Source organism: Kogia breviceps, chromosome 4, assembly GCF_026419965.1.
Source record: "Kogia breviceps isolate mKogBre1 chromosome 4, mKogBre1 haplotype 1, whole genome shotgun sequence".
Taxonomy (NCBI): domain Eukaryota; kingdom Metazoa; phylum Chordata; class Mammalia; order Artiodactyla; family Physeteridae; genus Kogia; species Kogia breviceps.
In genome coordinates this window covers 8,802,516-8,874,604 of record NC_081313.1, presented here as the reverse complement: position 1 = coordinate 8,874,604, position 72,089 = coordinate 8,802,516, and the positions used below count along the sequence as shown (strand labels likewise).

General features: G+C 43.3%; 1 long non-coding RNA gene across 1 annotated transcript; it reads right to left on the bottom strand.

Annotated features, from left to right (window-relative positions):
- Positions 1 to 34,999: 34,999 nt before the first annotated feature.
- Positions 35,000 to 53,282, bottom strand: LOC136794154 (uncharacterized). The gene is made up of 3 exons (XR_010840518.1): positions 52,611 to 53,282; positions 48,181 to 48,246; positions 35,000 to 36,281 (listed from the first exon to the last, which is right to left on the bottom strand). It is a non-coding gene; the product is annotated as an uncharacterized lncRNA (long non-coding RNA).
- Between the last annotated feature and the right edge of the window lie 18,807 nt (positions 53,283 to 72,089).

Sequence of the window (72,089 nt, the reverse complement as noted above, 5' to 3'; positions counted from 1 at the left end):
CCCAGCCTGGTCCTGCTCCTCAAACAAGTCTGACTCAGTCCTGGCCCCTGGCCCTTGCACCAGCCCATCCTCTTGCCTGGAGCTCCCTTTCCTCAGGCAACCTCCCCATTTTCTGCAAGTCATCTCTTGACTTCCTGTTATAAGACAGTACTTCCCTTTCCTCTATCCAGGGACCTTCTATACCCCTCATCAGGAACTCTTCTCCCCCTAGCACTTACCTGCTTGTTTGTTGATTTGCTCCCATCTGTCTTCCCCTCCAGAAAATGAACTCCAGGTAAGCCTTTCTTTCTTTTCCTTTAATTTTATTTTTATTTATTTAATTTCTTAACATCATTATTGGACTATAATTGCTTTACAATGTTGTGTTAGTTTCTACTGCATAACAGAGTGAATCAGCTATATGTATACATATATCCCATCCCTCTTACACCTCCCTCCCACCCTCCATATCCCACCCATCTAGGTGGTCACAAAGCACCGAGCTGATCTCCCTGTTCTATGCAGCTGCGACCCACTAGCTTTATACTTTATATTTGGTAGTGTATATATGTCAATGCTACTCTCTCAATTTTCCCTGGCTTACCATTCTCCTCCCCATGTCCTCAAGTCCATTCTCTATGTCTGCGTCTTTATTCCTGCCCTGCCACTAGGTTCATCAGAACCATAGTTTTTTAGATTCCATATATGTGTGTTAGCATACAGTATTTGTTTTACTCTTTCTGACTTACTTCACGCTGTATGACAAACTCTAGGTCCATCCATCTCACTACAAAAAACTCAATTTCATTTCTTTTTATGGCTAATATTCCATTGTATATATGTGCCACATTTTCTTTATCCATTCATCTGTTGATGGACACTTAGGTTGCTTCCATGTCCTAGCTCTTGTAAATAGAGCTGCGATGAATATTCTGCAATGAATAGAGCTGTATATGCCCAGTAGTGGGATTGCTGGATCATATGGTAATTCTATTGGTAGTTTTTTAAGGAACCTCCATACTGTTATCCACAGTGGCTGTATCAATTTACATTCCCTCCAGCTAGCTGTGGAACACAGCCCCCTTCAGGTTGTGTTCACACAGCCAACCCTAGTCCTCTCCCTGCGATCCAACCGAAGCCTGAGCCTCAGCTCGCAGCCCCCGCCCGCCCCAGCGGGTGAGCAGACAAGCCTCTCGGGCTGGTGAGTGCAGGTCGACACCGATCCTCTGTGCGGGAATCTCTCCGCTTTGCCCTCCACACCCCTGTTGCTGCGTTCTCCTCCGTGGCTCCGAAGCTTGCCCCCTGACCCACCCCCTCAACCATCCCCACGAGTGAAGGGGCTTCCTAGTGTGTGGAAACTTTTCTTCCTTCACAGCTCCCTCCCTCCTCCTGTCCCCATTCTCTTGTCTCTGTTTTTTCTTTTTCCCTACCCAAGTACGTGGGGATTTTCCTATCTTTTAGGAAGTCTGAGGTCTTCTGCCAGCGTTCAGTAGGTGTTCTGTAGGAGTTGTTCCACATGTAGATGTATTTTTGGTGTATTTGTGGGGAGGAAGGTGATCATGTCTTACTCCTCCACCATCTTGAAGGTCTCCTCAAGCCTCTCTTTTATTCACTGTTTGCTGTATCCTCTGTGCCTACAAAGTGCCTGCACATACTAAGTGCCTAATATTGATAGTTGTTGTCCACGTACACTTTGTAGGAAAAATCATGTCAACGCAGTTCAGAATCCATTATTTTTACTAGTTTTGTTTTGTTTTGTTTTTTTGCGGTACGCGGGCCTCTCACTGCTGTGGCCTCTCCCATTGCGGAGCACAGGCTCCGGACGCCCAGGCTCAGCGGCCATGGCTCACTGGCCCAGCCACTCCGCCGCATGTGGGATCTTCCCAGACCGGGGCACAAACCCGTGTCCCCTGCATCGGCAGGCAGATTCTCAACCACTGCGCCACCAGGGAAGCCCCCATTATTTTTTAAATTAGTACTTAGTTACCATTATATTTTAAATTTTGTTAAGAATAAAATATAAAATTTCTCAAAAGTTTTAGGTTCGATCTTTAAGATAAAGTCATAAAATACCTTTCTTTGTGCTCATTTTTTACTCCAAAATTTTTGTGCCCATTTAGGTAGATTCATATTAAATAGCTAATCTCCAGCATCCCTTACACTGATGCAGCAATATTTTGTATACTTTTTAAAAAGTATTTCATATTACAATTGTTGTTTATAATTTGCATTTTTACTTAATACTATATCTTAGACATCTTCCTATGTCAATAAACACTACTTTGCATCATCATTTCAAAGACTGAAGGGCTGCACAATATAGATAGATCTTAAGAGTAATGACAATGACCATAGTGAAAATTTATACAGCACTTATAATATGTCAGGTATTTTGTTAAGCGTTCAACATGCATTGCTTCATTTAATTCTCATAACAACTCTAGGGAGTGATAAATTATTATCTGTTGTACTCATGAAGAGGCCAAGGTTTAAAAGTCATCTTCCTGGGATTGAAACTCTGGTCTGTCTGACTCCTGGTGTGCATGCTCACATTCCATGCTCTGCTGCCCACACATTTGCTCCTGTCTCAATTTCCCTGGTGATGAGTTTCTAGAAATGGAATTTCCGTTTCAAAGAGTGTGCACAATTTGGCTTTTCAAACATATATGAATTTCCCTCCAAAAGTGTGTTGTGAGTTTAGAATTGTTATTTCTCACAACTTAGCCATCTTCTGGTATCTCATTATTGCTTTAATATGCATTTTTTATTACTGACATTGTTACAGTTCTTTTATAAATTACTTGTTTGTGAATTTGGATTGTTTTTCTATTGATATATATCTTTTTCTTATATTCATAGAAACTCTATGTGCTTTGATGATTAATCCCTTGTTAATATTTTTCCATTATTTTCTTTGTATACATAGGTTTTATCATTTAACTAAAGATTTTCACTTCAATACAATCAAACCTTCTTGGCGGTTTCTGAGCCCAGGATCACAGACATAATGGCCAAAGCGATCCAAATTGGTTTATTTCTAAATTGTTAGCTGTAAATGTCAAATGACCTTTATAAAATAAATCTCTTTTTCAAATAATTGAGATGCCATTTTTTTCATATACACTTGAGTTTTTTCTAGAATCACCATTTCAGTCACCTATCTTCTTTTCTTACATTAGCACTGTACTGTTTTAAATGTGCAATAATATAATTTTAAAACTGGTAGGACTAGTTTCACCCCCTTTCACATTTCTTTTCTTTAAAACATCATGGACACTTTCTTATATATATTCTTTTTAAATACCTGGGGGGAAACAACTTTAGGTTTTGAGTTCATAGAATAATTTAGATAAAAACTTCAGCTTTCCACTATAAGGTCTTTGCAGCTATAGAGAATGTATCTATCACTCTTTATTTACTCAAGTCTTTGTATTCTTTAAAAAGAGTGTTTTAGTGTTCTTCACATAATTCCTGCCCCATATGACATGTTAATTTTATTCCTAACAACTTTATCACTGCTATTGTAATGGGATATTTTATTTTCATTATATTTTCTGTATATTGGTGATATAGTTAAAAACTGGGTTAATGAAAACAAGTGCTTGAGAAAAGCAAATATCATATAATAATATATATATGTGGAATCTAGAAAAATGGTATAGATGATCTTATTTGCAAAGCAGAAATAGAGACATAGACATAGAGAACAAATGTATGGATACCAAGGAGAAAAGGGGTGAGGAGGGAGGAATTGGGAGACTGGGATTGACACATATACATTATTGATACTATGTATAAAGTAGACAATTGATGGGCACATACTGTATAGCACAGGGAACTCTACCTAACACACTGTGGTAACCTAAATGGGAGGGAAGTCCAAAAGGGAGGGGATATCTGTATGTGTATGGCTGATTCATTTTGCTGTGCACTGGAGGCTGACACAATATTGTAAAGCAACCACACTCTGATAAAAAAAAATTTTTAAATAAAAGCAAGTGCTTGGGAGAGGATATTAAACAATGAGAACTTGCATACGCTTCTGGTTCAAACAAGAATTGAGTGCAATTGGGTTCTGTCTAGAAAAGATGAAGATATGGATTCACCCCAGTTCCTGGTGCATGCTCTAGAGCCCTGGGGTCCAGAGGAACACTCACATTTGTGAAAAGGAACATGTACATGAAAGTTCATGACAGCAAATGATGGGATAAGTAGAGCTATATACATGCACTGGATTAATACACAGCAATGAGTTGCATGCACTAGAGTCCCATGCATCCACTCAGGGAAGCCCCGCAAACATGATGCTGACCCAAACAGGCAAGCTGATAAAGAACCCTTCCATTAGGATGCATTTTGATGGTCATCAAACCAACAGTAATGAAAGTTAAAAGTACATATATATTTAATAAAAGCACAGGCATACCTCAGAGATATTGTGGATTCACACAAATTTTATGGTTTCCCAGTACATATAAAAGGTATGTTTATACTAATCTGTAGTCTATTAAGTGTGCAACAGCATTATGTCTAAAAAGCAAAGTATACATTTTAACTTAAAAATACTTTATTGCTAGGGCTTCCCTGGTGGCGCAGTGGTTGAGAGTCCGCCTGCCGATGCAAGGGACGCAGGTTCGTGCTCTGGTCCGGGAAGATCCCACATGCCGCGGAGTTGCTGGGCCCGTGAGCCGTGGCCGCTGAGCCTGCGCGTCCGGAGCCTGTGCTCTGCGACGGGAGAGGCCACAGCAGTGAGAGGCCCGCGTACTGCAAAAAAAACCCCAAAAACTTCATTGCTAAAAAATGCTAACCATTGTATGACAACACAGGATTGCCACAAACCTCTTGTAAAAAATGCAGTATCTGCGAAGCCCTATAAAAAAGGTATGCTTGTATTAAAAACTGCACAAAAATGATACACATCAAATTCATGATGAAGATTACCTCTGAGTCAAGGATGTGATCAGGAGGGGAATACCAAGGACTTCAACTGTATCAGCTGCTTTTTATTTCTTAAGCCAGATAGTGGGTACACAGGTGCTTATGACATTTTCTTATATTGTTCTGTGTCTGCAATACTTTATACTAATTTATAAGTTAAAAATGCTATTGCTTTTTGTATGCTCATTTTGTAAACAAACAGTTTATTCAGTTATCTTGCTGTTTGTAAGAGTTTTTCCACTGGATTTTGTTGCGTTTTCCAGGTAGATAATCATATCATCTGAAAGTAATAACTGCTTTTGTCTTACCAGGGTATAGAACTCTGGTTTAAATTTCTCTCTGATTTCATTAAGTAGCACTTCCTGAACAATGTTAAATGGTGGTGATAAAGGTAGTCTATTCTAATGTTCCACCATCAAATATGATACAGGCTATTGTTCTGATGCAGCAATAGGGCTTATGTGGCTTACAGGTATGGAATAGGATGTATACGTACCCGTGAGTGAAGTGTGTGAAGAATGCAATGTACATATACATGTGATTGACATGTGTGTGTGGTGTGGACAAGCATATAATTGATGTGCCCATACACATGCATGACATGTGTATAATATGATATGCACATATGTGGAACTGATTGTGTGATATGTAAACATATGTGTGATTAGCGTGTGTGTATAAAATGTGTGGGTTGTGTTTTATATCTCATATCTTACAATAAAGTATCTTGTCATCTATTTTATTAACAATTTTGGGTCTGGTATAAAGGTTATTTTTTGACCTGTGAAGACAATCATACAATTTTTCTCATTTAATCTATCAAAAGGATACACTTTATTTTTTATTTATTTTTTTTGTGGTATTTGGGCCTCTCACTGTTGTGGCCTCTCCCATTGCGGAGCGCAGGCTCCGGACGCGCAGGCTCAGCGGCCATGGCTCACGGGCCCAGCCGCTGTGCGGCATGTGGGATCTTCCCAGATCGGGGCACGAACCCGTGTCCCCTGCATCGGCAGGCGGATTCTCAACTACTGCGCCACCAGGGAAGCCCCAAGGATACACTTTATTAATAGATCTTCTCACATTAAACCATACTTACAATCCTGGAGCCTGATCTTTGGCATTGCTTTGTTATTTTTATTATTTATTTATTTTTAAAGATGAGTTGTTTCTTTTCTAAAAATTAATTAATTAATTTTTAGCTGCATTGGGTCTTTGTTGCTTCTCATGGGCTTTCTCTGGTTGTGGCGAGCAGGGGCTCTTCTTTGAGGTGCACGGGCTTCTCACTGCGGTGGCCTCTCTGGTTGCGGAGCATAGGCTCTAGGTGCGGGGGCTTCAGTAGTTGTGGCATGTGGGCTCAGTAGTTGTGGCTCGAGGGCTCTAGAACGCAGGCTCAGTAGTTGTGGAGCACGGGCTTAGTTGCCCTGCGGCATGTGGGATCCTCCCGGACCAGGGATTGAACCTGTGTCCCCTGCATTGGCAGGTGGATTCTTAACCACTGCGCACCCCCAGGGAAGTCCTGATATTATTCTTTTAAATACATTTTGTCTGCTGACACTGCGTGAAGGATGTTTGCTTCCATATTTCAGTGAGTTGGGTTGTGCTCTCTCCTTTGGTAACAGGGTTGACCGAACATCAGGAAAGAAGAGAGAAGCTTTGTTCTAGAACAATTTATAGAACCTATAAATTATCAGTTCCTTGATGACATTAAAGAACTCTCCCAGAAAAGCATGGATTTTGAGGGTGGGGTTTGGGGTCCTTCTTCAACAGTTTTCTTAATTCTCCCCTTTCTATGATTTTCTTTTCATCTTGAGGAATAAAATCTAAAGGCAATATTGTCTTACAACCACTGCCGTGAAAATACCCCACGGTCAAACGTTTCTCCTGCTGCAGATAAAATCATTCTTGTGTAAACTGAAGACATATTCAGCCATCACCTATACAGTGTGTATTTTATTTGTGGAAACCGCGATTTTTTTTCAGGTAAAACAAAATAAAACCACCTCCTTCAGTGGTCCTGTTGTGATTATCCAAGTTAAAGATCGCAGAATGGGGAGAAATTGCCAGTCTTCTATCTGAGTTATGACCACCTCAGTAAGGGTAACAGTACATTTTCAGCTGGTCACAGAGCCTGAGAGTGACGAGCTAAGTTCTTGCTAAGAAAGGAAAACTAACAAAGAGATTTCAGGGGGAAAAAAAAAATAAAGTAAAAATAGTTTTCTGTACAGCAGGATTTTAAGAGGGCAACCATAACAAACCTCATATTTCTTTCTTAATGTTGATGAGCTCCTGCCTTGAGGTAGACAACAGAGGTCACTTGAGATGATTGGTTGGAAAAGTTTTAGGGAGAAGAGTAAAAAAGTCCAATATCTCAGTTATAGCAACAAGGTCAAAGTCCACCTGTGGAAAATTCTGAACCATGGCTTTCGATGCCATAGTAGCCTCAGATTGTCTTAAATGTGGCCTTATTAGCAGTAATATGGTGTCTGTTATTTCATAAATGTTCCCAGTCAATAGTCACAAAAAAATCGTTATCCTGTTCTTTTAGGAATTCCAAGAAGTGATACTAACACGCAAGCTTCAAGTAACTGAAGGCTCGTGATCACTTTTCAACATGTATTTCTGGAAAACTGACTGCGACCGTCCTTAGGCCTGAATTAATATCAGATGTGCTCTTAACGCAGTTAAGGGTGTCATCCTCTCCCTCTCCGTTTATTTTAATTCAAGTTTGGGAACTTGGTGGCGACAGATGGTAACTAGACTTATCACTTATCAAAATGATTATCAGTGATCATTTTGTAATATATAGAAATATCCCATCACCATGTCGTGTAACAGGAACTAACATAGTGTGGTAGGTCAACTATGCTTCAAAAAAACAGACAAACAAACTCGTAGAAAAAGAGGTCTGATTTGTGGGTACCAGCAGCGGGGGCTGGGAGGAGGAAGAATTGGATGAAAGTGTTTAAACAAATAACTGGGGAGTTTGCCATCCTGTGCTCAGCGCTGTGGGGTAACACAGTGACTCCCCTGCTGGCAGGCAAAGGCCAAGAAGGGCAGAGGCAACAGGTTTGCTTTGGTCTTTGAAACCAAGATCATCTCAATTTCCACGTAGGTGTTATTCTTCCATGCCCTTCCCAGGAGAGGCATTGAAATAATGGGTAAGAAGAGTGACTTCGCAGGCCAGTGACCTGGATAATCTCGGCTCATCCATTTACTTCAATGACGCTTGACAGATGAATCTCTCAGCCTCAGTTTCCCACCGTGAAGATGTCCCCGCGTCTCTGAGGATTTAAAAAATACCGCTTATAAAGGGCTCAGCTGGATCCTCAGCATTTTGGAGTTCTTAGACAATATTTCAAAGACCTTGACTATTTACTCCAAACAACACTATCTGCTTTTTTCCTGAATTCCTATAACAATGTATTTCAAACAGGGCCTAAGTTCTATAGAATTTTATGTTCTTGATATATTTTTAAATTCATTCATTCATTTATTTATTTTTGGCTGCGTTGGTTCTTCACTGCTGCACTCGGGCTTTCTCTAGTTGCGGCGAGCGGGGGCTACTCTGCGTTGCAGTGCACGGGCTTCTCATTGTGCTGGCATCTGTTGTTGCGGAGCACGGGCTCTAGGCACCTGGGCTTCAGTAGTTGTGGCATGCGGGCTCAGTAGTTGTGGCTCACGGGCTCTAGAGCACAGGCTCAGTAGTTGTGGCACATGGGCTTAGCTGCCCTGTGGCATGTGAGATCTTCCTGGACCAGGGATCGAACCTGTGTCCCCTGCATTAGCAGGCAGATTCTTAACCACTGTGCCACCAGGCAAGTCCCTGTTCTTGATATATTTATCATCTTTTTAAAAGTATTATTATCATTATCTGGATGATGATGACGTAGGATCACACGCTCTTAGGCTGTGCGTCTGTTCTTGTGGGTATGTCTGCACAAGGTGAAGATCAAAGCCCCGGCAGCGAGAAACGTGAGGAGAGAACTGAGTCAGGTCCATCATTTGGGACAATTCAAGGGCAATGAGCATAGTGACGAGTGTGCAATGATGACTTTTTTTATTAAATGGTATTTTCATCATTATATTTGGGGGTCAGGTTTTAGTTAATTGGCTTACCGAGATAATGCATCATTGATTTAAAATGAGATCATATAGTCAAGTATTCTTTAAAATACTTCATCCACACTGAGAAACTGTCACAGATAAGAGGAGACTGAATGGAATGTGGAATCTTGGGGGACATTAGTGTAAAAACAGGTGCGATATGGACAAAGTGTGGAGTGTAGTTACTAGTAAAGTACCAATGTTGGTTTCTTAGTTTTAACAAATACACCATGGCAATGTCAGAAGTTAACATTAAGGGAAACTAGGTAATGTGTATATGGAAACTTTCTGTATTGTCTTTCCAACTTTTCTAGAGTTACTCCAAAATAAAAATTTGATTTTAAAAAATTAAAATAAAATGAGATCATAATTAAAATGGAATATTTAAAAATCATAATTGACACTAATAATCATCTTGCTTAATACTCTGTACCACTCATTCTTCTAAGTGCTTTATCTACATCATTTATGTACATACAAATTATTTCACATCCTTTCATTCATACTAAAACCCTCGGAGGTAAGCACTACTGTCTTAACCTCAACAGATGAGGACAGAAAGGAACGCAAAAGTCAACTAACCTGCCCAAGGCCACTAAGTCCTGAGCGACAACGTCAGGTTTTAACATCCATGATTTTAACCATCCTGTAGCAGATGGTTCACAATGACAGCCACTCATATGATGGCCCATCCTGGGGAAAGTCCTAAGACAGGTTGACAGGAAGAAACCATAAATCTCTTCTTAAGTCCATTGTGAGTAATTTAGTTTCAGGAAAACATCACCCATCCAAAAAAATTACATTAGATGGGAATGTTATTGGTTTCCTAGTTTAGTTCATATATCATTTATAAATCTGCTATGCTGTAATCCTAAAAAATGTATACTCAGTTTTATGCTTATATTTCAATAGCTTTACAATAAAAATAGTTTACGTCAGCCCTAGAGGGTCAAAATATTTTTATAGGGTCCATATATATCTCAAATTTGAGACCACAGTGTTATAACATTTCTTGTCTAGCTCACTCTCTTTGGCCCTTGAAATGTCCCTCCTGCTCCAAGGCCCAGTAGAATTCATTTTCTGCTCATAAACCTTGGCCCTGAAATAACGTGGAAGAACACAGCAGCTGCATTCCAGGGTGGAAGCCCAGAGTTTTGGATTCCCGGGGTCCTCACTCACCCCCTCAGTACTTTTCTTTTCCTTCTGAATCACACTCCCTTGCACGGGGGGGTGTGTCCATCTCCTCAGCACAGTGCTCACCTCCGTGCACCCAGGGGCAATGCTCTCCTCAGCAGTTCACTCTCTTTGGGAAGAAAACACAGCGTTTTGCCAATAGCAAGGGCCCAATGAAGGTCTGTTAGTTCAAAAGAAACCCAGCCAAAGACCAAGACCACTGTGCACTGTGAATTTGTCTACTGGTGTCCTTCACGGCATCTCAGGGGATCGGGGTGAGTTCTGGGACCTCACTGCAGCAGCTCCACCAAGACCCACCTGGCTTGAGCGTGGGGGCCCGAGGTGGCACGGGTGATGGTCCCTCCTGAGACTGTCCTCTGCCATTTTGAGAATCTGCCATTTTGTCCCATTTAGTCCAATTCTGCCCTCTGGTATTGACCGACTTGAACCTGCTCTCCCCAATAATTCAGAGAGACACACATACTTTAAATCTCCATTTCACTGAGGAAGTTCAGGCCCAGAGGCTTTCAAAGATTGTCCCAAGGTCACACAGCTAGTGAGGATGGAGGCACGGATGGTTTCACCTATCTCAATGTGAACTTGGCCATCTGGATCAGAAGCTACTAGAAGATATGAACCATGTCTCAAACTTACCGGCACCCTCCTTACCACTTGGCCTAGTCCATAGTAGATTTACAGTAAGTGCGCCTTCAATGGCTGAATAAATACATGAATTCATGACTCTGGGATGATAAATACAGGCTAAATACCGAGATGCTGTACCCTGCACTTATCATAGATGCAGCAATTAGCCTGCACTTCTCTGTGGACCAAAGCCACAAGGTGATTCATGAGGCTGTTCAGAGACGATACAGGAATCTGGCAAGAATCTCACCCCAAATAAAATATGACAATATGCTTTGAAAGAGGCAGCAATTGATATGTTGGCTGATGAGGCATACAATATGGGAACAGCCTGAACCACTGCTTGGCTGTGTGCTGGCATTTTTCCTAATTCTCTAAAGAAATGTATCAAGAGCTCCAAAAGGACAGGGGTGAGATCTGTCCCATCCAGGCTCTGAGCAGACACTACCACTCTCCCCCACCCCAGTTCCTGGGGGGTCAGGTGGGCAAACACTCAAATGATAAGGAAGACAACGTTTTGTAACTTGCTGTGCAGGAGGGAAGGGAGAGCTCAGAAGAGCAGGGACATTTTGGACTGGCCAAGGAGCAGCCCTGCTTAGTCCAGCCCAGGTGGAAGGAGTGACACAGTGACAAGAGTGAAAGAGGGGCTGGTGCCAGCAAGAGCAAAGGCCAAGTGCCCAGGCAAGGTCAGTGCATGGCCAAGGGTGATGGCAATGGGTAGGCAACCAAGACTTGGCCATGACCACACGGGCTGTTAGTTTGATGGTTCCCCAAAGCAAAGCAGGAAGAGAGTCAAGGAGAAGGATTGGCAACATCTGCTGGAAGTCTGGAGACTCAGGCTGTAGGGGGCGTCACTGTGTGGACCACTCCCTGTGGACCTCCCAACCCCTTGATGAAGAACCCCTGAAGGCAGCACCTACGACTGAGTCACCCGGATCAGGGTACATACCAGATACATGGGTAGTTGAAGTGGGCTGGGAGTGCTCGAACACATGAACCTGCTGGAGTCCATGCCTGGGCTGACCATTTGCAACTTCTGACCAAGTCTTCATAGTTGGGACTCTTGAGAGACTGACATGAGAATGAGACCAGCTGGGACCCTTTGCTGCAGTGCTGCGGAGCTTTCAACTGGACACACCTCTCCTCAGGCAACAAAATACAAAGAAACTATAAGGGACTGAAAATAACTGCATGCATGCGCAGTTAGGAGCAATTCCGGACAAAAGATACAAAGAGACCAAAAAACCCAACTGCCACTTTTGAAGAGCCCAGAGCAAAAGCAGGGTACTGTGCATGCCCCCTGCACACAGCACCACCTAAGGGGTGGGCAAACCACCTAAGCCACCGCTCCAGCCCGACCATAGGACACACCCCTACCCTCACCCCATATACGGAACAAGCTCGCCCCCACTCAGGGAGCAAGCAGGCCAGGGAACCTGTTGTTTGTTCTCGCTCGCCCCTGTGGCAGCAGGGGCCCCAGTAAAGCCTTGCCTGAATTTCTTGTCTGGCCTCTAGTCAATGTCTATTGATTGGAGAAGGCCAAGAACCCTGGTCGCTGTCAAGAAGACTGAGAAGTTCTCTGTTTTGAAAGAGATCCCAACGGGAATCTATTTTTGAGACAACACAGTTGTTTGTTCCAGGGTCACCATCCCAAAGCATCTCTTGGTTATATAAACTCAAAACATGCCCTGCCATCACTGTGAAGTCCTTGATCACCGATGCTTTACCAGAAGTCCCAGTACTCTCTTTGGGGATGGATATGTTGATGATTTTAGTTGAACGTAAGCTCAGTTAGATGTTGGAACTCTTCTGTTCCTTTAGAAGAGTCCCTTCCTCTGTGGATTCAGACTTCCTTGAGCTGACCGTCACTGGTCCTGCAGAGGGGCGCATGCAAGTGTGGGCCAGTGTTCCAGCTCAAGTAGGCTGCCCCCAGCCATCGGGACCTACAAGCCTGGAGACACCTGAATGCGTGGCCAGGACTAAGCTTCACCTGAAGCTAAAGGAGGGTCTATAGAAAGAACCACACTGGACTTGGCTAAGAACAATTGTTCTTAGTTGTTCTTAACCATAGCAAAAGGAACAATTGTTCCTTGGCTGAGAACAATCCATGTCCTACACGTGGTATCATTTTAAGTTAAATAAGTCAGGATTGGGGAAATGCTAATGTGGGATTATAAGCTTTCAGTGAAATTTCTTTTAGGGGACCATAAGGTGAAACCACTCAAAGAAAGGTTGGGGTTTGGGGGATTCCTCTGAAGGGTTCAGAAGAAGCTACTGTCAACCAACCTGCAAGACAGGGCCCCTGGGCCAGGGGCTGAAACTTTAGTGGTGCACTTGTGTTAGGGTATGTGGGTGCACTGGCCTGGCTCCTGCAGCTTCAGGAAAGGCTGGTGGAAAGTCACAATGGGTGGAGACTGAGGAAGAGGGAAAGGTGGCAGCAGCCAGAGGGAAGCTCTCAGGACGGAGGGCAGCAACGCGCAGAAGAGCCAGTGTAGACCGCGGACGGAGCAGATTGCATGACGGTCCTGAGCTAGGTGGTGGCTACGCTGGCAATCAAGAGAGATTATGAAGAAGCGAAGAAATTCCCGAGGCTTCCCAGATGTTCTTGAGGGGAAGGATGGATTTTCTTGTAACTGGACAGAATGAGGGTTCAAGTGAATATCATTTGGAAAATGTATGTGATCTGGTGAGACACGTTCCCGGAGGAAAATCTGAATCTGCAGCATCCCACAGATTGCTTGCCGGACAGAGGACATCCAGGAAGCGTTTGCAGCACTGAATGGGCCTGTGCCAGCACGCCCTTCGGGCTGGGGACCTGGGGATTAGTCGGTGCAGCAGACTTGACATTGAGGTTTCCTTAACTGGCTCGATGCTGAGCAAGATGCTGTGGGTTCAGGATCATGCTAGGTGGCACTAATTCAGGATGCTCAGAAAGAGGGAATTACTGCTTTCCACATGTGGTTGACCTTATCTAATACAATCTACCCATCTCTTAGGGGTAAGGGCCTAACCCTTGCTCTTACATGCAATCATAATACGAAGAGCATCTAAGTCTACTCCCTATCTGCTTTTCTAAACTTATCTCCTTCAATTCCTAACCAGCTCACTTCATTTGAAATAGTTGCAGAAGTGTCTAGAAGTTATTCTGAGTGGATTTTTTCTCTCTATTCGATGAAGGAAAGGATATTTCCTTTGATTTATTTTTTTCTCTCTCCCTCAGTTTTGCAGCCCAGCATCACACAGAGAGTAGTGATTTGTAACTTATTAATGTACATCTGGGTGTGACAAATCAAATGGCCAAGGTACAGATGCACAAAAGAAGCAGTTAGCCAATTGCCTGGATTTCTTCTGCCTCACTTGATTCACCCTGGCTTCTCCCATTATGAGCCCGCAAGGCCAGTGGTTGAGCCCAATACAGCAAGATGGCACAGAGCAAGCAGATGTCTCAAAGAGGAAAGTGAGCTTTCATTGGATTTAATACCTTTCTCTTACCCTGATCTTCTTCTAAAGCGGTTTCTTTCGTTTTGCCTTTGTTTAAGAATAAAACGCGCAATTGAACTAAAACAGAGAATGGTCACCGGTCACATCCGAGAACCTTGGACTCCAGTTGAAGGCAGGCTAGTGGCCACCTGCTGCTCTTCTCCCTTTTATTCAATTGTAAACCCAACTCTTCAGTTCCTTTCTGCCAAAACTCCTTTTATCTTGCCTTTTGAAAGAATCTCATTAGCACCTTTTGTCTTTCTCTACCAATGTTACTGAGTGTTAACCATAGCAAAAGGAACTCTATCATCAACCACAATCTTTTAATATCCTCCCTTAGTTTGTAGAAAGAATGATATAATCAAAACACTCCTTGACCCCCCAGGAGGGAAACAACAACAACCTAAGCAGAGCTGGAGAGATGAGTCTGGTGGGTAAGTTTCCCTGAGTCACAAACAGATCAATGATCCTCCATTAAAGCAGAAAAGATCTGACTGTTCTCCAGATTTCGTCAGGGAAGAAATCATTCCATAGACAAGCATGGACCCTTTTCTTATTTTTCAGTGGGCCACTTAAACACACAGAGATAGCAGGAAAATGTTCTTTATAAGGCATCATCAGTGCGCAGCAGACAAGCACAGGTCCTATACATATATAGATAGATTCTTTTTCATATTCTCCTCCATTATGGTTTATCACAGGCTATTGAATAGAGTTACCTGTGCTGTACAATTGGACCTTGTTGTTTATTCATTCTATGTATAATAGTTGGCATCTGCTAAACCCAAACTCCCAAACCATGCCTCCCTCGCCCACCTTGGCAACCACAAGTCTGTTCTCTATGTCTGTGAGTCTGTTTCGTAGATAAGTTCATTTGTGTCATATTTTAGATTCCATGTATAAGTGGTATCATAGGGTATTTGTCTTTCTCTTTCTGATTTCCTTTGCTTAGTATGATCATCTCTAGGTCCATCCACGTAGCTACCAATGGCATCATTTCATTCTTTTTTATGGCTACGGTTTATGGTTCAGCAAGCCTCTGGCTATCCAAGTTACTGGGTCAGGAAACCAGAAATCATCTTAAATCTCTGGCTTTCTTGACCCAACTTCCACGCCATTCATCATCAAGCCCTATGGTTTTCCTTTCTCTTTCAAATCCATGGGACCTCCTGCTAAGTTGATTCACAGCCTCTTCTCTTCTCACCCAAGTTGCAGCGGTCCTGCCAGCTTTATCTCCAAAATACATCTCAAATCAGCTGTCTCCCCCATGCTTCCAACGCCACCACCTCTCCCCTGCTAGGGGCAACTGAGTCAGCTTTCCAATGGGTTTTCCTGCTCCCAGTCTTGCTTTGCAGAGTGGCCAGATGAATCCTACTCATCAGTTTGGCCTCAGAATGAATGCCACTTCTTTAAGGAAACCTTCCCTTGTTCCCTCATTGAAAGGAAGTCCCGTCCCCCCCCCCACACACAATTGTATATAGCATTGTGGAATTCCGTTCCTAGCACTTAGTTTTTTTCAGGTTCTAAATTATTTTTCTTTTATTTTCTTATTATCCTTGAATAGGCCAGGAAGAAAATTTTTAAAAATCTAATCTGCTCAGGGACAAATATTCCTTTTTTTAAACTTTTTATTTTATATCGGAGTATAGTTGATTAATAACACGGTGTTAGCTTCAGGTGAACAGCAAAGTGATTCAGTCACACACATACACGGATCTATTCTTTTTCAAATTCCCATCCCATTTAGGTTGTTACAGCTTGTAAATACACATTCATTTTGGTGTCTATTTTAACCCATCTCTCCTACTCATTAGTGAGCTGTTTGGGTCACTACGTTATCTCCAGCACTTGGCCTGTCACTGGCACACACTAGGTATTAAAAACCTATTTGTTGAATGAATGAATGAGTGGTATTTTCTAACTGGTCTCCCTCTCTTGCCCTTCTGTTATTTTATTCTCAAGCTACAGAGGTCTTTCTGAGTGACAAGTATGATCTTGTCACTCTGCTGCTTAAAATGTTAGCAAAGGAATAGTGAGAATCAATTCAAACCCTCTTATGCTACGTGCTGTTTCCCCAGGGGCAGCTCGGGCCACTCCGATGCCCCCTCACTGATCCACACTGAACAGGGCCATTTCCCAAACGGACCACGCTTTCCTGTGATTCGGGGTCTTCTTCTATTTTCCTCAAGGACCCACTCACCCTGTCCTGCTCTAGAAAGACTCCCTCAGTCCTTCAAACGCTGTTTCCTGGCACTTCTTCTACTTATATCAAATGTGGTGTCTTTTTTCCCTTTAAGCAGCTCTGTCCTCCACTAGTCTGTATGTTCCTTGAAGACAAGCACAAGGACATTCGTTTTGATAGTTCCAGGGCTTTCCATTATGCTTGGAGAGTACTGGGTGCTCCACAACATTTAATTCATCAGGCGATATTCACAGCGGTCAACATCTGGTGTAGCCAAGGCAAGAGCAGCTGGGACAGACCCATCCGACAGAGGCTGCCTGGCGACGCTGGTCACCCACATGGGCACGTGCCAGCCCGGTGTCAGCGTGGGTCTGAGGAATCAGTGAGGGAATGAATGAATGAGTGAGAACTCGAAGCCCTCCTTTCTGGGCTTAATCCCTTCACTTCTCCCGAGGACACAAAGAACAGAGGGAGGAGAATATTCCCCCACTCTCCCCAGCACGCTCACAGTGGCTGTTCTTGAAAGCTCTGGCCAGCCCAGCGGTCAGCACCAGGCTCAGAACGGCCCTGCCTGCCTGTCTGTTTCAGCTGTAATCACAGCACTTGGTGCCATTTGTCTTGAGAGGGTTTCCCTTGAAACGCATGCACGCCCCACGTAGAGGTAACACAGGTCAGCGGCAGAGCGATTTATTGTTCGGGGAGCAATTAACAGAACTTCTTGTCAATTCCACTCTATTTCGCTGAGGGGGCTAAAAGATGTATTTTGAACAAAACAAGACCAGCACAGAGCACCTGTAGGGAATTAACTGATAAATGGGAGATGGAAAGCACAGCGCCGGCCCTAGTGAACTCAAACCCACCTGCCTCTGAATCAATACGGCTGACGCTCCACCGCCCTCACAGCGCTCCCTGGGCTGCATCCGCGGTTTGGGACGTTTTCCTCCTCCGTGTGGGCATAGTGTAAACTGGAATCTGAGTAGCATCCTACCTTTTTCTCTTTCTTCACTTTTTTGGCTCTGCCAACAGTCCTGCTGTAAATATGGTACCTACCCCCATCTCCAGGAAAGGGGCGATTCTAATATCCAGCCCTGACTCTCGCCTACACCCCAGCCTCACGAAGGCCGAAAATAAATAAAGTTTCCCTTCCAGAGCAAGGAGCAGAGGTGTATTATGGTACTCCAACAAAGAGCAAGTTACTATACATTGTGTCAGACAGTGATAAGTGACATATTTGATGTTTGACATATGTCACAATCAGAGACGCCAAGTCAAACCACATAAATTTAAAATGGGATTCTGTAATAAACTCATGAGACTTCTAATAATCCAGAAAATGCTGGGCCCGGTGAGCTGGATGGAGGTGCAGCCCGATGAGTTAACATCTCAGCGCCCTACCTTCTGCAGTCCAATTTGATGCCTGAATTGGACTTGAGCCACTTGGCAGGAAGGAAAGAAAGCTGAATCAGAGATCGAGTGTAGAAACATCGTAACGTGTTAGATCTTCTACGAACCACGGGCATGTCGCATCTACTGTTGGTTTCGTGGCAATTCAACGAAATCCACACAGAAGCCAGGCATCATCCCTCCCTTTTTACAGATTAGTGTGGGATCCAGAAGTTTGGGGGAGGTGCCTACACTCAAACAGAATATCTGGGCAGGGTGGAGCTGGGCTGCAGATTCTCAGTGTTCCGCCCCAAAGTTCTCTCCACTGAATCATGTTGCTTCCCCATAAAATGGGGTGCAGGGTCTCTAAAATTGTAAACGTAACATTAGCAACAAATAGTCCTAACGTCTCTGTGCCCAGCACTGTTCTAAGACTTTCCGTGCATTAACACCCTAAGCCTCCCTATAAATCCACTGAGTGGATTCTACCTTACCCCCATTCCACAGATGAGCAAACTGAGGTACCAAGAGGTCAGGCAATATATAAGTGCTAGTAAGCAGCAGGGCTGGACTTTGAAACTAGGTAGGTCAAACAGGGCCAGACTCTGCCTCTGACATCATAAAACCTTAAGTGCAAGTTGGTGCTCGACTACCCAGCTGGAAGTTAAATTAAGCCTACTTATTCCAGAATTCCCCAGCACCAGTCCCCAAAATGAGCCCCGAGAAGTGACCCTCATCACTGACCCCTGACAGTTTAAAGACAAGTGCCCAGGAGGAACTCGGGCCCTCCAGATCTTGGTTCTGGACACACAGGAGGGTGACTTTGGGGATGGATGCTGCAATCATGTGGAAGGAAAGAGGCCATTCTTTGGAGTCAAGCTGTTAGAGCTTAGGGATAATATTTTAAATTTCTTTTGCTTCTGCCAAGCTGAGGAACCATAGGATATCTATTCTCATTTTATTTTTAATGTCTGTGTGATGGGTGGGCTGAGCTGTACCTCCCCTAACCTTTCCAGCATGATATTATTTCTTCCATCCTTCTATTTCCCTGAGGGATTCTTGGGTTGAGCTGTGAGCTTGTTATCCAGAACGTATTAATAGCCGCCTCTGTCCGACAGCATCCTCCAATGTGAATATGAGGAGAGCAGGGAACACAGTATTCTTTGGGGTTAAAAAAATGAATAAAAAGACATTGTGTGGCAAGTGTGGAGAATCAGTTAAGGAAAGGAGTGTGTTGGGTATGTGATATGGAAAAAAACACACTGGCCTCCTGCAAAAGTAAATAAGACGCCTGCAGAGCATGAATTCCACTCCTGTCCGGTCGGAGAGATAAAGCTTCAGAAACTTTTTTTCAACTACTCATTTTGTGAAAGGAGGTGAAGTCTAGAAATACATACTCTGTTTCGTATCATTTTGTGGTGATCGTGGATTCAAAAATAGAATCAAGACATGGGGTTTCCGGCTATTTCCAGGTGCCGGGGTAGTCGGAGTTATGGAATTAGAAGTTCATGTGCTAGGATCCCCTGGGCATTTCTGTGGTTTCTGGAGATGAGGAAACTGGTCTAGAAGGGCTGGTGATTTAGGGCATGTCACCCGCTGTCCTGAATCAGACGCCATGTTTAAATGACTAAATAGGCACTGTCAGTAGAGTAGATAATATTTAGTAACAGCATTTCTGCCATGACATTGGGCAAGATGGAGAGATATTCTGGTGCTGAGGAGGCTGCCGGGACCAACAAAATCATGCCTCGCTGCCTCTTTGTTGCCTTTTACTGCTCATTACGGAAAGTAAATAGAAAACACTAGGTTGTTTATTATGATTATTATTTATTGTTATTATGAATGAGAATTTCCCAAGTTATTCTTTTTTTTTAACATCTTTATTGGAGTATAATTGCTTTACAATGGTCTGTTAGTTTCTGCTTTATAACAAAGTGAATCAGTTATACATATACATATATATCCCCATATCTCTTCCCTCTTGCATCTCCACCCCTCCCACCCTCCCTATCCCACCCCTCTAGGTGGTCACAGAGCACCGAGCTGATCTCCCTGTGCTATGCGGCTGCTTCCCACTAGCTATCTGTTTTGCATTTGGTAGTGTATATAAGTCCATGCCACTCGCTCACTTTGTCACAGCTTACCCTTCCCCCTCCCCGTATCCTCAAGTCCATTCTCTAGCAGGTCTGCGTCGTTATTCCCGTCTTGCCCCTAGGTTCTTCATGACCATTTTTTTTTCTGTTTTTTAGATTCCATATATATGTGTTAGCATACGGTATTTTTCTCTTTCTGACTTACGTCACTCTGTATGACAGACTCTAGTTCCATCTACCTCACTACAAATAACTCAATTTCGTTTCTTTTTATGGCTGAGTAATAGTCCATTGTATATATGTGCCACATCTTCTATATCCATTCATCTGTTGATGGACACTTAGGTTGCTGCCGTGTCCTGGCTATTGTAAATAGAGCTGCAGTGAACATGGTGGTACATGACTCTTTTTGAATTATGGTTTTCTCAGGGTATATGCCCAGTAGTGGGATTGCTGTGTGGTATGGTAGTTCTATTTTCAGTTTTTTAAAGAACATCCATACTGTTCTCCATAGTGGCTGTATCAATTTACATTTCCACCAACAGTGCAAGAGGGTTCCCTCCAGCATTTATAGTTTGTAGATTTTTTGATCATGGCCATTCTAACTGGTGTGAGATGATATCTCATTGTAGTTTTGATTTGCATTTCTCTAATGATTAATGATGTTGAGTATTCTTTCAAGTATTTGCTGGCAATCTATATATATTCTTTGGAGAAATGTCTGTTTAGGTCTTCTGCCCATTTTTGGATTGGATTGTTTGTTTTTTTGATATTCAGCTGCATGAGCTGCTGGTCAATTTTGGAGACTAATCCTTTGTCAGTTGCTTCATTTGCAAATATTTTCTCCCATTCTGAGGGTAGTCTTATCGTCTTGTTTATGGTTTCCTTTGCTGTGCAAAAGCTTTTAAGTTTCATTATGTCCATTTGTTTATTTTATTTTTATTTCCATTTCTCTAGGAGGTGGGTCAAAAAGGACCTTGCTCTGAATTATGTCATAGAATGTTCTGCCTATGTTTTCCTGTAAGAGTTTGATAGTGTCTGGCCTTATATTTAGGTCTTTAATCCATTTTGAGTTTATTTTTGTGTATGGTGTTAGCAAGTGTTCTAATTTCATTCTTTTACATGTAGCTGTCCAGTTTTCCCAGCACCACTTATTGAAGAGGCTGTCTTTTCTCCATTGTATATTCTTGCATCCTTTATCAAAGATAAGGTGACCATATGTACATGGGTTTATCTCTGGGCTATCTATCCTGTTCCATTGATCTATATTTCTGTTTTTGTGCCAGTACCATACTGTCTTGATTACTGTAGCTTTGTAGTATAGTCTGAAGTCAGGGAGTCAGGGAGCCTGAATCCTCCAGAACCGTTTTTCTTTCTCAAGATTGCTTTGGCTATTCGGGGTCTTTTGTGTTTCCATACAAATTGTGAAATATTTTGTTCTAGTTCTGTGAGAAATGCCAGTGGTAGTTTGAAAGGGATTGCATTGAATATGTAGATTGCTTTGGGTAGTAGAATCATTTTCACAATGTTGATTCTTCCAATCTCAGAACATGGTATATCTCTCCATCTATTTGTATCATCTTTAATTTCTTTCATCAGTGTTTTTTTGTTCTTTTTTGTTTCCTTTGGGTAGTATACTCATTTTCATAATGTTGATTCTTCCAATCCAAGAACATGGTATATCATATATCTCTCCATCTGTTTGTATCATTTTTCATTTCTTTCATCAGTGTCTTATAATTTTCTGCATACAGGTCTTTTGTCTCCTTAGGTAGGTTTATTCCTAGATATTTTATTCTTTTTGTTGCAATGGTAAATGGGAGTGATTTCTTAATTTCACTTTCAGATTTGACTTTCACTTTGGATGATCTGTCCATTGGTGAAAGTGTGGTGTTTAAGTCCCCTACTATGATTGTGTTACTGTCGATTTCCCCTTTTATGGTTGTTAGTATTTGCCTTATGTATTGAGGTGCTGCTATGCTGGGTGCATAAATATTTACAATTGTTATATCTTTTTCTTGGACAGTTCCGTCGATCATTATGTAGTGTCCTTCTTTGTCTCTTGTAATCATCTTTATTTTAAAGTCTATTTTGTCTGATATGAGAATTGCTACTCCAGCTTTCTTTTGATTTCCATTTGCATGGAATATCTTATTCCATCCCCTCACTTTCCATCTGTATGTGTCCCTAGGTCTGAAGTGGGTCTCTTGCAGACAGCATATACATGGGTCTTGTTTTTATATCCATTCAGCCAGTCTATGTCTTTTGGTTGGAGCATTAACCCATTTACATTTAAGGTAATTATCGATATGTATGTTCCTATTACCATTTTCTGAGTTGTTTTGCATTTGTTTTTGTAGGTCTTTTCCTTCTCTTGTGTTTCCTTCCTAGAGAAGTTCCTTTAGCATGTGTTGTAAAGCTGGTTTGGTGGTGCTGTATTCTCTTAGCTTTTGCTTGTCTGTAAAGGTTTTACTTTCTCCATCAAATCTGAATGAGATACTTGCTGGGTAGAGTAATCTTGGTTGTAGGCTTTTCCCTTTCATCACTTTAAATGTGTGCCAGCACTCCCTTCTGGCTTGTAGAGTTTCTGCTGAAAGATCAGCTGTTAACCTTATGGGGATTCCCTTGTGTTATTTGTTGTTTTTCCCTTGCTGCTTTTAATATTTTTTCTTTGTATTTAATTTTTGATAGTTTGATTAATATGTGTCTTGGCGTGTTTCTCCTTGGATTTATCCTGTATGGTACTCTCTGTGCTTCCTGGACTTGATTAACCATTTCCTTTCGCATATTAGGGGAAGTTTTCAACTATAATCTCTTCAAATATTTTCTGTCCCTTTCTTTTTCTCTTCTTCTTCTAGGACCCCTATAATTCGAATGTTGGTGTATTTAATGTTGTCCCAGAGGTCTCTGATACTCTCCTCGATTATTTTCATTCTTTGTTCTTTATTCTGCTCTGCAGTAGTTATTTCCACTATTTTATCTTCCAGATCATTTATCTGTTCTTCTGCCTCAGTTATCTGCTATTGATTCCTTCTAGAGTATTTTAAATTTCATTTATTGTGTTGTTCATCATTGTTTGTTTGCTCTTTAGTTCTTCTAGGTCCTTGTTAAATGTTTCTTGTATTTTCCCCATTCTATTTCCAAGATTTTGGATCATCTTTACTGTCATTACTCTGAATTCTTTTTCAGGTAGAATGCCTATTTCCTCTTCATTTGTTAGGTCTGGTGGGTTTTTACTTTGCTCCTTCATCTGCTGTGTGTTTCTCTGTCTTCTCATTCTTCTTATCTTACTGTGTTTGGGGTCTCCTTTTCACAAGCTGCCGGTTCGTAGTTACCGTTGTTTTTGGTGTCTGCCCCCAGTGGCTAAGGTTGGTTCAGTGGGTTGTATAAGCTTCCTGGTGGAGGGGACTAGTGCCTGTGTTCTGGTGGATGAGCCTGGATCTTGTCTTTCTGGTGGGCAGGTCCACGTCTGCTGGTTTGTTTTGGGGTGCCTGTGGCCTTATTATTATTTTAGGCAGCCTCTCTGCTAATGGGTGGGATTGCGTTCCTGTCTTGCTAGTTGTTTGGCATAGGGTGTCCAGCACTGTAGCTTTCTGGTCATTGAGTGGAGCTGGGTCTTGATGTGGAGATGGAGATCTCTGAGAGATTTTCGCTGTTTGATATTATGTGGAGCTGGGAGGTCTCTGGTGGACCAATGTCCTGAACTCGGCTCTCCCACCTCAGAGGCACAGCCCTGATGCCTGGCTGGAGAACCAAGAGCCTGTCATCCTCAAGGCTCAGAATAAAAGTGAGAAATAAGAAAAAGATAAAATAAAATAATATAAAGTTATTAAAATAAAAAATAATTATTAAAAAAAATTTAAGTAATAAAATAAAGAAAGAAAGAAAGAAGAGGGCCACCAAACCAAAAAACAAATCCACCAATTATAACAAGTGCTAAAAACTATATTAGAAAAAAAAAAACTGGACAGACAGAACCCTAGGACAGATGGTTAAAGCAAAGCTATACAGACAAAATCACACACAGAAGCATACACATACACACCCACAAAAAGAGGAAAAGGGGAAAAAATAATATATCTTGCTCCCAAAATCCACCTCCTCAATTTGGGATGATTCGCTGTCTATTCAGGTGTTCCACAGATGCAGGTACATCAAGTTGATTGTGGAGGTTTAATCCCCTGCTCCTGAGGCTGCTGGGAGTGACCTCCCCCTCTCTTCTTTATTAGCACACCTCCCGGGGTTCAGCTTTGGATCTGGCCCCGCCTCTGCATGTAGGTAGCCTGAGGGCGTCTGCTCTTCGCTCAGACAGGACGGGGTTAAAGGAGCAGCTGATTCGGGGGCTCTGGCTCACTCAGGCCGGGGGGAGGGAGGGGCACGGATGCGGGGCGAGCCCGTGGCTGCAGAGGCCGGTGTGACGTTGCTCCAGCCCGAGGCGCGCCGCGCGTTCTCCCGGGGAAGTTGTCCCTGGATCCCGGGACCCCGGCAGTGGCGGGCTGCACAGGCTCCCGGGAGGGGAGGTGTGGAGAGTGACCTGCGCTCGCACACAGGCTTCTTGGTGGCGGCAGCAGCAGCCTTAGCGTCTCATGCCCGTCTCTGGGGTCCGCGCTGACAGCCGCAGCTCGCGCCTGTCTCTGGAGCTCCTTTAGGCGGCGCTCTGAACACCCTCTCCTTGCGCACCTGAAACAATGGTCTCTTGCCTCTTAGGCAGGTCCAGACATTTTCCCAGACTCCCTCCCGGCCAGCCGTGGTGCACTAGCCCCTTCAGGCTGTGTTCACGCCGCCAACCCCAGTTCTCTCTCTGGGATCCGACCGAAGCCCGAGCCTCAGCTCCCGGCCCCGCCCGCCCCGGTGGGGGAGCAGACAAGCCTCTCAGGCTGGTGAGTGCTGGTCGGCACCGATCCTCTGCGGGAATCTCTCCGCTCTGCCCTCTGCACCCCTATTACTGAGCTCTCCTCCGCGGCCCCGAAGCTCCCCTGTGTGGGAACATTTCCTCCTTCACGGCTCCCTCCCACTGGTGTAGGTCCCGTCCCTATTCTTTATCTCTGTTTATTCTTTTTTCTTTTGCCCTACCCAGGTACGTGGGGAGTTTCTTGCCTTTTGGGAGGTCTGAGGTCTTCTGCCAGCGTTCAGTGGGTGTTCTATAGGAGCAGTTCCACATGTAGATGTATTTCTGATGTATCTGTGGGGAGGAAGGTGATCTCCGCGTCTTACTCTCCCGCCATCTTGAAGCTCCTCCCTCCCAAGTTATTCTTAAAGGAGTTTCTCTCAACTCCCATTTCCATCCAAAATGAATGGATGGAATGTTACCAATGCTTCATCTTATCCCAACATTTCCTGGGTTTTCACTCTCTGCTGCCCTAGGCCACTGGGAACGGGGGTGTGGGGTGGATAAACACACACACACACACACACACACACAGAATTACATCCAGAAATGATCACAGATGTCCCCATGACGTGACCATCTGTACCCCACAGCTAAACCCCTTAATTGGCACAGCTTGAGAAGGAGGGAAGTTTCTCTGGCCTGTGAATCCCTCCCGCACTGCCCAGAACACAGGGGCCGAGGTCTTCAGCTCATCCCACCCCTGACCCTTGGAGCTTTTTCATCCACACAAAGTGATTCTGTTTTCTAGGAACGTTGCTGATCACCTGGCAGACCTACAGAAATGGGTCCTCTTGGGGTGGAGCTCAGGTGGTGATGTTTTAAATGAGCTCTCCAGGCACTTCCTTGTGTCATTGGGATTGGGGACCATTGACAAGAGGGGGTGCATTACACCCAGGAAGTGAGACACTTCTTGGGTTGTTTTAATGAAAGGAAGAGTAAGACAGTGCCACCGGCAGGGGTTGGTAGAAGGACCCAGTGGAGGCTCCAGTAAGTGACAGGACAATCACCAAAGGAGTCTGGGGACACCAAGGAGGACTTTTAGGCTTGGGCACCAAAATAAGGAGTAAAGGAAATTCAAAACCAGACAATACTACTTTTTAAAAATTGAATTATAGTTGATTCACAATGTTGTGTTAGTTTCTGGCGTACAGCAAAGTGATTCAGTTATACATATACACACATGTTCTTTTTCATAGTCTTTCCCATTATGGTTTATTACAGGATACTGTATATATTCATAGTTCCCTGTACTCTACAGCAGGTCCTTGTTGTTTATCTCTTTTATTTATAGTCATGTACTTTAGAGTCCTGCCTGTGCCCTCTGGCCACAATGGGCAGCCTTGCTGTGTTGGCCAACGCGGCCGGGACTATTTTTCTCCAGCAACCCTGTCCCTGCTGTGGGCCATCATAAACCCCCGCCAGTCCGCGAGCAAGGCATTCTGACTCACCCTCCCTTGGGCGCACCTCGGAAGGGCCCTGTCCCAACTATCTTGGCTTCACTTCTTGAGGACAGAGTCCAAGCAGGGCCCAACCCATCTGCAATGATACAACGCTAACGCAGTGCGGCCTCATTGCACAGTGGTGTGAGTGCTCTTCTCCGTGTCAACCTTGCTTTTCCCTTTTAGTCAGATGAATGCCTGGCTTCCTGGCCTCTGGTTCCCTGAAAAAACAGATTACAGCCCAAGTCATAGCCCCGACCACAGCGGCACGGGCAAGACAAGCCCAGGGTTGCCAGAGGAAGGTCCAGCAAACCTCAATTCTGCTTCCCAGGCTCCATGACAAAGCCCCCAGGAAGGCCACCCAGGCCTGTGACTGTCCAGGCCCGATGGCTCCCATACATTCCAGGGTCCTGAAAACCCTCCTTCTCCTCCCATCTCAAGACAACAGCAGTAGCCATGTACCCAATATCTTCCACGAGCTCCTTGTCCAACATTTTACATCCATTGTTGTTCATCTTGATCACAATGCTGCAATATATGTATTATTTTATAGCTCAGGAAAGTGGGTTTCATAAAAATTCAGAGTGCCTTTTCCCAAACGAGACGGCCAATAAATGTGTTTTTGGTGTTCCAGTATTCCAAAAAGCTATGGTAGTTTTAAGAACTGAGATATGAATGCATTGGTTGTTATAAAAATCATTTTGATATTTGAAAAAATATGAGCTTTGAAGCATGTATGGGTTTTGCTCTAGATCAATGACTCAATTATTCAATTTAAAAAAATTATATCCAAAGTCTAAACAGGCGTCTGCCTGAGTGAAACGGTTTGAAAATTGTTGCAATAATTCTGCATTGGATTCATCATCTATACCTGATGAAAGCAAAGGGAACAAATGTCAAATAACATACTCTCTTAGAAACATCAGCAAAACTATATAGGGCTCCTGTATTGGTGTGCTCAGACCACCATGACAAAATCCACAGACTGGGGGCTTAAACAACAGAAATTTATCTCTCAGAATTCTGGAGGCTGGAAGTCCACTATCAAAGTGTCAGCAGAGTTGGTTTCTCCTGAGGCCTCACTCCTTGGCTTGTTGATAGCCACCTTCTCACTGCGTCTTCACATGGCCTTTCTCCTGTGCCTGTGCATCTCTGGTGTCTCTTCCTCTTCTAATAAGGACACCAGTCCTACTGGATTAGGGCCCCACCCATATGACCTCATTTAACCTTAATTACCTCTTTAAAGACGTTATTCCAAATTCAGTCACATTGGGGGTGTAAGGGTTTCAGTATATGAATGTTAAGGGGGACACAATTCAGTCCATAATAGCTCTTTATCAATTAGGGTGCAGCTCATGGAAGGAAAAAAAGTTCCAATATATCTCTCACGGCACTTTCCTATTTAATCCAAGAGCTCATCTGAATGTCAAGCCCTTCTTCCCTAATCTTTTGGGTATTGCTCAATCACCCCAGCTGGAGGCATCTAACCCCCCTGGGCTCCAGGCCGTTGATAGCTCTGCCCTTGTCCTTGAACTGTTTCTCCCTGGTCGATTCAACTCCTCTGAACCATGTTCTCAAGACTTTTCACTCTGTGTTGAAGGTTCATCAGAGTTTGTTCTCTGCCAGCTGTGGGGTTGAGACTCCAGGGGTCCCTAGGTCTTCAGTGGGTACAGTATTTCTAGATGCTCTCCAGCGTCCCTCAGCATCTCCCGGCAGGTGCTAACCCATCTCTTCCTGTTTCTGGTTAGGTGGGTAACTAAGTTCCTATTCCTGAACTGAATGGCCCATCCTTACCAAAGCTATTTCTGGAGTAAAGATAAAGATGAATGGGGAGCCTCAAGGATGCTCATCACTTACTGGCTCAGGTGACCAGCCCACCTCTTCCTCGGCTTTCTGCGGTTTCCAAGGTCTCCTTGGTGCAATCTTATGCACAGCCCATCATGTGCTCAGAGAATGGGTGTTCCTAATTTTACATTAAAACTCAGAGTGAGATAGGAAGAGAAACTCAGCATGAGTGGAACTTCTGGGGACCTGACAATGATCCATTTCTCCATTTTGCTGTTCATTGCACAAGGGTGCTCGGTTAGTGAAAATTCACTGTACACTTATGGTTTATACAGTTTTAGCATGTGACACTTCAATAACAAATTCCCTCCTTCCCCAAAAAACATGACACTGATGACGATTTTGAAAATGGAAAAAAAAATCACCCATAATGCCGCCATCCTTACACTCTCTTCATTTTTGTGTATTTCCTCCAGATTCTTTACATGTGCTTTTCTATTTTTATGCAGACCTTTTTGATCCTGCTTTTCTCACTTAACGTTATGGAATAAACGACTTCCACAGCTTAGTTGCTATCATTTCAATGGTTTCATATTTACCCATGGTGTTTAGTACATTAAACATGGGAACCCCATGACACAGTTCTAGAAGGAGGCTATTCTGGAGGCTGCCTGAGGGGGTCTGAGGAGAAAGGCATCTGGGCAGCCCCCTCCCTTATTCCAACCCATGGGAACGGAATGAAAAACTGAGGGTAATTCTGGGGAAACACAGGTCTTCCCACGAAAAAGCGATTTTCGTACAAAGCAGTATTTAGCATGTGATGAACTTGGATCTGAATTTTCTCATTAGTCACTCACTAGCAAACTATCCTGGTGAATAACTTCTCCACTCTGAGACTTGCATTCCCACTCTGTGCAAGGAGAACCCCTGCCTCACAGGGTTCAGGATTAGACGTGGTGGCAGGTAAAGTGTCTAGCACATTAGTAGGTGCTCAAATGCCCTCAGAGGAAGCGTTGAGGAGATGTGGATCATCAGAATCCCCTTCAAACACACTTAACACGTGAGCCCTGGATCAGTTAGACCCAAATTCCGGTGTCTACTCCCTCCCAGCTCAGCTCTCTCAATTACTAGTTAAGAGACCTTAGGCAAGTCATTTCACCTCTTGGCACCTCAGTTTGGCATAATACCTAATAACAGGGTTGTTGTGAGAATTAATGTAATTTACCTGAAGTGCTAGGACATAGTACCTCTTGATAATTGGAAGATATTAAATGGCATTTTGCATATTTAATATGCTCAGACAGGTTACTGGAAACTAGATCTCAGCTTTGTTCTGGTAGTGTGACATTGAGAAAATTACTTAACATCTCTGAGCCTCAGTTTTCGAACAAGTGAAGTGACAATAATAATAGTGATCAGATGTATTATAGGGTATATAATAATAATAATCTTAGGTAATGGATGCTTAAAAAAAACTAACTAAATAGAATATTCCAAATCCTGATACAGTGCTTGGCATATGGTAAGTTTCAATAAATCTTTGTGAATCAAAAAGGAAAGAAAGGAGGCTTGAGAAAATAACTGGAATCCCATGCTCCTGGTGGACAGCAAGGAAGAAATTGTATATACAGGCACTGTGTTATTTTAGGAATTAACAATTCAAGGATCCCTTCACTGAACCAGACCATTTGGCTCTCTCTTCTGAGTGTTTATCACCCGCTCTCGAAAGCTCAATGTGGGAAGGGCTTTTTGCATCTGACATGTTGACTTTTCAAGTTGTTTTTCATCATTCAAGCTGGAAGTCCTCTCCTCAAGAAGACAGGTGAGGAAGTAAAGTGATTGCCCCACTCCAGCCAGAAACCCTTTCATGGAGATCAAAGAGGAGCCAGCTCAGATATAAAAACCTCAGTTCCATTTTCAACCCCTCTGAACTCGAACTATTCCCTCCAACACAAACTGGTGCCAGATTCATCTTCCTAAAGCCCAGCCCCAAACAAGGCATCTTCCAACCTAAAAACGGTCAGTACCTTCTTATTGTGGAGCAAAGTGTATAAAAATAGGTCAAACTCAGTATTCAGAATCTTCCAGAACCTGGCCTCCATCCACTCCTCTGGTCTTACTTCCTATGGATCTCCAAAGTTACTTTCATGTGCTCACCCAGTTCCATTGATTACCAAGCCTGGATCACTCGCCCATGAGTTCTCATCTCTATGTCTTTGATTACACTGTTTTCTCCACTTCATTCAATTCCTTCTGCTAAAATTCTAACCGTTCTTGATTTTTTGATAATGGCCATTCTGACCGGTGTGAGGTGATATACCTCATCATAGTTTTGATTTGCATTTCTCTAATAATTAGTGATGGGGCACATATATACAATGGTATATTATTCAGCCATAAAAAGAAACGAAACTGAGTTATTTGTAGTGAGGCGGATGGACCTAGAGTCTGTCATACAGAGTGAAGTAAGTGAGAAAGAGAAAAACAAATAATGTATGCTAACACATATATATGGAATCTAAAAAAGAAAAAAATGGTACTGATGAACCTGGTGGCAGGGCACGAATAAAGACATAGACGTAGAGAATGGACTTGAGGACACGGCAGGGGGCGGAGAGGAGGAAGCTGTGACGAAGTGAGAGAGTGGCATGGACATATATACACTACGAAATGTGAAATAGAGAGCTAGTGGGAAGCAGCCACATAGCACAGGGAGATCAGCTCGGTGCTTTGCGACCACCTAGAGTGGTGGGATAGGAAGGCTGGGAGGGAGGGAGATGCAAGAGGGAGGAGATATGGGGATGTATGTATATGTATAGCTGATTCACTTTGTTGTACAACAGAAACTAACACAGTATCGTAAAGCAATTATACTCCAATAAAGATGTATTAAAAAAAAAATCCTACCCGTTCTTCAAGAGCTATCTACTCTCAGGTGACTTCACCTACCACTGCTGTGCTTTCTCACTCTTAATGGTTCCTTTCATTTGATACTTAACTATAAGGGTTATTTTTGTGTCAATCTTTTCCCACATGTCCACAGCCCTGTTGGATTATAATATCCTTCAGGTCCAGGAAGACTCTGCCTGTTCTGAGACAGTCATTCCTGGGTATCTGTGGGGATATTGGTTCCAGGACACCTCACCACCCCCTACCCCGCAACTCAGATAGCAAGAGATGAAAATGCTCCACTTCCTTATATAAAATAGTGTGGTATTTGCAGTGAATCAATGCACATCCTCTCATATACTTTAAATCATCTCTAGATTACTTACAGTACCTAATACAACGTAAATACTATGTCAGTTGTTGCTGGTATGTGGCAAATTCAAGTTTTGCTGTTTGGAACTTTCTGGAATTTTTCCCCCTGAGTATTTTCACTCCAAAGCTGGTTGAATCTGAGGATGCAGAACCCATGGATACGGAGAGCCAACTGTACTTGGCAGTGTACACATTCAAACATTTATTGAAATCAGTTATGCTTGTCTGGATCCGAAGCCGTTCTAAAGGATTTTTTAAGTGGTTTGGATTTTTTTTAATCCAATTCAAATATTCATTCAGCAGTCATTTCCTGCACACTTATTAGATGGCAAGAGCTAATTTTTTTTTTTTTTTACTGCTCTTGGCAAGATTTCAGAATGGCATTAATAAGACAAATGTAGAGACTTGACTAAGTCTAAAGAAGTCAATTGCACAAATTCAGGATTTGGGGAGGCCACAGTCACTAGGAGTCCAAAGAAGGAGGTGGAGCTAGTGGAACATGGTTTCCACCTTGTTGCAGAGGCCAAGAGAGCTCACACCACCTGAGGCAATGCTCACAGACATGGCAACCAGCTCCAAAGTCATGATCAAGTAATAGCATCAAATCATTGTGTGTGTGAGAGACAGAATTTGTTCCCCAATGGACCTGACTCCTTTTCCTTTTACTATATTAGGAATATTGAGAATGATTAGATTTCTCTCTGGCAGGACTCATATTCATCCAGGAAATCTCAGAATTCTCAAACTTTTAAGGGGATCTTCAGAAAAATGAGAATATAACTGGGTTACTTTCTATTAAGTCCTGGGTCTGAAAGCTGAATCCTTCTTGCTAAAACCAGCTCCACAAAATCCACAAACCAGAGCAAACCACACTGTGAAGACTTCCTGACTTAGCTAGAGAAAGGAGTATACTTGTAGAAGAACAAAGTATAATGGGTAGTAATTTGCCAAAATTACAATTAATTTTGAAAACACTGTGTACCAGAAAAACTAAGGAAGGACCTACCTTCATGAAAGAGGGCCTTTCACATAGGTTGGTAGATTGCATCCTCCATAAGTAAAATCATGTGAGGAGTGGGAGCGTGTATTTCTGTGTTAAATGAATAGATATCCATTTTAATATAGCTATTGGGGTTTTTAAAAACGATTTCACTTTGCATTTTTAAGTGGATGTTATAGGACTTAGATTGAACAGTTTTATCTTTTCACAGCCTACTTCTCGTCAATGTGGTAGCACTTCACATAAAATATAAAGAATCTTGCAAACTTAGAGGTTGATTGACCCCTGCCCCCCATCTCCCCATCCTGTATTCTGTCGCTGTCATACATATAACATTTACATACGTTGTGAGTCTCACAATACCATGGTATAATTTTTGCTTTTAATTAGTCATGTGTATTTTTATTTTGAAGATGTGTGATGTGGGCATATACATTTATGATTGTTTGAAGGCATATGAGCTGTTCGTGATGCTTGGTCTCTCCCGTTGGTGGTGGCACGTGTATCAGGGAAAGCAAAGTGGACATCTCAACAGACAGCTTACAGAGCTGCCACGCTCTGGGGGCTGAAAAATGTAAAGCCAAGACAGCTGTGCAGGACTGAGCCCACCTCGCAGTGTCCAAGTCTGTGCTCTCCACCTGTGGTCCTCAACCCTGGCTTCATGCTTGTCACCTAAGGAACTTAAGAAGAAGAAAATACTGATGCCCGGGCATATCCTCAAACCAACTCATTCAGGATTATGGGGCTGGGCTCAGACAGTAGGTATTTTTTCAAGGTCTCCAAGTGATTTTAACATGCAGCCAAGGTTGGCAACCAGTGAAGTCATTGGTCTGCTTCTCAGCCGAGGCTGCAGTGCCCTGGAGTCCATCTTCTTTCAGATTTCCTTCCCCCTCTCCTTCTCCTCCCCCTGCTCCATTCATCCCAACTCTCTCTGGGAACTTCCACTTCAAGAGCACAAGGTAGAGTACCTACAGTCATGGCTCTCAGCTGGGGACAATCCCCTCCCCTACAGGGGACATCTGGCAATGTCTGAAGGTATTTTTGGTTGTCACCCCTGGGGAAGTGACGGAGGAAATCCAGGGATGCTGCTAAACATCTTCAATGAAGAGGACCGCACCCCCCTCACCCCACCCCCCCAACACACACACAACAAATATTCAGGCCAAAACGTCAGTAGTGCCGAGGTCGAGAACCCTTGATCTACAGGAAGGGACAGTGGGCTGAAGTGGCCTTAGACCAGTGGCTTCCTACCGTGAACACAGTGCAGGGGCAGCAGGAATTGTTCTCCAACCTTGGGCTCCAGTCCGATGCACCAGTCACTTACTGTGGCCCCTGGACCTCACCTGCAAAGAGTTTTCTCGAATTCCAGGTTGGCTAGTCAATCTGCTCTTATCAAAATAAACCAGATATGAGAAAGGGCTAAAAGCATGAAAACCTAAAATTCCAGAGAGACCAGGGAAGGCCAAAAAAAAAAAAAGAAGAAGAGGGAGAGAGAGTAAATGCTATTTGCAAAGTCCATAAATGCTGCAGGTACACCATCACTGTGCAACACCATTAGCCCATGAAAAATTAATTATAGTTTTCATTCCATAGTAACTGACCAAAAAAAAAAAAAAAAAAAAGACTCAAGTAATTTTGAATGGCGTCATCCTGGCCAATGCCAACCGGTTGACTCTCTGGGGGAAGGTACTGTCAATCACTGAGCCTGCGAAGCAGAAAAACAGTAATTTCAGAGAGCTTGCAAATCACCCAAACAGCAGCCTGTTCTCAATTCTTTTTTCCATTGAAACGCATTCGAGCAGCAGCTAGATGGAAAGCGGTCCTCTGAAAATCTGAAGATAGAAGGTTTATTGGTTCTGTTCGGACCTAAAGAGGGAAAATAAGGTAGTGGACACAAAGAAAATGAAGTGTGCATTTCTCTCACTCCACATGTAATGAATGGAAGCGTCAGACCGGTCAGCCTCCACTGAGGAGGGGAAAATGAGCTATCACTGCATCTGCAGGCGGTCAGTAACGGGTGCCTGACGGGGGGAGAGGAACCTGATTCCTCGACAAATAAAAAGGCCTGCCTTTTAGAGAAACGTTGAGGTCTGTTAATACAAGCTGAACTTGTTGCTGTGAAGATGAGGCCTTTAATTCACAATAACCACAACATCCAGTTCCCACTGGGAGACTGAAAATGAGTGAAAAAGAAACAGGTTCTCTTGGTAGGCTGGCCCTTTCTGGTTTGACCAGTGTTAACAGGAGCCAGGAATGATTTTTTTGTTTTGTTTCTTTAACATCTTTATTGGAGTATAATTGCTTTACAATACTATGTTAGTTTCTGCTTTACAACGAAGTGAATCAGTTATACATATACATATGTCCCCATATCTCTTCCCTCTTGCATCACCCTCCCTCCCACCCTCCCTATCCCACCCCTCTAGGTGGTCACAAACCACCTAGCTGATCTCCCTGTGCTATGTGGCTGCTTCCCACTAGGTATCCGCCCTACGTTTGGTAGTGTATATATGTCCATGCCACTCTCTCACTTTGTCACAGCTTACCCCTCCCCTTCCCCATACCCTCAAGGCCGTGCTCTAGTAGGTCTGTGTTTTATTCCCGTCCTACGCCTAGGCTCTTCATGACATTTTTTTTCTTAGAGTCCATATACATGTGTTAGCATATGGTATTTGTTTTTCTCCTTCTGACTTACTTCACTCTGTATGACAGACTCCAGGTCCATCCACCTCATTACAAATAACTCAGTTTCATTTCTTTTTATGGCTGAGTAATATTCCATTGTATATATGTGCCACATCTTCTTTATCCATTCCTCTGTCGATGGACAATTAGGTTGCTTCCATGTCCTGGCTATTGTAAATAGAGCTGCAGTGAACATGGTGGTACGTGACTCTTTTTGAATTCTGGTTTTCTCGGGGTATATGCCCAACCGGCGAACGTTTTATGAGGAGCACGGTCATCAAGGTGTCCCTTTCTGAGTTAGAGTGGGAGCTCCTTCTTAGAAAGAACAATTTAAAGCCGAGCCAAAAACTAAGTCATGCTGTTTTTATCTCCACGATGGAACACATCTAAGGAAGGACTACGAGTTAGAAATACACAAAGGCCGGGTTGGTTTTTGTCTGTGTCTGATTGCTTGGTGTCACTTCTAAAGTGTTTTGGTTCTCATTCCATCTTACCTGAGTCCTGAGGTTTACGTTGTCAGAAATGCATGATGCCACATAACTTTACTGCTGTGTTTCTGTTTGGGACCTAAGGGACATGCAGGAGAGAATGATGGATGGGTTTCTTGGAATGGTCCTACAGCAAACAGCAAGCCCATCATTAGCAGACGGATGACTACAGATGACCCCAATGGCTCCCAAGAGCCAGAGCAGGGATTTTATGTTTACACTGTACACTTGTCAGAAATCACCAAATAAGAGGAGACTGGGGTGGCAATATTAATTTTCTCAACTTTTCAAGTCTCGGAAAATGTTTTTTAAAAGGGAAAACAGACTACAGATCACTCCTTCCGTTCTGCCAGAAACCTCGGGGAAGTTAAGTGGAGAACATCTGTCAAGATCCAGGGACAAAATTCCAAAAACATCTGTCACGCACATGTGACAAAAATCCCCGAACAACTATAACGTCTTTCCATATCTGTCTCACTTTACCTGCAATTCAACAGCTCTTTCTAGTGCGTCAGCCAGCACACACAGTTAATCATGACAGTACACTGAAGGCACGTCCCAGACATGCTGTTTCACATCTATTTAAAGGACGTCCCAACCAGCAGGTGTGCAGGCTTATCTATGCAGATGACAGGGCTGTGAGCTGCCTGGAGATGGTGGCGTTGGCCCGTCCACCGTGTTCTGACAGCTTCCTTGGTCACAGGCTTGCTTGCTCTCAGCTGCAGGGAGAATATCAGCAATGCTTCCATTTTCAGCTAAAAAACAGAAAGTTCTAACTCAGAATGAATGGAGTGGTCCTCTCCTCACCTTGATCATGCCCTGCTCTGCCCCGTGTGAGACCTGGCATCTTTTCTGATTCAAAATTTGGTAGTATGAAGGGAGGGTTTAGGACAGTTCTCAGCAAGCTGACACCAATGTCAGGGGCATAGGATCACCAGGAATCCAACAGGGGGCAAGGGATTCTGAATCCCCTACAAGCAGTAGGCCCTCTGTTTCTCGACATCCTGAAGCAGGTCACTCCCAGTTGCTCTCCGCTAGGCTGCCTCCAGGCCCCCTCTTCCTTCCATCCAGGATACAATATTTATTGAGAAACTGTTTTGACTAAGAGAGATCTTTGACCTCCTGCAGAGCTGGGCTTCTAGCTTGAGAGACAAGACAAGCATCTTTGAAATACTTAGTAATGATACAAAGGCCAAAACAAGTGATTCAGAAATAATAGCAGCTTGTAGGCTTCGGTGGAGAGGAAGATCCATAACGGTTGACAGGATTAAGAGAGGTTTTCTAGAAGACATCAGACTGGGGGTAAACTTTGTAGAGACCAAAAGCAGGGGAGAGGCCATCCCAGAAGAGACACCCAGAATGAGCCAAGTTGGAAATGAGAAGATGGGGTTTGATGGTGGCTTGGAGAAACATCAAGGTTATCTTGGGCCAGGGAGAGAGAGAGAGGATGACACCCAGTAGGAAGAGGAATGCTGTGGAAACAAGCCATCCCTCACTGGAGAAACCACTTCCTGAAGCAGTCCCCCGCCATTTCTCTCCAGCAGACTCTCTGCCCAGGATCATGGAACATTATATCCACAAGCTGTTACTGGCTTATTGCCTCCTAAGACCTGGGAAAAGGATAGGGGATCTAATTAAGATGAACTTAAACACTTTATCTTACTGAAGGGACCAAGTTAAAGCACACAAAATACTCTTTATGTATATTCTGACCAAAACAGAATTAGTCGAATGGTACAAATTTGCTCCAAGGCACTCAGATGCAAAAAAGGTCACAATCCTTCATTTTTCCTAAATGAAATTACATACAGTGAAATAGAATAGAGGGGGCAGAAACAGACCCACAGATGTACATTCGATTTATGACCGAGGTGAACTACAGAGCCATAAGGAAAAGATGATCCTTTCCATAATTGATGCTCTGTCAGTTGAACAGTCATATTTTTAAAAAATGAATCTTAGGCCCTCACACTATATAAAAAAAAACAATTTCAGGTGGTTATATACCTGGAAAATCACATAAGAGAATATCCATCTGCACTTGGAATAGCAAAGATTTCATAAGATAACACAAAAGCACACTGACCATCAAGGAAAAATTTGAGAAACTGGAATAGATTAGAATTAAGAATGTTTGTTCATGAAAAGTCAGCATTAAGAGACTGAATAAGAACTCACAGAGAGGGAGGTAATATTTTCAATGCATATATCTGATTAGGAAGTTGTATCCAGGATATGTGAGGAACACCTACAAATCAGTAAGGACCAGACAAACAAAGCAAAGAACAATAAGAAAAAGTTCTGAACAGGCAATTCATTCATTAAGAGGGTAACCAAATGGCCAAGGAACATAGAAAAGTCACACAAAACTCGTTAGTGATTAGGGAAATGCTAACTGAAAGTGTGATGAAATACTCTTACACATCCACCAGAATGGCTAATATGGAAAAGAGTCCATGTCACATGTGGGCAAGAATGTAGAACAACTGGGACTCTCACACAGTGCTGGAAGGTGAGCAAACTTATGACAACCACCTTTGAAAACTAGTTGACAGTGTTGACAGGAATAATCAATAAACCATCTATAATAGGGATAGAAAAGAATTTTATCTGAGCCAAACTGAGGACTATAGCCCGGGAGACACAGATTCTGTGAAGCGCTTGAATTGCGTTCTGCCAGACTAAAGAATGGGGGAGGCTTATATAGGCAAAAAACCACAAAGTTACATAAGTTGTTTGTCAAGAGTTAGGATTGGAGCTGGCAGGAAGTAAGGGTGCTTGTTAAGCAAGGATACCTTAAGGTCCAAAATGGTTGCAATTACAAGGGAAGACCTTGAGGCTATATGGTTGCCGCTGGAAGCTGCTAGCAAATACTGTTTTGAGAATGGCTGGTGGTGTCCTTGAGTCTGATACAGTTCAGACAACTCAGGTTCTCAGTGATACAGGAATGTCTACAAAGACCACCCAGCTCCATTTTGATTGCCTGAACCATAGTTACTCCATTTTGATTTATAAATGCATTCTTCTCTTTAATGGTTAAAGCATATATAACAATGCATGTTTAATAGGCCACAAACAGGCTGTTTTGGTTAGCTTAAAATTCAAGTTAAAGCCTGAATGACTTCCCCATACCTTAATATATGAAAATTTCTTCCATCAGCAGGATTCACTAAAGCTGACCGTACACAAACCCCATGACCCAACCATTCCAATACTCCTAGTATTTACCAAAGAGAAATGCAAATATGTTCACGCAAAGATTTACATTCAAATTTTTGTCACAGCTTTATTCATAATAGCCAAAAACTGGAAACAATCAGATGTTTAGCCACGAGAAAAAAATTAACTAATTGTGATCTGTTTATACAATGCAATGCTACTCAGCGATAAACAAATTACTGACATACAGAGAGGGAAAGAAATACACATACGATGGGGTAGATGACCCTGTAATGGCAAAGAGAATCCTGGAAATAATCTAAACGTTTACATTTTTTAAAAGAGATGTTTAAGTGAATTATGATACCTCCCCTCAAGAGACTGTTGTGTAACAGTTAAAAGAAATAAAATAAAATTTGATGTGTTGATAAAGAAAGAGTGCCAAGAGAAAGGAGCTGGAAAGCTCGAGTTCAGAGCAACGTGGATGGCTTTTCCCATTTGTGTGTTAAAAATACATAATACATGTGTGGAAATTTGCTGGATGGACACCCAAGAAATAGGTAACTATGGTTAGCTCTGGGGAAGGGTCTGGGGCTAAACTGGCCACTGGGCCACCAAAACCAACTAGCCTGCAGTGAAAGGCCCACTCACGTTTCATTGCAGACATTTTGTACTGCTTGAGGTGTTTTTTTTTAATCGCAATCATATTATTTTCTTAGTTTAAAAGATTGAATTAAATAAATTGTAAACTGCTCTGTAATTACCTAAAAAAAGGATACAATGGTGATCCTGGTCAAATTTAATAATTTGCATCCTAAAACGCGGAGGCTGAAAAATGGCCCTCATAGAGATACAACTTCTAAGCCTGGAGCCTGTGAATGTTACCTTCTATGGCAAAAATGATTCAGTGAAGGATCTCGAGATGGGGATGTTATCTGAATGAGCTGAGTGTGCTCCTTATAAGAGAAAGGCGGGGGGAGATTTGACAGAAGTAGGGAATAGAGTGGTGCCCTTTGAAGATAAAGGAGCCACACGGCCGTCAAGCAGAGGGCCTCTAACTGGCCACTAGAAGCTGAAAAGGCAAAGAAGCAGATCCTCCCCCAGAGCCCCAGAGGGAGTGCCGTCCTGCCAGCACCTTGATTTCAACCCCCTGAAGCCCATTTCAGACTTCTGGCCTCTAGACCTGTCTGAGAATAAACTTACATCATTTTAAGCCACCAAATCTGTGGTATAAACAACACTTGTAGGAAATTAACACATAAGATTTTCAAACGCTGGAAAGAAAAAGTCCACTCTTGCTAGACAGGACTAGTTAGCAGAGCCTTGCCACGTAGAGAATCCGAGCATCTCATGTGAACTAAACTCATGAGACCAGGTCTGCCTGTGTTTCCACGACGAGGATTTTATTTGTATGGCCTATTACCTTCACCACTGACATTTACTGGACTCTGGGTAGAAAGTTGCAGAATTCAAAGATTGAATTCTTCAGCTGCATACAAATTCTCTGCTCAGAAAACAATCCCATAAATCAATATACACACGCTACAACTCCAGATCAAACTTCTGCCAACGCCTGTGACGGAGTAGATCATTAATAAGTGTGGGTCTAAATGAGGCTATTTTTTCATATCAACTAAAATCACCTCTGGGTTCAGACTGAGATCTCCTCGGTTTATTACCGTTCACTATAAGTTAATGAGAAATAAGTGGCAAAATTTTCACATCTGTGTGAATTAAGCAGTTGTACCTTCCTGAAATGACTCTTCATTTCATAGAATAGATCAATTTAAGGAGTGCTAATAATTGTCCAGTGGTGAGAGTAACCCTCATTGATCTTTTACCCTAACATACAGGTAGCCAGAGATGCAGTACCCACATTTAGTCAAAACATTTTCTCAGGTGCAAAGAGGGGGAATGTATAAACGTTCTAGGATTTCCCTCTAAATTTAGTTTATAGATTCCAAGAACCACATTTTAGCCTCTCTGTTTTAAAGGTTGAATCCAGGAAAAGGAGAGGCTTAAAAATCCTCACCTCCAGTGGTGAATTGTCACCATTTTCTTGGTGACAAATTTTCAAGTCAAATCTCTCTCTCTCTCTCTCCCCACCACCAGGTATTTTAGTATTTGAAAATTTCTCTATAAGGAATGAGGACATATGCGTTTCCAGCACATCCCCTTCTGGAAAAGCTCTGATTTTTATAAAAGGGAAGCATGGAGGTATGTGTTAGGCAGGGTTAAAGAGAGAGTAATTTGCCAAGAAATTCACTCCACCAATAACTCACTTCTGACATCCACCATGAGAATCAGAACACGTGTATGTCAACGACGTTTGTGCTCGAGTTTTATTTTCAATGTGGCTTCCGTACACGGAACAAAGCTCCTTCTCCTGTATCCTTTCATCTTCCCAGGTCTTTATTCTTGCCTCCAGCTCAAGACATCAAAACTCACCCTAAATCTCCAGGCGTGGCCACATAACATCACCTGCATTTTCAGGTACCAACCTCTGACTGCAGATTGGATGGAACTGCATCATTAAAAAAAGAAACAAAACAACAACAAACGTGTATCCTTGGCCCCCAGAAGACTGTCTGCTTAACATGGTCTAAGGAGTATTTGTTGACTCCCTGTATTTTTTACAGGGACAGTAGTTCCCCGAACTAGAGGGTTATACAAAGAAGGAGGGGGAGAAGGAAAAAGAGGAGGAACTGAGCTGGGGAGAAAGCCGTTGACCCAAGACACCTTCCCGGTAGAGGCTATCAGAATAATCACGACCCTCTGATCGGGCTCTTGCTGGTCACCCCACCTCTCCCACTCACTCACATCCACACGGACAGTTCTCCCCTGCTATAGACTCAGAGAAACCATTTCAGTGCCTCTTCCAAGGTTATTCTTTTTAAAATCCCATTTCCCCCCAAAGATTTCCTTTTTCTTTCCTTTTCCCAACCCTAGCTTCTTTGTTTATGCAAGTTTATCTAATGATGATGGTAATCCTGCCCATCATTTATTAAGCTCCTGTTATATACCAGTATCCACACTAGAATGCAATCTCTTTCCACCCCCAGCATGGGAGACAAACTAGGCTCTATTTGCATATGAGAAGACTGAGATTCAAAGGGTTCAATTGGCCCAAAGTCAGAGAGTTTGCAATTGAAAGGCAAGCACTTGTCCTCTCCTGAAAACAGGAGCCTTTAGTGCTCTTGCATCCCAGGGCACAAGCAGCAGCACAGAAGAGCTTTGATGAAAAAATTTACAGAGTTGTGAGGCCAACTGATGTTTTAAATGTTTGTAAGTTCACTCCTGAATTCACACTAAACTTCCTACAAATTACGAAGCTATAGTCAAATTCAAGAGAGCAAAGAAAGGGGAGGGGAGGGGGAGGAAAGTTTAGGGTAATTGTTATTTTAAACCTAGGGAAATCCTATAAATGCCCTGAGTTTCTACTCACCTTCCTCTAAAAAGGATCGCTAGTTTTGACGATTATTCCTCCAAATGAACGGAATAAAAGGAGAATCATCCTGTTGTAGGTTTTCCCCTTGACTTTGCATCTCTGGAGCAGAGGCTGTCAAATTGGCAGAGGATCTATTTTTTTATGGCTCATTGAGCGTGGGGCAAATGGACTCCCGCAAAGGGTAGCAGTAAATCCAGCCATGACCGGCCTCCAACTACATTCGATAACAGCCAGGATGTTCACGGGAGTGGTGGAAGACTCCAGAAAGAGCAAAGAGGCTCTATCTGATTCTGGCCCCTGATCTCTAAGGGCCAATGCCGAAAAGATAAAATAACTCTTTGCTATGCGAAGTTCATGATTTATCACCTTTTTTTTTTTTCATATTCACAGAATGAAAAAGCCTGCTTTGAAAAAATTGTGTTTTATTGGGTTTAGGAGGTGGGTTTATGAAATAAACAACCCTTCAATCATAAGCAAAATACTAAGATACAAACCTAGAAAAGCTCCAATGGGCCAAGTGAAAACTGTGACTCAAAGAGCAGAGGGGGGGCTTCCCTGGTGGCGCAGTGGTTGAGAGTCCGCCTGCCGATGCAGGGGACGCGGGTTCGTGCCCCGGTCCGGGAAGATCCCACGTGCCGCGGAGCAGCTGGGCCCGTGAGCCGTGGCCGCTGCGCCTGCGCGTCCGGAGCCTGTGCTCCGCGACGGGAGAGGCCACAACAGTGAGAGGCCCGCGTACCACAAAAAAAAAAAAAAAAAAAAAAAAAAAAAAAAGAGCAGAGGGGTAGTTTGCCGTGTAGATTTAAGCAATCTACCCTCATGTGGCCCCTCAATCAGGCCACATACAAGATTGTTAAGGGCACTGGTGAGCCAGCAGGAGGAGGATAAAGCAACGTTGACGACGTTTTCTCAAGGCCAGCTTTGGAAAACACTTGTAAATTGAGAATATAATATAATCACTAACATAGTAAAGCACTTTACGGTTCATGAATTATCTTCACGTGCAGTACAAATTCATTTGATCTAATAGTAACGCTTTCTGAAACATTCAGCTGCTGAGGCCCTGTTCTGATACACACCACCTAAGGCACGGTCCTCCTAGGACACGCTGACCAAGGATTCAGGCACCGGTGGTTCACTGAGGCGAGATCTCCATCATGGGGTGGGCGGAGCCAATCAGGGAACCTGAGAGTCCAAGCAAAGGTGCAATTTCAGGTGGTGTCCCAGACTCCACCTAATTCCAAGGGGGGCTCTGAAGTGCACATTGTACCTTGGGGTTTGTCCCACCCATCAGCAAAGGAGGCTGGCTTTTGTACTAGGAGCCATCCTTGTGGGAGGTGGGGGTGACTGAAACATCCAGGCACTTCTGTCTTTGTTTAAGGACAAGAGAGGATAGGGGCCCGGGGCAGTCATCTGAAGGTCACAGATAAGCCTTAGCTGTGAAATGCCACGTTGCTGATGATGGGGGTCACAGAGCTCAGGAAAAGGGTCCTCTCTCCTGAAGAACTCCTGCTCATCCTTCAAAACCCTGTCCAGGGGTTAGTGGCACATTCTCTGATCACTGGTCAACCAAGTGGGGAGCCTCTTCTTTTATGCTCTTCCTTCACCTGGAAGGAATATCCTTCTAGAATAACACTCCTCATCACAGTTCTAGTGACTCTTTCCCATGAGCCAACAGGACTCCCTGTTAGTAAGTTTGATCCTAGGGAACAGATATTAATGAATCTCTCCATGACCCTAATTATCCTCCGGGAGACAATGGGGAAAAGCTAGCCCACTGGCTGTGAGTTACTATTGTAGTGCTAAATGGCTTCCAGCTATAGGAAAGTTTGTTTGCCAAGTCATTCTTCTGAAGATACAAAAGGGAACGTAGGAGTTCCCTTCCTAAGTTTTCTTTTCCTAAGAAAACTTGATTTCAAATAACAAAGACTGTTCTTCAGAGAATAACACATTGTTTATCAAGAATCTCATAGAATTTCTCAAAAACTTGGGCTTTTCTTATTTTCCTAGGTAATTCTGGAGTGATCGTATCCATTGTGGAGATATTCTAGGGATGCAGGGGTTTTCTGCAGCATATAAAATACTGAAGATTAAAGCAATGTCATGGTCAAGAAGATTCTCTCACTTTCACCCCACATTTAGGTCCTCATTCTACTGATGTTCAAAGTAGAAACACATTTAGCAAATAGTTCAGGTCTTTGAAGAAGTTCTCTTTTCAGTTTCTTCAGAAAGTTCACAGATGTGTTTTACAAGGCACGTAGGGGAAAAGGAGATCAATTCTACTGCTGAGAGAGAATCTGGGTCAATTTTATAGATTCACACTCGCATGAAATCCACATAGGGACAAAATCTGGAAGATACTGGTTAAAGGAAAAATCACACCAAGTATCAAAATAAGTTAAATTGCTATATGTTTACAGTTCCATAAATGGAAAATATCCTGGGTCTTTACCAAAATCAATTTCTTTGGTGCCTTACAGAAGCTTTCATGGGATTCTAGTAGTATTTTTTAAAAATCATACACAACACTATTCCTCAGGAAAGGAAGTAAAGACTGATGGCCAAAATTTCCATTTTTGTTCATCAAGATTTCAATCGATTTTACTTGAACAATCTGTTTCATTCAATTCACACTGATTAACCTTGGCCCAGTCACTGAAAACTTTGTGGTTCTGGGATACGGGTTTTAATTGTCTTCGTAAGGTACATGGAAGGTCACTGCGGAAATTGAACACGAAAATTTTCCACACGATGCAGACAAAATAGGGAATCTGAGCAGCCTGGACCTCAGGAACCTCGATCTCCAACTGACCTCCGTGTCTTCTTTCTAAGAGTGTGTTTCTCACTATTTTCTTTTTCTGTCAATATTTATGTAGATGTCAGCTATATTCTTAACTCTAAATACTGCTAAATTTTTAACTTAGTGATAAATATTGCTTTTCCCTAGGATTCTAACATAGAAACAAAATTTCAGTCAAAATTCTGATATTCTGTATCCTCTATTTGCATCAAGGATGGCACCTTCTATAAAATGTAAAGGGGTGCAAAAAACTCAGTCATCAAGATAAATAATGTCAATGCAATCTTTTAAAAATAAAAATGGAACTGGAAAAAAAGAACTCGTGATGAATAAAACATTAAAATTTTAACAACTCAGCCCCATTGCCTCATCCTAGTCTCTACCCAAATAGGGGCTCTGGGGTGGCATAACTAGTCAGTAGTGCTTCTGGGAACATAGTAAGATGTGCTTCCTTGCTCCCACGTGGATGTGGGTGGGCCGGGTGACTGGCTCTGATAAAAGGTTCTGAACAGAAGTGGCAAGTGTCACCTCAAGGCCTTCCTGGGTGCTTTTTTCTCTCCTTCACAGCTAATGGCACTTTTCCATAGTAGCAATGCTGTGTTGCCAGGTCCCTGAATGACTACATTGAGTAGAACCTCCCTCCAAACCCACAACAGACATGTAGCATGAGTGAGGACTAAACGTCTGTGATTTCAGTATTCTGGGGGATGTTTGTCACAGCAGCTAACCAAGTCTCTCCTGACAGACAAAGATTATCAGCCAGGCTCTTACTATGGGAATCCACACTTTTTTCAGGTGAAAAGAAACAAAACTGTCCTTAACATCCAGTTTTCCACCTGAAACTCCTTCTTGCCTTAAAACAGCAAACTGCTTCTTCTCTCCTTCCCGACTCTCCTATAGATTTTATTCTTAAGGCTGAAGTCTTTGTAGATGGACAGACACAGATTTGAAAAAAACTTACAAAAAATTTAAAAAATAAAAAATAAAAAAATACTTACAGATCTCCATATCATCCCCACCTCAGGAGATCAAGGACCCAGCAGTCTGCATTTTAGCCAAGGTCCTGGGTTTTGCAGAGGACCCTTTCCTTAAGAAGCCCTGGATTCTTGTTGTATCTGTGAATATACTTACTTTGCTAAGAATAACCCTGGGAGGAGAATCAATTTCAAGTCAGTCTGCAAAAAGCTAAAAAAGTAAAAGGAAAAAACAATGCGGCTTTGGAAAACAAAAGAGTTCTGCCAGGTTATTATCCCTTACCAATCTTACTGTATTTAAAGTAAAGGTAGATTTAAAATTTCTGAGATTAGCAAAGTGTGGCTTAGTCGGGTAAAAATTCACATTCTTACTAAGAAACCCAGAAAACATGCCCACACAACAAATAGGTCAGTACCCAACTATTTGGAGCATCATGCTGGTATAAAATTACCTCTTTTCAATCAGGAGAATGAACATTCCAATGAATCTGAGCAGCAAAGGGTCATCGCAGAATCTGTGGACTTTCCTTATTGAGTGTCGCTCAAATCTTATTCTAACATGGGTAATCAAGCTCTTACCTTCATTCTAACAAACACACCTGAATATATAAAGAGGACAAGAACTGACATCTACTTGGATTCACCATAATAATCAGTACATGATGAGGCATGGGGGCAGCAAACTGGGAAGAGGGGGTATGGGAACAAGAGTTAGTTGGATATCAAAAATGTGGGACCAGAGACACCAATGTAAGTGACAGAGAAATGCTATTGAAGGAAGAGAAGAAAGCTTGGTTTTCTTATCGTTAGCTTGGAATTATCACATTTCATCTGCCATTTCAGTCAAGACTGACTCCAGGAGACTCCTCTCCATGACCTCAGATATCCTACTTGTAGAGACTTTCCTTACAATGTATAACTCAGGAGTACAGAGCTCAGAGACATTTTGGACTTAGGAGAACTACTTTTTTCTCAGAGAAAAAAGAGGCCCCAGTATCTGTGCCCACTCTCTTGAGAGCCCACTCTGCATGCCCCTGGGCATTCCTTCAATTCTCCTTCTTCAGAGCATCAATCTACCAATGTGCCCAATCATCTACTGAGATCCTACCACGAGTCCCCAAAGGACCCCACTAAATAAAACACCTTCCTTCTCAGCCCACGGAATGGAGATCATGACTTTCAGCATTTTGCATCCACCTGGGCATTTGTTATAATATTGTTTGCTTACTATAAGAACAACAGTGTATGACTGGGGACCTACTGAGATGCACAAATATGAACAATTCCTCTCAGGAGCGTCTGCGGAGGACTCAGACTCATACTGTTTACATTGTAGTCTGGGGGACCAGCTTGGCATGCTAACACATTTTCTATGCAACTCAAGGGCGTTGAGGCACCTCTAGGGTCTAGGGGGTGGCCCACAGTGGATAATTGTTCACGAGGGACTGAAAAGCTTCAGAAAAAGAACTCAAGCTTATGGAAGAGAGGGCCAAGGTGCAAAGGCTGGATTTATGGGTCAGAATGAGAAGTGAGTGTGATTTTGTGTGAAAATGGTCTCTGTAATTCTGTGTCCCTTAACCCAGGTCCCTGTGGACTCATGCCTGCATCCTGGTCGGGGGACTGCAGTAAAGGGCAAGTGAAATATAAATGAGTTATTTCATCGAAATCTCCATGTGACAATGAGAGCATAAGGCGGTAGCACTTAAGGGTTTCCACTCAGTGAAGGATGTCATAAACAAGGAAAAAAGACAGATGGCCCACTCAGAGAAGGTAGTTTACCTGTATAAAACAACAAAGTTCTTTAAATTAAAAAAAAAAAAAAAAGTAGGTGTTTTGAAAAAGGCTGCCGGGGAGGGGGGCTGGCACATACAGAGGTGCTGAAAGCTGCTAGCAATGGAGAGGAAAACAAAACAGTGATGGAAAACCAACATCAGAATGGCAAAAATGGAAGGGAAGATGCTCCCCTGTGTTGGAGATATGAGGAGATGGGAACTCTTGTGTGCTGCTGTTGGGTACACTCAGCTCCTGGGCAACTAGAGAGACCTCAGGGCAGCCGTGTGTAGGACTCTGTGAAGGTAAGTCTGCATATGCCCAGGGGCTCAGAATTCATTCCCATCTGTCCACCCAGAGAAATGGCCACATCAGTCCCAGGGACCATGTACAAGGATGTCCACTGAGGTCTCACCTGTGGCCATGTGGAAGAAGAGGCAATCAAAGCATTCTCAACTAGGAAGTGACCAGGTAAAACGTGGTGGCACACACTGCAGAATACGTACACTGGAGGAAGAGGCAGCAGACTGCATGAATGGACAGCAGCAGGGACAGATCCCACGTGGACAGTGCTGCATGGGGACAGAGGGAAAGGGTGTGAGTTCATAGGGGAACACTCTTCAAGTCAGCTACACACACACACACTCTCACAAAACAACACTACACATTCTGTGCAGATACCATCTTAACTTGGGCCCCAAGAAGCAGAGCCTGAGGTCAGAGCCAGGTGTATATAACGCTTTGAGGGAAGGCTTTTGGGAGAAGGAGGTTGAGAAAGCAGAAAACGGCAGAGGTTTGGATCAAGATCGTGGAGAAAGAGGATGTGGAGCTCACCTCCCCCCACGAACACGTCAAAAACACAACTACTTGTAGAAAAATTCTCACTGAAAACTAACTGGAGAATGACAGAAAGACTTCTGTACAACCTAGGCTGCAAGAAAGATACACACATAATCAGGTGTTAAAGGAAGAAAAGCAATTAGGTTGGACCTGTTCCCCTGAGAGGGGATGCAGAGGAAAAGGGAGATTACACAGGTAGAGATCCAACCTGAAGAGTAAGCAGTTTGAGCCACAGATTGGATGCCCCAGTCCTGGCATCCTATGTGGGGAGACAAGCCCCCTTGGCTGGTTGGAGGACTGCTGGGACTAATATAAGGGCTGCAGGAAGCCTGGACTCCACTCATAAGGAACACATGCACACAGGCTTGCCTCCAAGGCCGGGCAGAGAGAGGTCTGCTCTAGTGGCTGCTGGGTTTCCCGCAGCAACCTCTCCATGCATCCCAGCCCTAGCCGAGAGAATGCTCCAGCCCTGCTCACTCCATGTCACAGTACAGCACTGAATCTGAGGCAGCCACGACTAGGGAAAATACCTGACTGTGAGAAACAGGTGACCCAGTCCCAGGGTGGGGCTTAGGTGGGTCGGCAGTGGCCATTGTTGGCACTTACTTGAGCAGTGTTTCAGAAGCCACCCGGCTCTCTCATGGCATCTGCTCCGCCACAGCTCACCCTCTGATACATGCTGAGAGGCCACATGGGCCCCGTCTGTCCTGCAGAGTAATTGAACAACAGGGTGGGGGTGGTGGAGGCTGTGGTCTGACTGGCTGTGAGCAACAAAGGGGACTTTCACCCAAAGTTGTGTCTGAGCAGAGCTGTGGACACCTGCACAGTCAATGCATTGGACCTCTGCAGCTGACAGGAGCCAAGAACTTACATGGGTTGCACTTCCTTCAGTACTCCCCACTTCTGGGGCAAGACTCCCAGTGTAGAGAGAGGGGAAAACACACAGTAAAAGGCAACAGAGCCAGCTCGGGCCCAATCCTTGCCACTTCTATTTAACTTAGTATTGAAAGTCCTAGACACAGCAATCAGATACGAAAAAGAAATAAAAGGCATCCAAACTGGAAGGGAAGAAGTAAAATTGTCATTGTTTGCAGATGACATGATACTTTATATAGAAAACCCTAAAGTCTCCACCCAAAAACTATTAGAACTAATAAATGAATTTAGCAAATTTGCAGATACAGAAATCAGTTTCTTTTCTATATACTAATAATAAAATATAAGAAAGAGAAAGTGAAAACCAATCCTGTTTAAAAATCACATCAAAAAGAACAAAATACCCAGGAATAAACTTAACCAAGGAGGTGAAAGACCTAAACTCTGAAAACTATAAAACGTTGATAAAGGAAATTGAAGATGATACAAACAAATGTAAAGATATCCCATGTTCTTGAATTGGAATAATTAATATTGTTAAAATGGTCTTACTACCCAAAGCCATCCACAGATTTAATGAAATCCCTGTCAAAATACCCACAACATTTTTCACAGAACTAGAATAATCCTAAAATTCATATGGAAACAAAAGACCCAAATTGCCAGAGCAATTTCGAGAAAAAAACAAAGCTGGAGGTATGACCCTCTAAGACTTAGGACTATACCACAAAGCTATAGTAATCAAAACAGGATGGTACTGGAGCAAAAACCAATACATAGATCAATGGAATAGAATCAAGAGCCTAGAAGTAAACCCACACACCTATGGCCAATTAAAGAAGGCAAATTATACAGTAGAGAAAACACAGCCTCTTCAGTAAATGGGGCTGGTAAAACTGGATAGCTATATGTAAAACAATGGGATTCGAACATTTCCTCACACCATATAAAAAAATAAACTCAAAATAGATTAAAGACCTAAATTTAAGACCTGAAACCATAAAACTAGAAGAGAACATAGGCAGAGCACTCTTAGACATAAATCAGAACAATATATTTTTGCACCTGTCTCCTAAGGCAAAAGAAATAAAAACAAAAATAAACAAATGGGATCTAAATAAAAGTATAAGCTTTGGCACAGCAAAGGAAACCATCAACAAAACAAAAAGACAACCTACAGAATGGAAGAAAATATTTGCAAATGATATAACTGACGAGGGGTTAATACCCAAAATACATAAACAGCTCATACAACACCAAATTAAAAAACAGCCCAATCAAAAAATGAGCAGAAGACCTAAATAGACATTTTTCTAAAGAAGATATACACATGGCTAAGAGGCACATGAAAATATGCTCAACATCGCTAATTATTAGAGAAATCCAAATCAAAACCACAATGAGGCATCACCTCACACCTGTCAGAATGGCCGTCATCAAAAAGTCTATAAATAACAAATGTTGGAGAGGGTGTGGAGAAAAGGGAACTCTTGTACACTCTTGGTGGGGATGTAAATTTGTGCAGCCACTATAGAAAACAGTACGGAGATTCCTCAAAAAACTAAAAATAGAACTACCATATGATGCAGCAATTCCACTCTTGGGCATATATCTGAAGAAATGAATAAGTCAAAAAGATTCATGCTGGGGCTTCCCTGGTGGCGCAGTGGTTGAGAATCCGCCTGCCGATGCAGGGGTCACGGGTTCGTGCCCTGGTCCGGGAAGATCCCACATGCCGCGGAGCACCTAAGCCCGTGAGCCATGGCCGCTGGGCCTGCGCGTCCGGAGCCTGTGCTCCGCAATGGGAGAGGCCACAGCAGTGAGAGGCCCGCATACAGCAAAAAAAAAAAAAAGATTCATGCACTCCAATGTTCCTAGCAGCACTATTTATAATAGCCAAGATATGGAAGCACCCATGTCCATTAACAGATGAGTGGATAAAGAAGATATGGTATACATATACAATGGAATATTAGCCATAAAAAAGAATGAAATTCTGCCATTTGCAGCAATGTGGATGGACCTAGAAAATATTATGCTTAGTGAAATAAGTCAGACAGAGAAAAACAAATACTGTATGTTACCTCTTATACAGGGAAACTTAAAAAATGAATATATATAGCAAAACAGAAACAGACTCACAAACTAGTCTGTAACAAACTAGTGGTTACCAGTGGGGAGAGGGAAGTGAGGAGGGGCATACTAGGGGTATGGGATTAAGAGATACAAACTACTATGTATAAAATAGATAAGTGGGCTTCCCTGGTGGCGCAGTGGTTAAGAATCCACCTGCCAATGCAAGGGACACAGGTTCGAGCCCTGGTCTGGGAAGATCCCACATGCTGTGGAGCAACTAAGCCCGTGCACTACAACTACTGAGCCTGCAATCTAGAGCTCGTAAGCCACAACTACTGAGCCCATGCTCCGCAACAAGAGAAGCCACTGCAATAAGAAGCCTGCACATCACAACGAAGTGTAGCCCCCACTCACCGCAACTAGAGAAAGCCTGCAAGCAGCAACAAAGACCCAATACAGCCAAAATTAATAAATTTATTTTTTAAATAAATAAATAAAATAAAACAGATAAGCACAAAGGACATACTGTACAGCACAAGGAATTATAGTCATTATCTCGTAATAACTTTTAATGGGGTATAAACTGTAAGAATACTGAATCACTATGCTGTACACCTGAAACTAATATAGTACTGTAAATCAACTACACTTCAGTTTTTAAAAAATAACAATAATAAAATTACCATGATCCCAAAGGAAGGCTAATAAGCAGAGCATAGGCACACCTCACAGATTTTGCAAGTTTGGTTCCAGACCATTGCAATAAAGCAAGTCACAGAGGGGAAGATAAGCAGGATAGGGCAGGGAAAGAAGCTCAGGTAGGACGTGGGCTTAGTGAAAGTCTAGAAAGATCCCTGGGGCTGTGGGGTACACGGCACATCCTAGGACCGACCCCGCGTTGAGGTGAGGGGCTGGCTTTCTGTACCCTTCAGCAAACAGTCTTTGGCTGCCCCCCTCCCCATGCTAGGGATGTGAAAATTCCCCCCCAGGGGACCTCCTAGAGCAAAAGCCAAGTATCACCATCCAGAGGCAGGGCAGCTGGAGCTGTCAGCAGCCAACACTCACAGCAGTAGGGGGTCAGGGCCCAGGTGGGGCACCATTAGCATCCAGTGCAGACATAAGCACCTGTAGAGTAGGTACCTACTGAGGCAGGAAAAATGGAGAGATGGCTGGTGACGAAGGAGCAGCATCTCGGACAGTGATGAGAATTCTCCAGAAGTAGGAACACATGAACTCAGCCCCCAGCCTAAAGCATCCCTTTGTGACTCTCAGAGAGGAAGGCGTGCGGGAGGGGTCAGCGCTGACAGCTCTCCTAGAATCTGTTATGAAATGAGAAGGGTGGACATCCTGCCACCTGCTGGCCGATGGTGCAGCACAAATGATGTGTAGGCTGCAGAGAGGTAATGGCTCCGGGCCCGGGTTTGTCTGTGAACAAAGAATCAGAAGAATTCAAATCCCCTGTGTGCAAAGCAGAATATCTATAGCCACGAAACAAATGATCAAAGAGGCGAGTGGAACAGCGAAAGCAGAGAGGATGCAAAACTTCCCTCTGTGTCATTGACACGAAGAGGTAAAAAGAGATGAAACACCGGGCGGGAGAGCAAGGCTGGAAAGAGCAAACCCCAAATTGCCAGGAACCTCAAACGAGGAGGGAAGGGCTCTCACAGAAAAATAGATCGCCGCACGGAAGAAGGAAGAATCCAAATAGAAACGATGATCGTGTGTGTGTCGGGTGGGGCTCCCTCGGCCTCTGTGTTGGAAACTGCTGCCACTGGCTCCGTCTTGCTCAGGGAAAGCGGAAAGCGCTCAGCAAGCCGTGACTGTACGTGTATCACACACGTACACAGGCAGGTGCGCACACACGGACATAACGCACACACAGGAGAATGCCCCCCCCCTTCTCTTTTCTGAGTCAAGCTTTGTCTCTTCTCCCCAGGAGAATGGCTTTGGGGGCCCCTCTGTCCCATAAAGACCTCCAGGTAAGCGGCTCCGAGGGCTTCAGCCCACAGCTCATTGCCCTGAGCTTAGCCACAGGCCAAGGGCCTGGGTGGGGAAACCAACCCTCCAAAACACTCCAGGTTGCTTTCTTCAACCCTCAACCCAGCACACAGCCTCTCTCCATTCTTTGCCCAACCTTGCAAATCCCACGTGTAAATTAATCTCTACAGACCCCTCCGGGTTTGCTTGCACTCTCGGGCTGTCGGTCTTGCCCAGATGCATGGAGATCCTAGGCCAGGGGCTCTCGTGTGGTCCTCGGCCAGCAGGGGCAGCACCTGGGGGCTCGTTAGAAATGCCGGTTCTCAGGCTCCTCCCCAGATGCACTGTCAGCCTCTCTGGAGTCAGGCCCAGGAAGCTGCGATTGCAGGAGCTCTCCATCCAGGGGGTTGCTATGCTCACGAGTGAGAATCGCTGCCTTCGTGTGTGCCTTCCGCAGCCGCGGAGGCACCCTCGGAGGACAAAGTCTCCGCCCTCCAGGAGTGCTCTTGGGTCTCGGGTCAGCTTCCCCGGAAGCCAAGCCCGAGACAGGGAGCAGCTCTTGGAGGAAGGGGCAAGGGAAGCAAACAGGATGTGGTCTCCACGGGGGTGGCCCTCAGCCGGACCCCACGGAGAGCTCCGGAGCAGGAATAGCATCCCAGAGCCGGTCCCGTTCAAGGCAAGGAGAGTGGATTTTTGTCCCCGTGTCACCGGGAGGCTATGAGCTGCCTCCCCACCAGGGCTGAAGCCGAACCTTCTGGATGCGGCTACTTGCAGTCCCCGGGGGGCAATTCCCAGACAGGAGGGTGGCTCTGAGCCACCAGCAGCCCAGACTCAGAGCAGCGGGGGAACCGGGGCCGTAGGCGTGACCTGGGTGGGGTCACTTCTATTTAGCCCCCCTGGATCCCTGCAGTGTCACAAGCCTTCAAGATATCTGACCCAAGGACTGAGGAGAGGGCAGAGGCTCAGGAGTGAGGTTCCTGGGTGGATTTCTTTCCCAGGTCTGCTGTAACTAAGTAGCACAGACTGGGTGGTTTCAACAGCAGCAACTCACAGTCTCACAATTCCGAAGGCTAGAAGCCAGAGATCAAGGTGTCGGCAGGGCCGTGCTCCCACCCAAGGCTTTCGGTGAGAATCCTTCTTTGCCTTTTCCTAGGTTCTGGTCCCAGCAGCCCTTGGCATTCCCTGGCTTGTAGATACAACACTCCAGTCTCTGCCACCTTCGTCTCATGGCCTTCTCCCTGCATGCTTGTGTTTCTGAATGTCCTTTCCTTTCCCTATAAGGACACCAGTCATTGAGTTTCGGGGCCTCCTGAATCCAGCATCATCTCATCTCGACCCTTAACTACTTACACCTGCAAGGACTCTCCGTCCAACAAGGTCATTTTTGTAGGTACCAGTGGCTAGGACTCCAACATAGCTTTTGGGGGGACACTATTGAACCTACAACGCTGGGAATTGGGCCACAGAGGACTTAACGTGCCACAGAGGCCGCCGCACCCCCAAGCCAACCTCCAGGGAACTCTGTATCGCTCCCCTTGAGCGGGAAGCTCCCAGAAGACAACACTAAAGCCAACTCTGTGAGGCTGAAAGAACAGTCATCACCCAGGGGCCAAGTGTCTAAAGAAAAAGAGCATTCGAACAGCCGGGAAAATTCCTTGTACTGGTTCTACTTCTCGGCACGGTGGGTAGAGTTTGGCCCTTGCAAGAGTGCCAAAGTGCCAGCAAGGGCAGCATCCAATGACTGTCCCACACAGGGAGCCAGTCCGGGCACCTGCTGCTCGCTGAGCCAGATTCGACTGTGAAGTAGCCCCCAGGAGCTCTTCCTACCCGGAAATTATGCTTCGTCATTTTCCTTTTTTTTTTTTTAAACGTAATGGGAACTTTATTTGTATTTATTTATTTTTTAAACATCTTGATTGGAGTATAATTGCTTTACAATGGTGTGTCAGTTTCTGCTGTATAACAAAGTGAATCAGTTATACATATACATATGTCCCCATATGTCCTCCCTCTTGCATCTCCCTCCCTCCCACCCTCCCTATCCCACCGCTCTAGGTGGTCACAGAGCACCGAGCTGATCTCCCTGTGCTATGCGGCTGCTTCCCACTAGCTATCTATTTTACATTTGGTAGTGTACATATGTCCATGCCACTCTCTCACTTCGTCCCGGCTTTCCCTTGCCCCTCCTTGTGTCCTCAAGTCGTCCGAGTCTTTACTCCTGTCCTGCCCCTAGGCTCTTCAGAACCATTTTCTTCTTTTGGTCTTTCCTCTACCAACATCAGACTGTGAGGTTGTGGGGAAGAGAGGGTCCCAAAGAGGCAGCCAGATCAAGTCACCAGACTCCGCTTTGGGGAACTCTGGGGTGAACTTCTGGGAATCCAGAGCAGGAGTCTGGTCTTGGAAATTGCAGTTTTCCGTCGTACGGTCCAGACAGGTGAGGGAGGAAAGGATTGTTGTCATTATTCCAAGTAACATCAAGAGCCCAGCCTGGGGGGACCCAGTGTAGAGAGCTCATCCACAGCACCGAGTGTGGACAGAGAGCCCTTCCTGGGTGGGAGCTGTGAGGCTCGGGATAGCACAGCCAGCAGGGAAGGGGAGGGGGAGGCTCAGCCCCCTCTTGAGACCAAACTCCCCCCTCCCCAGTAGGGTCAGGACCCAAGAGCAGCACAGGCTTGTCTGAGCGTCTAGAGGGGAGCTGACTCCTCAGATGTGCTGAGCTACATGGGATGGTTCTTGGAGCACAGAAGAGGAAGCCCCCCAAGTTGGAGTGGGGTGTCAGAAGAGCTGGTTGTTGACAGTGGGCGTGTGAGGAGGGCAGGTGACTGTGCTCTGAGATCAGGAGCCACGTGAGCAGCGTGAGCTGGGGACTGGATGGAGGGCGAGGCCGAGTCTGCAGAAGCTAAGCCAAGACCTGGGTGTGAACAGATCCAACAGTGATGAGAGCTCAGCTCCACTGGATCAATCACAGAGGGTCCCCACTGTGGTCAGAGGTCCCCCTGCGGTCAGAGGCTGGCTCCCAGACCAGACCTTTTGCCTCCTGGCCATGTTTGCTAGGACACAGATCACCCCAGGGGAAAAGGATAGGTAGGGGTGAATCGATTAGAAATCCTTAATTAACTATGTATTTCCCCCAAAAAAAGATACTGAATTTTCAACCAGGGCTGAAAGAATTGCTGGGAATCAGCAAGATCAAGTTCTCCACCATTAGCAGAAATGAAGCCTTGTGAGATAAATTAAGCTCAATTAGAAAACGATAAAGAAAGTTTCATATCTGTACACTGGAGTTTTTATGGTTGTGAAATTTGTACCCACCGTACGAGAACTGTAATTGCAATGCAAAGCAATATGTGATATATGCTGTATCAATTGTAGAAGCAAAGTGTTTTATGATTTCAAAGAAAGGAGAAAGCATACCTACTGGAGTTTTAGAACCTGTCTCTGTTTGTAACTCAGCCTGTTCATTTTATAGATTGCCTGACACCTTTCCTCAAACCCAACTTCCCAAAATTATATTAGTTATGATTCTTTGTGCTGCAAGTGACAGAAACCCTAACTCAAACCAGCTTAAGAAAAGGAAAAAGACTTTATTTGCTCTCAAAACTGAAGAATCCCGAGGGAGCTCTTGCTTCAGGTATGGTTTGATCCAGGATGACATCAACTGATTTCTTTGGGATAGAGCTCCGTCTCTGGATTTCTCAGTTCTCCTTCCTTGATGTTCAGTTCATGTTCAGGCCCCTTGTGCTCACAAGCTATCTGCCACAGTTCCAGTCCCATTTTATGCCAACAGGAAAAGGACGTATGCTTCCCTGATAACAACAAAGGCCTGGGAACTGAACACCCTTAGCTGCGGTGGGTGGGATTTGTGCCATGTGACCATGAGGAAGCCAATCACTCTGGTCAGAAGGCTGGAAAGTGCCGATTGGTAACACATGGAATAAGCTTGTCTCAAAATGCATCATCAGAGAATGGGAGCAAAGGTTCCCACAGGGCAAGGAGAGACAGCTGGGGGCCAAAACAATAAAGGTCCAGCATCCTGTCTCAGATTGCGGCACACGGTCTGGTTGCTTTCCCTTCCGACGCAGACAGACTGTTCCTGAGGCTGGGAAACATTCTGCTTGTTTTCCCATCACAGAGTCACAGAATCCGTGAGCTTGATGGGCTCTTTGGCTTAGTTAATGTCATTGGCTTCAAATAATGTATACCAATGTCTGTCCGTTTGGGCTGCTGTAGCAAATACCATAGACTGGGTGGCTTATAAACAACAGACATTTTTCACTCACAGTTCTGGAGGCTGGAAGTTCAAGATCAAGTTACCAGCCGATGTGGTGCCTGGTGAGGACCTGCTTCTCTCTGTGTCCTCACATGGTGGAAGGGCAAGGGATCACTCTGAGGTCTCTTTTATAAGGGCACTAATCCCATTCATGGGGGTCCCACCCTCATGGCCTAATCACTTCCCTAAAGTCCCCACCTCCTAACACCATCACCTTGGGTGTTAGGATTTTAATATATGAATTTTGGGGGACAGATTTTCAGACACAAATATTGGGTGCAAGTTACCTTCAGAGGAAAAAAAGCAACATACTATCAAGCCACAGAGGGGGTCTCATAGACCCTAAGAAAGAATGAATTTGTATCCAGCCTCAGAAAGAGATGAAAGCAGGCCCTGGAAAACCAGGAACGCAGGAGGTGCCCCTCTGTTTTCTGTCCCTCTTTCTTTCTGCATGCCTAAGGCAGTCACTTTTCTCATCTCCATCAGAGCTTTGTCTGCTTCTGTCTGCACTGTGAAAACAACCCCAGCCCCAGTGGTAGAGGATATTTGGTAGCTGGGGCTGTCTTTCCCCTCTTATTCTAAATCCTTGACTCCACACCTGGTTCCAGGTGAGCCACGGTCAGAGCATCACATTTTCCCAGCCACAGGGATTGACTCAGCTGCAAGCACGTGATTCAAGCAAAGCCAATGCTGATGAGGCTTCAGGGGGAGAAGGGTGCACTCTTCCCCACGAACTTGAACTTGGGAGTTGTAAGCTGGAGCTGCTGCAGCTTTCTTGGTGACGTAATCTGGGATTGCACCATCCAGAGAAAACCGAGTCAAGTAATGGAGACAGAATCTGGGTCCTGTTATGATGTTCAGGGTCCTGGATCAAACTAAACCTCCACTGAGTCCTAGCTTTAGACTTTTCAGTTATAGAGTCAATAGATTCCCTTTTGCTTAAGTCAGTTGAGCTAGATTCCAGCCACTTGCACCTGAAATAATTCTGATATACAGTATCCATATGTTACTGTTTGTATTAGTCTGTTCTGGCTGACATAACGAAATACCACAGACTGGATGGTTTAAACAACAGACATTTATTTTCTCACAGTTGTGGAGGCTAGAAGCCCAAGGTCGAGGCGTTGGTTTCTGGTGAGACCTCTCTCTCTCCTGGGCTTGCAGAAGGCCTTTCTCACTCTTGCCTCACATGGCCTTTTCTCTGTGTCTTCATGCAGAAGGAGAGAAATACCTGGTGTCTCTCCCTTTTCTTATAAGGACTCCAGTTCTATTGGAGTAGGGCCATACCCTTATGGCCTCATTTAACCTTCATTACCCCCTTTAAAGGCTGTATCTCCAAATACTATCACATGCGGGATTAGGGCTTCAACATACAAATTTTAGGGGGACACAATTCAATCCATAACACCATTCTAGTAGCATATGTAGAATGAGTATCTCTTAGTAAAATCCAAGCTCCAAGGCAAAGAATCTTAGTAGCCCAGCTTTGGTCATGTATCCATACCTGGCCCATCCAACTGTTGCTGGAGAGTGTTGTAATGCCATCATGGGTGTGGGCATTTCCAGCAAAAGAGGGCGCCATCGGAAGCCAGGCAGATGTATGCCATATGCAATTTGTCCCAATGCACCAATGCTTAGATGTCTTCCTTGCACCTGGGGTAAAGAGTACTTTTACCTACTTGGTCTATGTTCTCAGCGTATTGATGAGCCTTGCTAGGTCTAGGACTAAGATTGTGTAAGGCCATCTCTCTTTAAAGGTACCTCCACTAGCAGAGAATATGGTTGTCATTCTTTGAAGGGTTGCCATGTTTTACTCTGAATCATTAGCATGTTGTCCACCAGTGTCTCTGTCTTCCTCGGCCTCCTCCTCGGTGAGGAAGCTTTTCAGTTAGCACATGATGGGATCCCAGTTACGTGCAACTAAATGCTACCGATGGAGGGGCCTCTTACATCAGCCTCAGGAATTGTGGAGGAACTACAGAATCTCCCTCAAGTTTCAAGTTTGCCCCTCCCAGTACAGGTCTACTGTGCAGAGTGGGCCTTTCAATGGTCAGGTTCCAAACACACTCCACCATGAGTAAACATGCAGATCCTTCAGCAGAAGTCCTTATAGGTTAATTGGATTTGTTTCTCATCTTGTGTTATGGACTGAATGTTTGTGCCCCCACCCCCAAATTCCTCTGGTAAAGCCCTAATGCCCAATGTGATGGTATTTGGAGGTGAGGCCTTTGGGAGGTAATTAGATTTAAATGAGGTCATGAGGGTGGGGCCCCTAAGACAGGATTTGTATCCTTAGAAGAAGAGGAAGAGACCAGAGCTCTCTCTCTGTCATGTGAGGACACAGCAAGAGGGTAACGGTACAAGCCAGGAAGAGGATTTTCAGCAGGATCCGACCATGCTGGCGCCCTCATCTTGGATTTCCCAGCCTCCAGAACTGTGAGAAATACCGTTTGTTGTTTAAGCCACCCAGTCTATAGGATTTTGTTATAGCAGCCTGAGTAGAAGATATCTCACCTAAAAAATTGGATGAGAAAACATCCAAGGAATGAAGAGAAGGAAGCAAGCCTTCTTCTTAATGTGGATATTTGCTGATATAAATCTATTCTTAGATACTTGGAGAAGTTTTTCTCAGACACAGCTTGCATTCAAAGGTTCTTTACATCATCAAAATGTACTCAGATTTGCAAATCAGTGAGGACTGCGGCAGTACTAATGTAAACAGGGAACAGGTGCAGGATGCTGTGGGTGACAACCAGAGGGAAGTGTCTGCATGGCATTGAGTGACTAATGGGAGAAGGATCAAATGAAACAGAAGAAGAAAGGCTGGCTATTGAATACTATGAGTATCCAATTACTATGGGCGTCAGTCAGGGCTCAGTCAAAGAAGCAGAACCTAAGACATGTGTATACACACGTATCTGTAGATGTGTGTGAGCATATATACTATATATTACATATTATATACCTATCATATATCATGTCATATATTATACATTTTACATTGTGTATTATGTTATATTATTAAATATTATATTATATATCATGCATTACATGAATTTTGTGTTATAGACAAAGATTTGACATTATGTAATTGTGGAAACTGTGGTCCCAGAGCCTGACGCTGGAGTTTGATATCTACAGGGCAGGCAGTCAGGAAGAAAAGATGGTTATAAACTGGAAGGGGGACAAGGACAAGCTGGTACCCATCATGTGTCGGGTCTTGTTGCCTCTAACCTTTGTGATACAGGTGTGCTGAAGAAGTCTGGTCCTTTGTCACGATGCTAAGCACACAGCAGCCCAGAAGAGCAGACACAGGTCCCACGGCTGCCTTATGGCAATGCACCAACACATCAGCGACAACGTACGTGAGCTACAAATGGCTGCCAGTTGGCTTCCACCCTCAAACTCTGCCAGGAGATGCCCTCTTATGGCCCATCCTGACTGGAACCACATAGGGAAGAGATTCTGACACATTGCAAACCACCTTACTATGGCTGTGTAATAAATTACCCTAAAACTCAGTGTTGTAAAACAACCATTTGCTATCCTCGTGTGTTCAGAGGGTCAGGAATCGGATGGGGCACAGCGGCCGCGGCTCACCTCTGCTCCGTAATGTCTGGGGTCTTGAAGGCTAGGGGTTGGAATGATCTGAAGACTGTTTACTCACAGGTCTAGTGGATGATGCTGGCTGAGGCTGGGTTCCCAGCTCCTCTCCACGCAGGATTCTCCACGTTTGGCCTTCCTCACAGAATGGGGGCTGCGTTCCCAGGGCAAATATCTGACAGAGCGCCAAGTGGAAGCCTCATCGTTTTTATGACCTAGTCTTGGCGGTAACATAGTATCACCTTCCCCATTTTGTACTGGTTGGAGCAGTCCCAAGCCTCACCCAGGTTCACTGGGAGGAAACACAGACCCCACCCCTCAGTGGGAAGATAGACACTTGCATTTTAGTAAGAGACTATGGGGTGACATATGTGTATACATGCAAGTGTTGTTGGAAACACAAGCTGCCATTCTGCATGTGCCAATGTGATCATCCCACATTATAAGGAAAACCATCCCAGTGTCATTTTGTTTGATCCAGGGAGTGAGAATTCTGACTTACCCTGTATCTCCTGTCCCAGCTTGGCTCCCTAATTTTCAGTAAGGCTCCTATCCCAAAACAGAAGTCTGCACTGACCTTAGGACTTCTAATGCCTGATAAAGAAGAGCATGTTTCCTGATCATGCTGGCAAGTTCCCGGGGAACACTCTGATTGGTCTAGCCTGGGTCATGTGCTCATTGCCGAACCAATCACAGTGACCAGGGAAATGGAGACCTCTTATTGGTGCCTCCTGGGGCAGGCTGGTGTCATAGTCAGATTCGTCCCCACACACGGACAGAGCAGAGATTTTACTGAGGTTCAGGAATGTCTCCAAGATGAGGAGATGTGGAGCAGACCAAAATTATTTCACTTCACCACCCAAAGGAGAAAGATGTAATCATGCTAATATTTCAGGCATCAATAGCTAATCACTTATATTTTCTGATTAAATTTTTATGTGGATATCCAGATGATTCACTGTAAAATAAAATAGCCAATCAGTTTAACTCCAAAGGAACTCAAGGGAAAAGACTCCTTAAGTAAATGTATGGAATACTATTAAGTTTCACGAGGGAAATTTTACACTAACATTAGATGTAACCTAGTCAGTGCGGAAACATCACACCTCACAACCCCAGGCATCAGCTCAAAAACTTGGCCTAGGTATTATTACTCTGCCTTAACAGAGTACCATAGACCGGGCAGCTTAAACAACAGACTTATTGTCTCACAGTTCTGGAGGCCAGAAGTCTGAGATCAAGGTGTCAGCAGGGTTAGTTCCTTCGGAGGCTATGAGGGAGAATCTGGTCCATGCCTTTCTCCTGGCTTCTGGTGGTTTGCTGGCCATCTTTGGTGTTCCTTGGCTTGTAGAAGCATCACCCCAATCTCTGCCTTCATCTTCACATGGCCTTCTCCCTGTGTGTGTGTGTCTGTTTCCTAAGTCCCTCTTATTATAAGGACACCAGTTATAATTTATTAGAGTCCATCCTAATGACCTCATTTTCACTTGATTATCTCTGTAAAGTCCCAATTTCCAAAAAAGACCGTATTCTAAAGTACTGGGGCTTAGGACTTCAGCATATCATTTGTTTTGACGCAGGTGGGTGGGAGACATACTTCAACCCATATAAGCCTGGTTTCATGTCAAATATTTTAAGTACACTTAAAATCTCCTTGCTACTCCCTAAAATTCACATCTTATGGAATCATCTTAGCAAACACCATTATTTCCTTTTGGAGCACTTCTATCATTAATAGTCATCTTTCCCTGAAAGCAAAAGCTAATACTTCCTCGAATATTAACACAATATGATTATTGAATATTTCTTGCTTATTTGGGTATTCTTGTATAAGATATTACATAACATTTTCCTCTATCCACAAGAACTAGGAATGGCCGAACACAGTTCCATACCTGAAACCGAAGAAGCAAACATTACCTCTGTCAGAGACAAGCTAATATTAATCATTGAAGGCTAGGGGTTGGAATGATCTGAAGACTGTTTACTCACAGGTCTAGTGGATGATGCTGGCTGAGGCTGGGTTCCCAGCTCCTCTCCATGCAGGATTCTCCATGTTTGGCCTTCCTCACAGAATGGGACTGGGTTCCCAGGGCAAACATCTGACAAAGTAAGAAGAAATGTCCTGTTATTCAAAGCAAACTGGTCAGGCAACTTAGTCAAGTATAATCAAATATTTGGAGGAAATTCTAGAGTGTTAGAAAACTATATCAACATGAAAAGTCTTGGAGTACTCATTGGCTTGGAGGAAATAAGTATGAGGCAAAGTTTATACGTCATCTTTTTCATGATTGTTTAGTTACATTTTTCTGTAGTCAGCAAAAATTAGTGATTTATTTCATAAATGGAAAAAGAAAGCTATAATCTGTCACTAGCTCACCTTTGTAATTGGATCCTTATCTGGTGCATAGTCTTGAAAATGGAGGTTGAAGTCCCCTCTATTAGCTGTTAAAGTCTGGACTTGTGTATGGTGTCTTGTTCATTAAACTGGTAAATCCCTTGGTTAGAGGCTGCATCTGTGAATTATTGATTACCCTTAAGTTTACCTGGACTTTTTGGGGGAAAAAACAGAGTTCTAATCCATAGAGGGCAAAACTATTTATAACTTTCAGCCTTAATTTTCCAGTCATTCCATGGGCATGCCCCTATTTACCTTATTAAGAGAGTGAATTCCCATTTTCAAAGTATTAACGAATAGTCTTTCTCCCCATCAAAGTATCAGATGCTTTCCAAGTAAGAAGAAAGGCTACAATATTTAGGGACAATACAGAATACTAGGTGGCTGGAATTCAAATTCGAAAGGCTTTCCTCTATTGTCCTTTTATTGGTCAAATAGGGATGGAGAGAAAAGACAAGCCACATTCAACGATCGTTAATTTTCTGGGGTGTGATAACAGTATGGTGGTTATATAAGAGATTGCCCTCACTTTAAGGAAGTACATGCTGTAGTACTTAGGGATGAAATGTCAAGACATTGGCAACTAACTTGCAAAAGATTCAGTAAAATCCATAATATATATTTACATATATTTAAAATTGCAATTGTTGAGCTTAGAATTTAGATCCTATTATGCTACTTTCCCACTTTCTGTATATTTGGCAATTTTTATAATAAAATGTTGTGAAGGAAAAGAGATGGTGACAATGGGAAAAGTTTTCTTCTTCTGGTAAATGTGTCAATTAACACTCATCCTATATCCACACATCCAAGGTTCAACTCATCACATCCCCTCAACACCCCAAAAGAACATAGTAAAGCTTAAAGCCCTTGGAAATATTGTTGGGAAGTGAAAACATTTCCGTTTATATTTTAAAATTATTGCTTACTTCATGGAGTGTTTTGAGGTTTAAATGAACTATTTTGAGTAAGGTGCTTAGGACAATACTTGGCACAAGATAAGTACCCAATGCAAGTTGGCTGCTGTAAACTGTTATTGCCTACAAATACAATGCATGCTGATGGCCTGGTGCTAGCAGTTAAGTGCCACAAGTGCTGTTCTACTAGGAAATTAAAGGCATTGGTAGGAAGAAAAGACCCCTCCTGGCTCTGGTGAATGGAGATGGTGAGATAGAGCTGGCAGGACGGGGGCTTCCACCAGCACGGAGGTTAGAATTCAGAGATGTGGAAGGGATACACATGCTCTCTCACTCTCTCTCAGTAATTCGAGAAATAAAATAAATCTTGTATTAAAATGTGAATCTTTAACTGACCCTACCCTGACCCCAGCCTAAAATGGCATGAAGTGCAATTACTGTGATGAACACCTGTCAGAGTTAAGCAAGGACACTTTGAGCCAGAAAAACTACTCCTTTAAAATGTTTGTTGATTTATTTCATTAAAAATGTTCACCTTTCTTTACATAGGAAACTTCAAATTTTCTTTGCAGAACTTTAAGAAAAGTTGTGATGTAAGCCGTATCACGCCGATTGGCTAAGACCCTACTAAACAAAATAGGACTACATTTTTACAAATGAGTATATATGGAACATTCCAAGGTAGAAATACTGTCCATGTATTATCTCCTTTGAGCCTCCAGAACTCTTGGTGGCAGTCAGGGTGTGAGCCTAGCTTGTCTCTTTCTACACCCCACACTTTCTTGTGGAGAATTTTGAAGGGAAAGTCAGCACGTGCATTTCTGGAGCCTCACTCTTGAAACTGCCAGCTGGAACATCTGGAGCATGATTATAATCCAGCCAGGAGATTCCATCTGGGAGCTATATTAGCTGAAGAGCCTTGTGTGAAACTTTCAACATTTCAGAACCTCAATTTTCTTATCCTTATTTTCCACCCAGATTATTACGTTGATCAGAGAAGGTGTCTGAAGGCACTTGGTGAATTTTAACACACTATATGAATGTTATTGGTATTGCTCTAAATGACCAATTCTCTAAAGAACTTACAGAGGAAAACTTAGTAAAGAGCAGTGAATAGTTTCACTCTCCAACTTGACATCTAATACAGATCACCATTTACTAAGTGCTAGCTATGGGCCAAACTCTGGGCCCAGCTTTTTCATGCATTATCTCGATCTAACCTTCAGAACAATGCTATAAAGTGGGCATGGTTGCTATTCCCATTGTACAGATGAAGTGTACGAATACCCCACCCAGGACCACGCATCTTGGATGTGGGAGCCAGGCTTTGCCCTCAAGTGTGTGGGTCCAGAGCCAGCCGTCTCCCGCTCTGTGCTTCCTGCAGGGCTTGCAGTCCCTGGCTGTGCACATGGGTTTGTAAGAATATGGTTAACTTTACTAAATCACATCTCACAGAATTGTCTCTCCAACCACCTCAGACGCACAGGCAACAAACACGAGGTGCTGTGCACCACTGTGGTTTTGTTGTTACTTGGTACACAGTATCACTGGGGCAAGAGATAACTGCTATACCAGGGCATTCCAACATGCAGCCAGTGGGGAGAATCATTACCTGGTTCATCTCAAGGGTCCTAAACACAGCTCCTTCTGTCCCCAACTCGCTGGCTAATTCATACTCCACCACGGCCCTACACATACCCACCCTTCAGGTTCCTGGTCTAAAGGTCATGCCATCTGGAAACATCTTCCCTGGTGCCCTCCCCTCCCAAGTCCCCTCCAGTTCAGAGCAGCGTTAATGCTCCTCTTCTGTCCTCCCAGGGCCCCAGACACTTTTCCCAAAAAGCACTTCTCCCAATTCATGCGTAGCAGATGGATAAAAGTTTTATTCTTAGGAGGTGGTGGGAGTATTGAGAGTCTGGCTTACTCAAAAAAGGATTCTGCTAAGTCAAGAGGCTGGATAATAAAGAAAGGCAAAAAACAGAAGGGAGGTTTAGTGAGAATGGTTAGAAATGTCCCAACTCTGTGTTTGTTACTCTGCAGAAGAAGCATTTAGGAAAGAAGGAGGTGGAGGGAGGGGAGAGGACCTGAATGTAACTATCACTAATAACTGTCCCAGGCAGAGTGCTTTACAGTTTACACCACGGCTTCTAGGCACAAACTGCTCAATGAATATTTAAACATGATTAGAACTACCTTATTACCTGTGTCTTTCTTGATTAATTGGGAGAACAGCTCTACATACTGATAAGTGTTCTGTGCTTATATGTGCACTAGAGTTATTCATCTAGGACAGTGCCACATCTAATTCCAATAATTTGGAATGACAGAATGTAGTATTACTTGTAAAAGAAATTGTCTGTTATATTAAAGTATCACCAACTCAGACCTACTAACAAAGCTTATTACTGCAAAATACATTTCCTGGGATACCTTGTTTTTACTTATAGATAAGATCCACTTGCAATTACCTTATGAGTTATACATGTAAATGTAGTGCCTAAAATGTTTGGTGATTGGATCTTGAATTTGAAATTTGCCTCTTGTATTGAAATATTGACATTAACTTTAAAGAAAGTGTTTGCCAAATGAAAGAAATATCACTTGAGTTCCAGTCTAAATGCTTACAAAGTTTAAACGGATGAAGCCTAAGTGAATGAGGTATGTTTGCTATCAGAGATCTTTCCATAAATTATGATTTAGATTAGCAGCATAAAATATATAGATGGAAAATTATACCCTTAATATATTTTATCTTCTGCCACTGGAAAAATATAAAAAAATCATCCAAAGATTGGGTCATATTTCCCCCCAAAACTGTGTCCCTATATTCATCAAAAAAGCTGTTCTAGAATGTCCACAGGAGGACTATTAGCAATAGTCCCAAACTGGAAACCACCCAAATACCTGTCAACCATAGAATAGATAAATAGAGCTATGCTAGAATATTTGCCTATTCTATTAGTTGACTAGTCTATTACAATATATTATTTTATATATAATAACATTGTAATAAGGTATGCTCTATTACAATATAGTATTTTATATATAATCATAACAGTATTATAATAAGATAACAAATTCCACACAGTGGAATATCGTGCAGCACTGAAAATGAACACCATACTACTGAGTTCTACAACATGGATGAGCCACCCAAACATATTTTTGAGGAAGAGAACACAAGAGATTTCATGTATAAGAAGCATGAAAACAGGTAAAGCCCATGTATGCTGTTAGAAGCCAGCCCAGGGATTACCCTTGGAGGGAGTGGTGACTGAAAGGGGACATGAGGGTTTCTGGAGTGTTGAAAACTTTGTTTCTTGCTTGGAACACTGAATATAAGGATGTGTTTCATTGTTGAACATTTACTAGGTGGAATTTTTCTGTACCATGGTATACATCAAGAGAAGTGTTTTCTTTTTTAAATTGGAGTGAAAAAATAATACCCAGCTCAGAGGAATACAGGACCTGCCACAGAAGAAGATGTTTACAGTCCACTGTCATTGAAATTGCATTAGAATTCTGTCTTATAAAGAACAAATTCAAAATAAAACACTACAAACAGATGCTAGAACTGCCGGAGTATCCAACACACTTTAAAACACTCTGTGTGAACTAGAACAAAAAAATTTCACAATTTGTATGGAAACACAAAAGACCCCGAATAGCCAAAGCAATCTTGAGAACAAAAAATGGAGCTGGAGAAATCAGGCTCCCTGACTTCAGACTATACTACAAAGCTGCAGTAATCAAGACAGTATGGTACTGGCACAAATACAGAAATATAGATCAATGGAACAGGATAGAAAGCCGGAGATAACCCCCCCACACATACACATATGATCACCTTATCTTTGATAAAGGAGGCAAGAATATACAGTGAAGAAAAAACAGCCTCTTCAATAAGTGGTGCTGGGAAAACTGGACAGGTACATGTAAAAGTATGAAATTAGAACACTCCCTAACACCATACACAAAAATAAACTCAAAATGGGTGAAAGACCTAAATGTAAGTCCAGACACTGTCAAACTCTTAGAGGAAAACATAGGCAGAACACTCTATGACATAAATCACAGCAAGATCCTTTTTGACCCACCTCCTAGAGAAATGGAAATAAAAAAAAAAAATAAACAAATGGGACCTAGTGAAACTTAAAAGCTTTTGCACAGCAAAGGATACCATAAACAAGACCAAAAGACAACTCTCAGGATGGGAGAAAATAGTTGCAAATGAAGCAACTGACAAAGGATTAATCTCCAAAATTTATAAGCAACTCATGCAGCTCAATAACAAATAAACAAAAACCCAATCCAAAAATGGGCAGAAGACCTAAACAGACATTTCTCCAAAGAAGATATACAGATTGCCAACAAACACATGAAAGAATGCTCAACATCATTAATCATTAGAGAAATGCAAATCAAAACTACAAAGAGATATCATCTCACTCCGGTCAGAATGGTCATCATCAAAAAACTCTAGAAACAATAAATGCTGGAGAGGGTATGGAGAAAAGGGAACCCTCTTGCACTGCTGGTGGGAATGTGAATTGATACAGCCACTATGGAGAACAGTATGGAGGTTCCTTAAAAAACTACAAATAGAACTACCATATGACCCAGCAATCCCACTACTGGGCATATACCCTGAGAAAAACCATAATTCAAAAAGAGTCATGTACCAAAATGTTCACTGCAGCTCTATTTACTATAGCCAGGACATGGAAGCAACCTAAGTGTCCATCAACAGATGAATGGATAAAGAAGATGTGGCACATATATACAATGGACGATTACTCAGCCATAAAAAGAAATGAAATTGAGTTATTTGTAGTGAGGTGGATGGATCTGGAGTCTGTCATACAGAGTGAAGTAAGTCCGAAGGAGAAAAACAAATACCGTATGCTAACACATATATATGGAATCTAAGAAAAAAAAAATGTCATGAAGAGCCTAAGGGTAGGACGGGAATAAAGACACAGACCTACTAGAGCATGGACTTGAGGATATGGGGAGGGGAAAGGGTGTGATGAAGGCTGTGATGAAGTGAGAGAGTGGCATGGACATATATACACTACCAAACGTAGGATGGATAGCTAGTGGGAAGCAGCCGCATAGCACAGGGAGATCAGCTCGGTGCTTTGTGACCACCTAGAGGGGTGGGATAGGGAGGGTGGGAGGGAGGGAGATCCAAGAGGGAAGAGATATGGGAACATATGTATATGTATAACTGATTCACTTTGTTGTAAAACCGAAACTAACACACCATTGTAAAGTAATTATACTCCAATAAAGATGTTAAAAATAAATAAATAAAATAAAAAATAATTAAAAAAAAAAACACTGTGTGTGTGTGTGTGTGTGTGTGTGTGTGTGTGTGGTGGCAGGTAAATTAGGAGTTTGGGATTAACATACACACACTACTATATATAAAATAGGTAACCAACAAGGACCTACTATATAGCACAAGGAACAATACTCAATATCTTGTAATAACCTATAATGGAAAGGAATCTGAAAAAAAAGAATCTATATCTGTATAACTGAATCGCTGTGCTGTACACCTTAAACTAATACAACATTGTAAATCAACTATACTTCAATAAAATACAAAAAATACCAAAACAACAACAACGACAAAAACCACTGCAGAATGAAGAGCGTGCTCTTCTGGCTGTGCCAGGCATTATGGAGTTAAAAATGCAGACACACCTGAAGGAGCTGAGTGTGGAGGGCAATAGAAATCACTCTGGACACGGTGATGTGCTTGAGGTCCAGGGGGAAGTTCTGCGTTTGCAAGTTGCACGACCCCAGACAAAGCATAATTTCTCAATTCTCTCACCTGTCAAATGAGGCTAAGAATACCTACCATACAAGCTTGTTTAAAGGATCAAATGAGAGAAAGTGTGGGAAACATTTGTTGACTGCAAGGTACTATACACATGGAAGTTACCAGGTTAGAGTGGTTTTTTTTCAGCATCCTGTACAAACCAGGCACAATATACTGTCACTCCTGGCCTCAGAGAGGCTACAGTCTGAACATAGGGGTGTGTTTTTATACTTCAAGTCAAAATGATTCATCCAGAGCAACCCAATACCAGAAATTGGAATGCCGTTTCACTGTTCATTTATCAAACTTTTATCTAAAACACAAGATCTAATAATTCAAAACAACACCATTTTATTTATTTTTTATTTAAAATAAAATTCTTTGTTTTTGGCTGCATCGCATGGCTTGCAGGATTGCAGTTCCCTGACCAGAGATTGAACCCGGGGCCCCGGCAGTGAAAGCGCTGAGTCCTAACCACTGAACCACTAGGGAACTCCCAAAACAACACCATTTTAATTCAGAATTATCTCTCATAATCCTTCAAAGAAATAAAAGATTGCTTCATTATCCAGTGTTCTAAGACTAATTTTATCACTTTGTGATCAGCTATGGCTTGCACTTTTCATCTTTATGAGCCCTTCCTTCCAGAGTATGTGTACGTAACTCTAATTTGGTCTAATTTGGGATCCACAAATATGAACTTCACATAGCACCTCGCTTATCTCTGAATTAAAGTTATCACTCTAGTTCTAAATTCCTTCCTCCAAAACATTATTGTTTGTTGAATTATTGATCTTGTTTGGAAAATTAGAATATTAGCTTTCAAGTCCTTTACATTAAAATGCCATTTGTTAATTTGCATTAAATAGCCGGCATTATGGGCCCACTGAGAGTTAACTTTGCTTCTAGCTGTTACTAGTTATTAACATATTTTTATCCTTGGCCTTCAAGTATTTGTTTTGATACCCTACTTTCCTAGCTGTTCCAAGTCATAAGTCATCAGGGAGGAAGCAATTAAACTACCAGATTGCCCTAATGGCATTCATCCTGGGAGATCATTCATATTCTGAATTAGAGTTTGTGTTTTAACAACTGGCAAAGACCAATCTGTTTAAATTTTGAGAATTAAAATACAGAGACTTCCTGATTTTATGTATGAATATCCAGAGTCTTCTGCTTGACTTTGGATTTCTGGCATTGGAGAGACATGGGGACGTCCATTTCTTCCTCAAAAGCAGAGAAAGCCTGGGTAAATATTACAAAATGTTTTCAAAGTACATAGTCAAGTTCAAACGTAAGGGAAATTTTCTGGTGCTGCCAGAAACTGTTAGGGCGCTCACACAAAGAAATGCAGGTTTGGACAAGGGCCCTACCAACTGAGGGCCGGAGTTTTCATGCCCATGTGGGGAGACATTGGTGAGGTCTTAGACCCCGGGGAGCTAGAAGTAGGTGGAATTGCCAGCCCTACATAAACCCATCACCTTTGTAGGCCTTCTGCCTCCATCATAAAGTCATTCTGTTATTAGAAGTGGAGTAGGATTAGTAATATAGGGCTGTGTAACAAATTACGCCAAAGCCTCTCAGCTTAAAACAACAAACATTTATTATCTCACAGTTTCTGTAGGTCA